Consider the following 72089-nt stretch of genomic DNA (forward strand, 5'->3'; position numbering starts at 1 on the left):
ACCTCCACGGTTTAGTCGATATTTACAATAAAGCCACGCGCCGATGTCTACGCACTTTAAAATGGGCAGATTGTGCCATTTCTAAAGGTCATGCCGTGACTGGCAGCTCACGCGCGCAAGCCCGGGAGTGACGTCACACGACTCTGATCAGTCACAGAGCCGGAGTTTGCGGCCCCAGAAGGAAGAGAGGTGAAGATGGACGCTCGCTGCTAGTAGGGACAGTGGTGACATTGCAGGCCATTATGTTTTACCTTTGCAGGCAAATAAAGAGGAAGTAAAACCCATCAGGGTTTACTTCCTCTTTAACTGGCAATTGTGCAGTCTTGCAAAACTCTACTCAAACAAAATTTATATCATTTTTTTTCACGGAAATAGAGCTTTCTTTTGGTGCTCTTCTGAGTTTATTATTTTTTATGATATAAACCCAACCAGACCCAAAATTTAGAAAAAATTATATATTTTTTACTTTCTGCTATAAAACATATCCAATAAAAAAAAATTCTTCCTTAATTTTGGCTAAAATATATTGTGCTCAAAAGTTTTCATACTCTGGCAGAAATTGTGACATTTTGGCATTTATATTCAAAATATGACTAATCATGCCAAAAAACTCTTTTATTCAAGGATAGTGATTACATGAAGCCATTTATTATCACATAGTTTTTTGGCTCCTTTTAAAATTATAATGATAACAGAAATCACCCAAATTGCCCCGATAAAAGGTTTACATACCCTGGAATGTTTGGCCTTGGTAGAGACACAGAAGGTGGCACAAACAGGTTAAAATGGCTATTACATAGTTACATAGTTAGTAAGGTTGAATAAAGACACCAGTCCATCAGTTCAACCTGAGTGAGTGTCTACAATTGTCCCTATCCCTGTACATTGCACACTCACATTGGTCCCTACCCTCAAGGAGCCCCCAATCCAAGGTCCCCATTCATATACTAGGCCAATTTTTGGACAGAAGCCAATTAACCTACCTGCATGTCTTTGGAGCGTGGGAGGAAACAGGAGCACCTGGAGGAAACAGGCACAGGGAGAACATGCAAACTCCAGGCAGGTAGTGTCGTGGTTGGGATTTGAACCAGCAACCCTTTTTACTGTTAGACGAGAGTCCTAACCACTACACCACTGGGTATAAATAGTCAATGAATTTGTTAGCTCTCACATAGATGCACTAAGTACGCTAGATACTAAGCCATGGAGAGCAGAAAAGAACAGTCAAAAGACCTGCATAGCAAGGTAATGAAACTTTACAAAGATGGAAAAGGATATAAAAAGATATCGAAAGCCTTGAATATGTCAGTGAGTACTGTTCAATCATCACGCGGGTGGAGTGCATATCCTCCCTTACCCCCCAGACCTCAACACATCGGCCCTCATGGCTTTCTTTTGAGACCTAATCCACCCCCCCTTTTTTTTTGTATTGTGGCACACACACACCAGAGTTTATTTATATTTTTTATCAAAACCCCAGGAACGGATTGTTTCCTAGTGTCTCCCCACGTCTCCAGGGCCACCGCACCTCTGGCCAAATGTGGTACTGCACACCCCAGAGGCTTGAATCCTGCTCGTCTTGCGAATCAGGATTTAAAAAAAATTAATGGGCTCAATCGCACCGTATTGAACTGCAAGTGAATTGCACGGGAACGCAGAGCCTGTTCCTGTATGATTCCTGGTGTGATCTGGCCCTGAAATGTTCTGCAAATGTTGGTATGTGTATACATGTGTAAAATTATTCTTGTGTTTCAATACACATTCGTATAGACACATATGCATGTAAATTACTGCAACATTTTCTGTAAAATTTTCTGCATTTGTTATACAATTCTGTACTCAATGCTGTATTACTGATCTTTACTCAGCTGTGTGTATCTTTCCATAGACAGCAATGCATCTATATCCAGATTAATAAAAGGGCAGCATTTTTTTTTATTTGAAGAGGCCTAAGGCTGGGTTCACACTATATTGTGGTTGCAGGAATGTGTGTAAATCACACGTGTTCCTGCACCCACAGCCAAAACACACTGCTGTTAAAGTGGAACTTCAGTCAGAAAATGAAAGCGTAACTTTGAGAAAAAAAACATTCCCCTCTGGGTGCTGCACATTGTAAGAATTATAACAACCCTTGTTGCAGATTCCTACATTTTTGTTGTTCTGAAGAAATCACTGCGTGTTTGTCTGCGCCTCTGTCCTGAGTGGCTCTAATGGGAGTGGTTTCATAATTAACTGTCAGGTGTGCAGCTGCAGGGCACTAATGAGGAAATCTGATGGGCCTGCATCCCTTTAGACATGCTCCTATTGAAAGTATCTCTCCAAAAATGACATTTTATTTGCAGGGGATACCTGAAATCTGACTTGTATCTTAGGCAGACTTCTGGGAAAATTGGTGAGCCAATCACACAAGCAGGAAATGATTTCTGGAGAGTGGTCAGTACACATTCTGTGTACAGAACAGCTCCAGGTAGCCATATTGCATTGCATTCTCAGAAAATTAGAGCGGCTGCAGATTGAAAAGGAAAGGTAATTTTTAATAACATGCAATTATATGCACTATATTATTTTTTCTTTGCTATTTTTTCCCCCACAAAAGTGGAGTTACCCTTTAAATCCTGCTAGATCACTTCAGGCTGGCCCCTTTTGCAGGTATAGCTATGTAAAACATTACAAATAAGTGCCTATCCAGCAAATTCAAAAAGGTAACCAATAGTAAGTTACTAGCATCGCTACTAGTAACTTGCAATTGGTTACCTTTTATATTTTTCACACAGGTTTTATAGTGGAGTAACACATATATATAATTGGTATTTTTAGCACATTTATTCCCTTTGGTATGAAAACTCAGTGCAGAGTAGGGGTTGTTTTTCAGATACCAGTGCCTATACTGTTTAAAATCCAGTAATAAATTCTCTACATGCCTCCAATTCCATCAATTCTGATAAAACGCATAGGGCGGATCCACATTCGTCAGGTCACAACGCACGACAAAAACCACAAGATTGATTGGTTCTTAGGACCCATATTTCTGTATACAGGCTGAATTTTATCTTCTATAATGTGAGTTGCTAGCATCATTTTATTATAACAAATATGCTTTAAAGTCTTACATTTTGCGGCCATTTTCTATCCATCCTTTTATGTATACCACGATGGAGGTTTCCCCAATATAAGCTCTGACACCACTCTCATCGATTTATGAGGATAAAGATCAGTGGATGTTCAATCCCTGTTTGGATATTTAGACAGTGCATCCGACTCTTATCATTTAGAATCCACTGTTTCCAGTGAGGAGGCATTTTGCACATTTGGTGGAAGTACACTTGGGTGGCTTACAGATTGACCCGTTTACCACATTGGATACACACCTTAAGAATTTCTAATCAATTGAAATGACACCTTCTGATTTTCTGCATGGAACACTCCAATTAATTGTTTTATTACGGGAATTATTATGGGAATTTTTCACTTGTTCTTTTCATCACAATTTTATATCTTTTTTTCTGTTGTAGTTTACTTTCCAGTGTGGCAAATCTGCTACCTTGCAATACATCATGTCAGAGAATGTCTGTGAGATGTTTGGCTGATAGACATGCACATGCACCTCTGCAGAACAGCTATCAGGAACGCGCATGCATGCACACGGGAATGTGCGCACAATGTATGTCGGCACCAGATGGACTATTTAAGGATGCTTCTGTTGTGCTCTAATGCTGACAGGTCTTCAGCTGTTCCCTCAGTCCTTCCAGTGTGTTCCCTTGGTTGCCGACCCGGCTTACTATTGCCCTGATCTCGGATCCTGCTTCTGTCTTGTCACTACTTTCTGACTTTGGCTCTGCTCTTTATTTGGTACCTTGCTGCCCGCCTGTTAATGACCCTGGCTAATCCTGTGAACACGCTTCTGTCTCTGATCCTGGCTTAACTCATGCACATGTGATCACTTATGACACCCGACGTTCGATAGTTTGACAGTTTGCTTGAGAACACAAGCAAAGCAATCCTGGAACTCCAGGATTGTAACTTTTTTTTTTAAACCGTTAAATCGATGGGTTTGGTTCTGCTTCATGATTTATTGCTGTTCAGGGGCTCTGGGTTTGAGGAAAATGGCAGCCTCCAGCAAGAAGAGTCGGGAGCAATACTGGAGGTAATTTACAGCACACACTAATTTTGGTGGCATAATTATTAATGTGGAATGCATGTTCCTTGATAAAAAAAACATTGTCGTTATGGGTAAAGTTTCACTTTAACCACTTTCAGACCACCTACTGTCGTTTATACCATGGTACATTGCAGAGGAATAACGTTGGTATGGCAGCAGCTAGCTACCATAACCCTGGTATCCTCTTCTTCAGCAGGCAGTCCGCTTCAAGATAAAAGTGGTCTCTGCAGTGGATTCGCTGCAAGATCACTTTTATCAGCGGCGGGAAAGGGCCCCCCTCCCACCACCGCGCTCCGGTGCTCTCCGCTGCTTACCAGAGCCGTTGGCAGCGGCGGAGGCGATTGGATCCTTCTTCTGGCCTGACATGGAGACGAGTGAGGGAGGGCAGAAAAGACGTCAAAACATCACTTACACCCATAGCTCTTAAAGGGACATTTTTTTTTTTTTTTTTTAATGGCAATTTTTTTTCTTAATAGCATTTTAGTGTAAATGTGAGATCTGAGGTCTTTTTGACCCCGATCTCATATTCAAGAGGTCCTGTCATGCTTTCTTTTCTATTACAAGGGATGTGTACATTCCTTGTCATAGGAATAAAAGTGACACAATTTACTTTTTATTTTTTAAGGAACAGTGTAAAAATAAAAGGTAAAATATATAAGAAAAAAAAATTGCGTGCAGAAGACGCATATGAGAGTAGCGCCCGTGTATGAAAACGGTGTTCAGACCACACATTTGAGGTTTCACCGCGATCGGTAGAGCAAGAGCAATAATTCTAGCCCTAGACCTCCTCTGTAACTCAAAACATGCAACCCGTAGAGTTTTTTTAAATGTCGCCTATGGAGATTTTTAAGGGTAAACGTTTGTCACCATTCCACGAGCGGGCGCAATTTTGAAGCGTGACATGTTTGGTATCAATTTACTCGGCGTAACATTATCTTTCACAATATAAAAAAAATTGGGCTACTGTTGTCTTATTTTTTAAAGTGTATTTTTTTTCCTAAAAAAGTGTGCTTGAAACACTGCTACGCAAATACGGTGGGATAGAAAGTATTACCGCCATTTTATTCTCTAGGGTGTTAGAACCCCCAAACATTTCGAGCAAAAAAAAAAAACAGTTTTTAACTTCTAAACAACAAATCTCAGAAAGAGGCCCGGTCCTTAAAGTGGTGTTCCTATTATAAAAAAAAATTAAAAGTCAGCAGCTACAAATACTGCAGCTGCTGACTTTTAATAATCAGACACTTACCTGTCCCACGGTCCAGCGATGTGGTGGATCGAAGCCCCGCTCATCTCCCCCTCCCATTGGTGGCACTGGCATTGTAACTGTAGGTGCCTGGCTGTGGCTTCGCAGCTGGGCACCCACTGCGCATGCCTGAGCGGCGCCGTGTGCCGTCATTGGCCGCTCAATCATCTGGGACCTGTGATGTGTCCCAGATGATTGACAGGAGGGAGGGGGCAAAGCTGAGCCCTTCCTGCGCCGAGGGAAATGACACCAAGAGCCAGGCACTGAAGGAGGCAGACTAAGAGGGACCCCCTAGCAACAGCCATTTAGAGGTGAGTAAAAAAAAAAAAAAATCCTAATTTTTATTTCTTTTTTTTTTTTACCCACATGATTTTTCTTTTTTTTTTTTTTTTTTTTGCATTCCGCAGAAAATGCACAGACGTGAACTGACACACTTGCTGTCCATTTTGTATGTTCCTGATGTGTTGGCAGCCCATTGAAGAGAATATACTGTCAAATCCATGGTGTGAGCTGCCCCCAGTATGTAGAAGAGGAGGGATGGTAAAGTTTCTTGCATTGGCACAGGCAGCAAATAAACCTCTCTATCATGACATCTCTTGTCCTGTCACCCCAGTATGAGGACCATAGACCACCATACATCATGTATGTAGCACGCCTGGCGAGCGGGTCACGTGACGTGCCCGGATGACGTCGTTGTTTTGCCTGATTTTTGCACTGCAGCAGTTCCACGTTCCCAATCACGTGGCGCCGGATGACAAGCCCCCCGCTCACGTGACCCGCCCGGCCCAACCACATTACGTAATGCCGTTGTTCTATTTCCAGAGACAATGCCGGGAGACGTCACTTGTAGAGGGGTCCCTGCTGTGAGTGACAGGCGCGTGCCAAGCGGTGACGTCATCCCCCACCTTCCCCTCTGCCTGCAGAGCAGCACACACAGTCCATGGGGGGATCAGAGCAGGCAGGGGGCAAGCTTTGTGCACAATACGTGTGTGTGCACCCCATGATCGGGTGATCAGAGCTCCGATGTATGTGCAGGGTGATCGGAGACTGATGTCGCTGCACGTGCAGGCAGGATTAGTTGTCAGAGCTCAGCTGCCACATGCACGGCGCTCATTGCAGCGATCAGAAGTCGGAATGTAGGTGGTGAGCCCCCCTGGCCGTGCACAGCTCCATGCATACAAGTCTGGCAGAGAGACACATTGGGTCCGATGACGTCACTACCTCCATGGCTTGCACACATTTCCCGGAGTGTGCCAATCATATGCGAGGATGCGAATGGGCGTGGCTTCTGCCACCTGGGCGTGTCCCTGTCAAACCCAAGGCCCAATCCTTGCAGGCCCCTGTTGACAGCAGTCCCTGCCTTCTTTCGCGACACTGTTATTGGTCTGCCCCATTTTGAGGCTGAGCCAATGAGGCCTCGCGGGCGGGCTTCGTGCTGCTGCAGAGCGGCCAATAGGTGGTCGCCACTGTGCCAGTGGGCGTATCGGCGCAGGCGAGAAAGGGGCGTAGCTTGCAGGAGCCGATAAACAACAATCCCAGCGCTTCCCCTCCTCCGGTAGAGTCCGGTCAGTGAGACAGCGGGACACGGAGAAGTGACGGAGCGCCCAGCTCACCGCACACACAGAACAGCCCCCCCCCCTTCCGCCAGTATTCTGCCTCATTACCTCCGCCGGTACACCGTGCCCTGCCACCACCACTCCTCTCTCCTTCTCCTTGGTGCTGGAAAATGGCGGCCTCGGTCTGTGTCAACATCCAGATGCTGCTGGAGGCGGCGGAGTATCTGGAGCGGAGGGAGAGAGGTGAGACAAGGGGATCCGGGGCTTGTGTGTCACTGCTGGGGGAGGGGAGGAGGATGGGGGACTACAAGGATCAGCATGGAGAGCACTGACTGCTGGGACTTGTAGTTCTTCCCTGGATGGAGGCCTTAGTACCAGTTATCACTTCCAGCACACCTCATCCCTGGCCTGGGATTATACCCCCCAGTGTGTGTGTGTGTATGTATGGACCGCCTGTATACATTATTATTATATGCATAACATACCCCAGGATGTCTGGGCTCTATAGACCAATAAACCCCCTTGCTATGTTCTGTGTGTAGATTTACATACACGTTATGGGTGTATTTATTATTATTATTTTATATTTTTTTACGCACATGCATGTGTGTTAGTAAAAACACTAATAATATCCCCATGATGTATGTAAAATAATAATTTATAAAAAATTCTACATTTTATCAATCTATATCTGCACCTGAGCACATGATTGGAGTATTCCTAGATGTCTGCACTGTATAAACATCTAATGACACGCGATGAGCTCCCTTTGTGTATGAAGCAGACTGTATACATACATAGCACAATAACGAGCTGCCTACAGATCTGTCTGTACATAGCAAATGGTACAGGATTTGTGAATGGAGACTTGTGTAGTACACATCATATGTGTGAATACATCATGTGCAGGCGCTGCTGGGATATAAATAAAGCTGTGTATTGTGTGTCAAGCTTATGTGGTCACGTGTCAGAGGTATATGTTATATGGTCGTGTGTTATTGTCATGTTTTGGAGCTGCGTACACACCATTGTGTTTCGGAAGGCATATGTATGTTATTGTCTAGGAGGTACATGTTCTGTCGTCATGTGTTGTAGATGTGTGATATGATGTCATGTGTTGTAGATGTGTGACATGTTGACATAGAGGTGGCATGTGTTGTTATATCGTCATGTGTGATATGCCATCATGTGTCGGAGGTACATGTTCTGTCATTGATGTGTGATATGTCCTCATGTGTTGGATGTATGTGTTGTATCAGAGGTACGTGCTATATCGTCATGTGTCCTAGATGTGATATGCCACCATGTGTCGTAAGTGCGTGTTCTGTTGTTAATGCGTGATATATCGTGATGTGCCATCATTTGTCGGAGGTACATGTTCTTTCGATGTGTGATATGCGATCGTGTGTCGGAGGTACGTGTTCTGTCGTTAATGTGTAATATGTCGTCATGTGTCGGAGGTACGTGTTCTGTCGTTGATGTGTAATATGTCGTCATGTGTCATAGATGTGTGATATGCCATCATGTGTCGGAGGTACGTGTTCTGTCGATGTGTGATATGTCATCATGTGTCATAGATGTGTGATATGCCATCATTTGTCGGAGGTACGTGTTCTGTCGTTGATATGTCATCATGTATTGAATGTATGTGTTTGTATCAGAGGTACGTGCTCTATCGTCATGTGTCCTAGACGTGTGATATGTTTCATATGTCAGGGATTTGTGTCGTGTCCGAGGTACATGTTATGTCGCCATGTGTCAGAGGTGTGTGCGTTTCCTCATACAAGCATTACCTATGTGTGCTTTGAGCCTTGCCCCTGACAATGACAGTATGGATGGCAATCTGCCTGGGTGCATGCAGCTAAGGTTGATGTGGCCATGCTTGTCTGATGTGCATGTGATGTTATATGGCCAAGATGCTTTATTTACAGATCTTGTTAATAAAATGCAGTCTATATGACTTGTGAGTGTACATGTGATGAGTGATCGTATGTACACAGCTGTATCATCAGATCTAAGTGTAGTAGTATTATTACAACTCATCCCATCCACAGGCCTCCTGTGATTCATATGAGATTTCAGTGTCCCCTGTCACATCGCCTGCATGTCACTGTCCCCATCGCCTGTGTTTTCTGACTTTTTAAGTCTGAGATTGCAGCAAAACTGTCATCTAAATTCCTGAAAAATAAACATGTGCCCAGGCAGGGCTAACGAGAGCCCACGTGTCTTCATGACTGAAAGGCGATGCAGAAGGCTGGTGTGATGGAGAAAGCAGTAATTACTGAGCAGCATCTCAATAATAGTTGTTAATTATCCTGAAAATATTTTTTTTCTCCTGGATTGGGAGCCTATTATTATGCTAATATATTGAATAATTCACGTCATGCAGCAATGTGGTGCACGAAAATGGAGCCTGCCTTTCTGCATGGGCTCTCCGAGTGTTACCACCATGGAGGAATAGACGCTCCGGCTAAAAATAGATGTCATTTGCATTTCCAAAAAATGCAGGGGCCAAATATTGTGTGACCTCCTAAGGGATGGCAGAGGTCTGCAGTCTAGGATGCACTGGCTGTATACACACACGATTATTGTATGTGTGTCACTTGCGGTCAACAGAGCAGATTCCAGTGGGGGAGGGGGAAGAACTGTCAGGAGGAAAAAAAAAATGTGTTTTTTGTTTTGTGTATGTGGAAGTTTATTGCAGCGTTTTTACTAGAATTGTTGTTTTTTCTTTTTTTTTTCTTTGTTTTTTTTTTACTTTTTTTGTTTCATTTTCAGATTTACATTTATTTTTATTTTTTAACCTTTTTTAGCTTTTACTTTAATTCCAGACAAATAATATTTTTATGAATGCAGTTAGACGTATGCTTTAAATGTCTGCAATGTTGGACTTAAATCCTTTTACCATCTAACACGGCCTTTCTCAACCTTTTCAACACAAAGGAACCCTTGAAATAGTTCTCTGGTCTCGGGGAACCCCTGCTAAAAATTAGCAATCTACAACTCATGATACATTAGTGTGATGGTCAGTGGGAAGAATGGTCCTTACACTTGTGGTCATTGGGAAGAATAACTTCCTTACAGATAGCAAAAAAGATTACTGGCTGCCAACGCCAGGGGGTCCCTTCTTCCCACTGGCCACCAATGCCAGGGGGTCCCTTCTTCCCACTGGCCACCAATGCCAGGGGGTCCCTTCTTCCCACTGGCCGCCAACGCCAGGGGGTCCCTTCTTCCCACTGGCCGCCAACGTCACAATTCTTGTTACTAAAAATAATTGTCGTAGAATAGCTGTGGGTGTCAGATTGGCTAGTTCCTTATTCTTCTATATCAACTTGCTGTCAAAGCTAATGTACCGCCTGCTATAGATCTAATAATTGTTAGGAAGGTTCCTTAAGGTGGTTGGAAAGTTTTTTTATTTTTTTTTTATCCTAATGCATCAAGCTAAAAAGCGTTCTGAGTGCAGCAGCCCCCCTCAGTGCCTCTAATACTTACCTGAGCCATTCTCTATCCAGCAATGTTGCACAAGAGACTCGGCTGCCTGGGACTCTCCTCCTCATTGGCTGAGACAGCAGCGGAGCACCATTGGCTCCCGCTGCTGTCAAAGTCACCGAGTCAATAAGAAGATAGAGGGGGCAGGCCTAGACCAGGGCTCTGTGTCTGAATGGACCCACGGAGCTTCGGCTCGGGTGCCTCCACAGCAAGTGGCTTGCTGTGGGGGCACTTGCCAGAAGAGGGACCCCAGAAGAGGAGGACTTGAGATGCTCTGTGAAAAAACTAACTGCACAGGGCAGGTAAGTATAACATTTTTTTTTTGTTTTTTTAATAAAAAAAATTAGGGCCTGAAAATTACTTTAAGGGTTCCTTTATGATAACAAGGTTGAGATAGGCTATTCTATATGTTTGTGTTTTTTTTTTTTTTTTTGTTTTTTTTTCTCTCTAGCAGTCCTATTGGCTCGGCTACACATGTAGTTTTCAAATGTTTCTACAACTGATCATGCGATCTAGAACAATTGAAGTATGTTGGCTAAGATATTTTAGGATTCTTTCCAGTATTTGAATAGTTCTTGGTTTGCAGCTTAACTTTTGCTTTCCATGATTGAACTTGAGTTGTGCTGCAGTCAATCATCTCAGATCCTCGATCAGGCAATGAAACAACTTTACTACTGCAGGTTTAGGTACATACATGTACGTGATCTGATGCAGGAGAGCTGCCAGCCCACGGTATATCTGCATTGGACGGACTGGAAGCAGTTAACTGGCATCTGTACTTGTAATCGATAGATAGTGGTCAGGTGTGTTTACAGATCACGAATGCCAAAAAATTTATTTACAGGCATACCCCACTATGAGGTTTATTTACTAAAGCTGGAAAGTGCAAAATCAGGCTCACTTCTGCATAGAAACCAATGAGCTTCCAGGTTTTATTACCAAAGTTTAACTGAACAATCTGGGGTTAGAAGCTCATTGGTTTCTATGCAGAAGTGAGTCTGATTTAGCACTTTCCAGCTTTAGTAAATAAACCCCATTGCGTACTTGTAAGTGCCTGTATAACCAAATGAGAGAATTCCTACAACCTATGTCTGTGTGGATTACAGGTGGCATTGGCGCCCTTTTGTAGAGGGAACAATAGAGCATAGGCAAACAAAAAACAAAAAAAAAACAGCCTTTTGCCATTAGGAGTGTCTCTGTCAAGGTCATTGACAGTCCATAGACTACTTGATTAGAGAAAAGTAACTTGATCTGCTGTGTATTTGGTTAGCAATATGTATGTACAGACTGTGACATAATGGGCTGGGGTTTGTACATATGGGCACTTCAATATTAAAGCACAAATGGTACAACCTCAGTCGTGTTTGCACTTTTCACTTTAACCAGCTAGTTTGATCGCCTTAAGCCCAGTTGCAGCCTGGTCCCATGGATTGTGCAGAGAACTTCTAAGATTTGTTAGCACCAGTTGTGGTAGGACATTGGATTGCAAGCTTCGGTAAAAATCACAGCTGAGTTTATGTAAGGTTCAAAGTAATTCCGTGTTATGAAGGTATCGATTTTGCCCACCTTTTTTTTTTTTTAACTTCTATCTGATCAGTCTTCGCTTTTGTCAAGGGGTCAGAGGTCACCTGAAGGCTGACTTGTTCACTACCCAACCTCTATGCTGCACATTCAGATGCTGGAAAAGTATGGGAGGTCAGACTAATTCCTGCCAGATCTTGGAATGAACCAAAAGGCCAGTTTTTGAAAGAGAAGACCACTTAACCAGGGCTCAACAAATCCCGGGCACCAGGTTGCCATGGTGACTAGAAATTGCATCCTGGCGCCTGGACATTTGTCAGCCCTTTTACTGTTGGCACCAGGCGCAGGGATGCACAGTTTCTATTACCCAACGGCCAGGACATGTAGTTGCAGGAACCAGCCAGGTAGTATTTTTGAATCACTTTAACCTTAATGTGTACATTTATTTACCTCTACTTTTCAATCCCATAATACACTTGTCTGCTCAAATAAAAAAGCAGCCCTGTGCGTGTTTACATGCACGGAATACAGAAAAGTGGTCGTATCATTAACAAAGCTATGTTCCTGTGTACCTATCATAAACGATGTCCCCATGTGATGCACAAAGATGAAACAGACCTGGACCATAGATGCAGGAATTCAGACATTTGCACAGCCACATTAAAGAGGAAATAAACTTCCTTTCCTGACTTTTATCCATAGGTGAGCCTATAATAAGTCTTTCCTATAGGTAGTGTAAATATCTCCTAAACAGGCACCGTTTAGGAGATCTTTACTGTACATGCAGCCAGTGACATGACTGGAGTGTGCCCTCTGAAAGAACGGCCAGCTGTGCCTTTCCATCTGAGCCCTGTGCTGTGAATGGCAGCTCCTGCACACATGCACAGGAGTGACGTCATCCCGGCTTCGGCCAGTTGCAGAGCCCGTGAACCCGGAAAGCAAGAAAAGGGGAAGATGGAAGCTGCTGCAGGACTGACATCGCGATGCATACTAGCATGTAATGACTTTACCTTACAGTAGAGCTGCATGATTAATCATTAAAAAAAATCCACCATCCATGTTAAATAAGTGCAGAGCCATTCTCTGCTCAGAAAAAAAACTCAGTTTATCAACAACACTGAGATAAAAGAAGTCGTGTATCGCTTGGTTCTTTTGGATCAATGGGGTGAACTTCCATCTACAAATGAGGTCAGTTTAATGTAACCGCATAAAGTGGATGTAAACCTGATTCATGAAATTTGAGCTGGGCACTTATATCTGCAGTGTTATCTCTCTGCAAAGCACTATGTCCTGTAGCTGTCTCCTGCTCTGTTCATCTGTTATCAGCCTGATAACGCCTGACAAGTTCTCTGTCACATATGATAAAAGCAGCTGGAGTTTTGTGTTGGGGATGATGCTATAAAAACAGGTAAACGGGGCCCTGAATGATTCAACAAACAGAGCTTAAAGTGGTGTTCCACAGAAAAAAAAAACATTAAGATTCCTAAAAAAATAAAACATTTGGAAAATACCTGTTGCTAGGGGGTCCTTCATAGTCTGCCTCCTTCAGTGCCTGGGCTGGTGACATCACTTCCCCTAGGCACAGGAAGGGCTCAGCTCTGCCCCCTCCCTCCTGTCAGTCACCTGGAACACGTGAAAGGTCCCAGATGACTGCGCGGCCAATCATGGCCAAATATAAAGCTGAAGACACAGAATATAAAGCTGATATAAATGTAAAACTTATGTAGGTGGATTTGTTTAATCTCTGTATCATCTGAGGCTGTTCACTTCACCGGGCATATGTGAGGGTTTACATCCACTTTAAAGACCAATGCCGCATACACACGAGTGGACTTTTCGATGGACTAGGTCCGACTGACTTTTGGTGGATTTCCGACGGACTTTGCGAATGAACGGACTTGGCCACACACAATCATACCAAAGTCCGACGGATTTGACAGTGATGCTATACGACCGGACTAGAATAAGGAGGTTCATAGCCAGTAGCTGCCCTAGCGTCGGTTTTCATCCGTCGGACTAGCATACACACGAGCGGATTTCTCGATAGCAAAAATTTGAAACATGTTCTATTTCTAAAGTCCGGCAGATTTTTGGACAGCAAAGGTCTGATGGAGCCCACACACGATCGAATTGTCTGACAGATTCGCTCTTTCGGACCTTTGCTGTCAAAGTCCGGTCGTGTGTACCTGGCATTAACCTCCTTCCTTTTTTTTTTTTTTTTTTTTTTTTTTTTTGACACTTGTTGCTTTCAAGTTAAAATCAGTATTTTTTTGTGCTAGAAAGTTACTTAGAACCCCAAACCTTGGCACCCAAGATCTTTTGGAACTAAATTTACCATGATGCTCAGCTACACTGCAGAGTACATGAGCATCATGGGAAATGTAGTTCCAAAACCTCTGGGGTGCCAAGGTTCGCCATCATTGCCCTAGAGAACAAAATGGCAGTCATTGCAATATTTTCTGTCACACTGTATTTGCGCTGCGGTCTTTCAAAAGCAATTTTTGGAGGGAAAAAAATACACTTCAATTCATTTAATAAAAACTAAACTGTACAGTTTATACAACAAAAATTGTACTATGTGAAAGATGTTATGCTGAGAATCGTGAGAGAATCGTAATCTTTATTCCAAGCAAAAAAATCGTAATTCTTATTTTATCCAGAATTGTGCAGCTCTATCTTGCATGGGGAAAAAAAAAGCCAGTGGTATACGACCACTTTTAAAATTACTATTTGCTCATTGTCTTATAAGATAGGATTATTTTTATTTTTTTATTATTATTTAAAATAATTAGTGCCATCATCCACATACAGAAATAGAAGGGGAAATGTAAATGTAAACAGTGCTTGTTTGGTATCTCTTTAAGAAGTTACTATACAAGTAATCCTATTATGTTTATGATGCTACTAAAATCTGTTGGATTATTAAACCTATTTGGTTCCTAATTTGATTTATTGCAATTGAAGTCATACATGAATGTGTAGGTGTGAATGGTGTTCTTACTCCACCCTCCCTCCCTTCCTTCCTTTAAGAATATTGTGATTTTTCGAGCATTGTGCATTTTGTATGTTTGCTCTTGGTGGAAGGATCCTTGCCAGCAGTTGTGCCCTCATGCCAGTGTTGTTGTAGGGAAGACAGTTGATGTATCATCCCACTAACTGTCATGTCTCTTCTGCTGTGCACAGAAGCCGAGCATGGTTATGCTTCCATGTTGCCTTACAATAGCAAAGAGAGGGATAGCTTGAAGAGGAAAAGCAAATCGAAAAAAAGCAGCAGTAGCAGGTAAGTCGATGTCGGTTGTGTTTTTTTTTTTTTTTTTTTCTTCTTGTTTTTGCCTGTGAAATTCTGCAGTGTGCCTCAGTCAGTACGGGCTTTTCTCATTGCTCACATGCAATCCACATGTGACATTTGGCAGGCTGCTCACCCCCATGGATTTGTGCCTTCACTGAGAAACCTCTGGTGGCTTTTGCTCTTGTTTTCCTGTGAAAAATACATCTAAGCTGCTGAAGTGGTGAGACTGAAGGACAGATCGGCATGAAGCGAATCGAGCAACAAAAAATAACACATATTAGGGTGTTGTGAGACTCGGACAACCATTGTGATCTGTGCAGAAATAGTATTAGTAATGGAAGATGTTCTTGTCTTCATATGTGTATATCTACTTTACTCTGCCCTGTAAATATAGTGAATTTATGTTGTATATACACACACAACTAGATTTTCGTCTCGGGTCTACAATCTGATCACATGCAAATCCTTTGCCACTGACATCTGCTACTGGACAAGGGGCTATCGCTATTACCATGGTCCTAGGTTTCCCAGTGGAAATGTCGCACAATGGACAAATGTTAAAAATTGTCTATTGGGCAGCTTTTAGTTTTACTTTTATAGAATGGAAACGTGATTTAAAGTGTCACTAAATCCACATCATTAAAAAAAGATCAATAAATAGTGTATTACATGCTGTTCATTCTCACTCAGTCACGTTGAGATTTGTTTTCTGCAAAAGACCTGGTTGATCCTGCTGCTCTCCATCTCCACATGTCCCCAGTTCAGCTAGGGATTTTGCATCTGTGGTGGCAATTCTGCACATTCTCAGTTTTCAATGAGTTTCTATGCTGAATGTTTTCTTCTTATCACATCTGATTAGTCCATGTGATTATAGAGTCACACATGTGAGTGTATACACAGTGGCAAATGACCACCCACTCACTCCTCCATGACCACCAACCAGACATATGGGGGGGGGGGGGGGGGATATTACATGTAAATTAATGGAGGCTTCAAAGCCCCATTTACTCTATGACACAGCCTGCGACTGGCAGAAATCTACCTATATCTATCTATATAATCCATACCACGTTATTGCCAAAAATAAAGATTTGATTTCAAATATATAGTTTTATTGTTACTTTTTTATCCCAAAGGCTGTTTTTTTTGATTTTGAACATGTGACCAGCAGCAGAGGACTAGAAGCTCCTCCTGCTCATGTTTTCCTGCAGATAGGCTGGGAAAGAGCTGGGTCAAGTGAAAGCTGTATATGGATTAGGAAAAAGGTGTGTGTGTGTGTGTGTGATTAATATATATATTATTTATATTATATAAATATAAGAGAGAGAGACACAGACAGATACCCGTCTTTTCTGTGAATGTCAGAGCTTTACAATGCCTCATGGGACCTGTAGTTCCGGAACAGCTGGAGGGCCACCGTTTGGGGATTGCTGGCGGAAAACAAACAATATGGGGGTTATGGCATACTGCTGCAGCCATAAACCCGCTATTCCAATGACCAAGGACCTCTTTTGTCTACGGCCAAGTCGGCAAGTAATTGCAGTGCCATCATCATGCACATACAGAAATAGAAGGGACGATGTAAATTAAACACTGTGTGCTTAGTATCACTTTAACCCTAACATGTACATGTATTTACCTCCTCCTTATCAATCCCATAATGTACTTGTTTGCTGATATATAAAGAAGCAGTCCTGTGTTTACATACACTGAATATTGAAGTGGTATTATAAACAAAGCTAGAAAGCAAGAAATCCCCTGGGGATGGGACTTTAAAGGCACTCAATAGTGATACAGAAAAATATTTAAAGGATCAATTTATTGAATAGAAAATTTGTTAAAACAGAAAACATGGATAAATCAATGAGAAATACATCATGACAATGATGCGTGACAATATCCTTCCATTTGTAAACAAAGCCATGTCCCCATAAAACGTCATCTGTGTGCATGGACCCTTATTATGCAGCAGTGTTATAGTGCGCCTGTAAGGGTAGAAGCAGGGGAGCTGATTTGTTTTTAGAGAATGCAAGCTCCAGGGCTGGAGTGGAAATAGACTGGTGTGGTAGACCTACAATCCAGGGTTCATTCTTACTTGGCAGTGGAAGAAGGATTGGAACAATAGGCAGTCAAAGTCTGAATGTTAAACGCTTCAGGCTCAGTATACTGCACGGGCATAGCCCCCCAGCCAGAACTGGCTCCTGTCTAAATTGGCCCTAGTATGCATATGTATGAATGCGAGTTAGGGAAGTTAGAGTGTAAGCTCCTGTAAGAAATAAATAGCGAGGAGGGATGTAGTACAGATAAGCACTGCAGGAAGGAGAGATGTGTATAGACAGCCAGTAAGGTGTAGCAAAGCAGGAAAGAGGAGTAAATTCCCAGTGGAAGATTTCCTCAATTTTGCACTATACTTTTGGCACACACCAGGGTAAGTGCGCACAAATCTGATGCAACAAATTAATGAATTGGCATGAGCCATATTTACAAATTTGTTGCAGGAAGCACTAATTAAAGCTTAAGTTCACTTTTTAGAACATGTTACATGTCCCACCCATATTTAGGGTGAAACATGTAACTTGTTCCAGCTGCTTCCCACCCATTGTGACAGTGAGCAGGGGATCTTCTCTGCACACCCGCTGTCACAATGTTAAATCAGCGTGGCCATGCAGGGCTTTGCCCACACGCCCATGTCATTCATTCAGTTTCCTTTGCGACTGATGGCTTGTAATGCTGAATGCCAGGGGTGCTGATGAACAATCTGGTAGTTCATTCACAAGCCCCACAGCTTTTAAAGAGTCAGTCTGTCCATATGGAGGTACAGGCTAAAAGCTTGTCTACAAGAGCCTGACATTGCACTCCTGATCCACTGAAAAAAATTTAAAACTTCACTTTTTTTTTTTCTGCAAATATATGTGCATTCGTTTTTCAGGAAAGGTGAACATCTCCTCCTTTTAAGCGGACATTAAGGGGTTGATTTACTAAAACTGGACAGCGCAAAACCTAGTGCTGCTCTGCATAGAAACCAATAAGCTTCTGTTTATTATGTCAAAGCTTAAGTTAGGAAGCTGAAATTTAATAGCTGTACTAGATTTTGGACTCTTCATTTTTAGTAAATCAACCCCATAGAAATCGTATGAGGTTTTTTTTTTTTTTTTTTATAAGGCGTACCCTGCCAATCTTTGTTAATCCCCTTTGTGTATGAATTGTGGAAAAAATAAATAAGCATGGCCATCCAAAACCTTTTTTTTTTTTCCCTTTTTATTCTGTATCATGCTTTATTTTGTTTACTTGTTTTGTTACCCTGACATGTTTTACTTTCATTTCTACCTGAAATTCTCCAGCACAGATTCCTTGTGGAATCTGCTTAATGTAGTAAAATGTTGAACGTTTTTACTTGGCAGGATTCTCACATTGTTACTATGGCAACTTCAGCTGGGACTAGGCTACGACTGTGCACTCACGGGCAAGCACGCTGTTGGATTCCCTAGCCAGGACAATTTGCTTCCCCCATCTAGGAGCTTTGATTATAGAGCGAATGCGCTCACGTGAACAAGGGGGGAGGTCACACAGAGTTCGGGCCTAATAGGACATCCCTGGGGATAATTGTCACCACCAAATTGGTTGTGTGAAAGGCAGCGACACTAGGACAAAACTAACATTGGGCAAATGAGATGCCATTTTTCCCAACTGGCTGATTTGCCTGCTAATTTATACAATGTAACACAATGTGGGGGCCTTCATTTATTTACTTACAGATCTAATTGTAAGTGACCAGCAACAAACCTGAGCCCAGAACATTGCAGCACTGACGCAAATTGAATGTGACAGTGTTCCTAAATAGTTACTATGGTAATTGCATATATAATTGGGCTGATACCATGGAAAAAAAAAATGGTTGATTAACATTTAAATTTGAAGCGTTACTGCTGTATCTTTCACACTGTAGGTTCAGTAGTAACAGATTAGTCGTGAAAAAAAATCCCACATGCTAGAACTGTCAATGATTTGCCACTGTGGCCCAGTTTACGTAGGTAAGAAAATTGCAAATCTGAAGCCGGTAAGTGATCATTAAGCTGCAGCCTGAGCTTGACAGCTGATTATCTATAAGCAGCTGCATTCCATCCTTGGCTTGGGTAACATAGAGCAGTCCGCCATGTTCAGATTCTTAATTTTTGTGCTGGTCTTGGGAAAGGCAAAGGAAACTGCCTTACAACCAATGGCTGTTTTGCTTAACCGGGTGAAGAAATCCTTCCTGACCACGTAGTAAACTGATGATAATTAAAGAGGTTTTACACTTTAAGCTAGAAAGTGGCGAGCCCATGAACATCCCAACCCCCTACTATCAGCTGTTGGAAATGAGCCTCTAAGCAGCTCTGAGGCTACTACATGGGTCGGGGCTCCTTTTTTTATTTTTCCAGTGAGATACAGCCTAGCAGAAATTGAAAGCAAGAGGGATTCCAAATTTTATGAAGTTTTCCTTAGTGGGGATAGATATTCCATTTTTACCCCATAATTTATGGTAAAGAGGGTTCTATTTTAACAGCTTGCTGACCATTGCACAGTTATTGTGATCTTAGAACTACTCTTCATGACTTGTAGGACTTCTAGCAAAGTGTTTGGCTTGCAAACTTCCTTCCAGCTTTTGAGAAATGGCTTGGCTTGTCTTAGTTGCCAATCCTTTACCATATAAGTAATTTGTTTATTCCCATAGGGATGTCCCATGGTGACCGGTGCCTCTTAACCCTCTGGTATTTTGGCACTCTAACAAAAGATTGCCTCCTGTTCCCTTCACACATACACCTGCCCAGACTACCCCATCCTAACCCTTCTTATAAACAGAACACGGGAACATTGCTTTGTTTCATTTATTTATCTGTATTGGTTTAGTCACGTTCTAATTGCTATTGCATGATTCATACCTTGTGATATACAGCCAAATTCTATAGATTTATTTATTTTCACCCCCATGACATTATACATGTAATAACTGCAGGCTGTGCTATGTCTGTATGTATTTTATGTTAAAAAGATAAACCCATGCACAAGCATTGTATGTTTATAAACCAATGGTGTGCAAGACGTGTATCTTTGTACATCATAAATGGAACAGTTGGCTCATTAACTGGATTTGGCATGGAAATAGATTTGGTCATATATAGTTATTTCCAAATCCAAAAGTTCAGGGAATTTGATGTCCTAAGGGTATTGTCCTGTAATAAGTGCATGTGCAGTTTCTCAGGTCATACCCCTATCATGTCCTGGATGTTCTGTGCCCTATGGAATGATGATTGGATACCGTACTCATTGGACACAGAGGTTTACCCCATGCGTAGGGTTTATAATGGGAGATAAGGTGTGAAACAACACCGTGAAATTTGATGCTAATGAACATGTATTTTTAAATATAAGCAACTTTGCTATCCACTATGACTCCACATGTGTGTGTGTGTGTGTGTGTGTGTGTTTTTTTTTTTTTTTTAGCCTTTTTTTTTTTTCTTTTCTTTTTATACTAGGGAGATGTTAGTAGATGGCCTTCTCACCATAGGCGGCTCTTTAATTGGGCAGCTGCAAGGCCCCTGTGAGTGCGAGGTCTTAGGCAACCACCTAATTACAGAGCCACCTCTGGATCCCCTTGCCATCAGCACAGTGCCAACTGCTGGCCAGTCTGTAGGCTGTACAATTCGAGGCTGCGATCAGGACCAATTCACTGGGGAACGGGAGCTCACTGATTATTTCAGATCACAGCCAGAGAGAACCAATGCTAACAATTCCCCCCCCCCCCCCCCCCAGATGCAAGAGGAGAGAGAGAACTGATTCTGCTCCTCCTTCTTCCGTCCTCTCCTCCTGTGTCTCCCCGACAGTGTTCTGCCTAAGAGAAGGGGATTTGTAGGTGGGAAGTTTCTAGGCAGCAACCAGAAGGGGAGAAATGCAGCCTGATCCACCCATCCACTCCTTCCCTTCTCTCACCTGCCTCTCAGTGAGTATTCTGATGTAAGGGTCTCCCTCTCCTCCTCCCTCTACAGACCAGCATCCTTCAGTTTCACACCGGTTCTTCTCTACTCATCCCGCTTCTCCTACCCACATTTTACCGTTCCATCCCCCATACCCACACTCATTTTTTCAGGGGCTAAGGAAGAACCCCAAGGCCAAGCATCTTATTACTGCTGCTGTCTGGGTGGAATGTGTACTGTGCCAGTCCCTGCTGACCCTCTTCTCCTATTCATCCCATGTGATTGGCACAGTACACATCCCACCCACACAAGCAGCAGCAGTAATAATGTGCTCCGCCTTGGGGTTCTTCCTTAACCTCCTGTCTAAATTTTTTGCCTAAGGCCTCCGTAGGCCTAGAGCTGCCTCTGCTTCTCACTATTGTAGTTAGTTTCCTTCCACGGCTACTATTTGCCTGCCCGTCTAAAGGCTATCATTACAGCCAGTGAAAGCTCTACAGATGTCATTGCTACTGCAATCTGAACTCTGCTTCCAGAGTTTGACAGGTTGCACCACCATCAATAGGAGCGTGCCACAACCACAAACCATACGTTTTGCTTACAGCTGCGGCCTAGTATTTCACTACAGTGGGATTTCAATAGGATAAAAAAAGCGCACACGCCCTCCTTCCAAAAAAGACATTTAGGAGGTGGCAGGATTGCCTTCCAAATGCCTGGCATCCACTGCCCCACCTTCTTTTCCGAGGGCTTTAGACACTGCCGCCTATGTGAAAGAGCCAGCTTCTTAGAATTTGTTTATTACTGTTTGACAAAGAACAATAGCTTTTCTGGGTTAGTTTTTATCTGATTTGGTATTAATATCTTATCCAGCAAGACTTAAATTCATTAAAACAAAAAAATGGGAGCAGAAAATTATAATAAGATATTCTTGCAGGACAATGAATTGGCCAGAACACTCATATAATACATGCAGGATCAAAGAAACTATCATTTACATTCAACCATCAGTTATTCGATGTGCCTTTTCCATGGGGTAGGCGTTAGACCAATGTTGGTGCGACCTGCTGATTTTTGGATGTGTGATATTGGCACAATGTATAGGTATGTAGTCTTATGTGATAAGTGTGCATCTATATCTTGTAAAATATGCATTGTGCATGTAGACATTCATCTGATGTCTATATCCAGCTTTAATAATATTGATGTACAACAAACATTTTACTACCAGTTTAAGTATTCATGTAATTCATTTTGACATTCCTCCTATAGTCATATTTACATAACAATTGAAATCGGCTGAGCAGAAGCCTTTTCACATGAACATCTGATGCCCATATGTTTCCGTTCCTCCTTCATGGGGCAACGTAGATAAATCTAAAGCTCTTTGTATTGTCTTCTTTATTTGACCATATCTGAATATTGATCACAAGGTTGCATTCACCATTGTGTTTGGCTTAAATGGGTATTATTTTACTTGACAAGGATTACTGATCCTTCTGTTTTTTCTTAAAGAAAAACTACACAGCTTCTGAGCGCTACAAACCAACAATACACTATACAGTATATAATATATATATATATTACATTACATTTTTATTTATTTTTTATAATCAAAGCAAACTCCTCCTCCTTTCATGTCTCCATTTTATTTTGCTTAGAAATCTCATTGAAAAACCCTCCCCTAGCATTTCTAGTTATGGCTATTTTGTGTAAGTGCAGGTGATTTGTGTAGCATTTACTTTCAGGAATCCATCTGCCCTTAGCTCAGGTATGCATGCAGGAGGGTGTGCTTGGCTGAGAACTCCTGAAGCCTCCTGGGATGTATCACATCATTTGTTTAGACCTTGCTTGAGGATAGAGAAACGGGAGATGTCATTGCTGACTTGTTTTTGAAGGTGAAGCCTGGGATGTTCATGTATCTCTGGAGTGTTTAAGCATCTGATGTGTACATGCTTGTTCCAGAAAGGAAAAAGATAACTGCCTTCAAGATTGCCAAATCTGACTGTTCTTTAGAGTTACATTTACATTTTCCATTAGACTTGAGAAGACAGTCATTTTATTCAGGCATAATTGAACCACGTTTTAGGCAAGCTGTCTGTAGAACCAGAGGTGGATTAGTGGGAGTAATGCTAGTGATCGGGCAGGTTTTACTGGGGTAATGAGGGCAATTAGGCAGGTTTTATAACCTATTCGATTTTTCATTCCTTTAGCGGACCGCTGTCTACATCAGGGAGATTCCGTAGACTGTAGATCTTCAGCCTTATCCAGACGGCTTCAGTCAAATGGCTGAAGTCAGTGTCTCTGTGGGGACTTTAAATAGACCCCATATGATGGCATGCGACCCTCTCCTTATGATGCAGTGCTTGGGCCTAGGAGCCAGTCTTTTGGCCCCAGCACTGTCACATAATGGGGCAGGTTGACCTTCTCTCACACTCCTGTGTGTTCCCTGAAAAAAATGAAAACTGTGCTACGCGCTTGCTGTACTACCATTGATTAACAGCTTCTCAAATGCTGCATCTAAAAAATGTGCAGGAGCTTCCTTGGTGTGTTTGTGTCACATGTAGGGAAGCCCAATCAATTGATTGATGGAGGTGTGAATAGGGACTAAAGGAGAGTATGATGGTAAGCTTTAAACATGCCTTGCCACTTTGCTCTAAATAGGCAAAGTGACAAGATCTCTTTAATGCTGGCTGCAGATCAGTCTTTTTCAACCAGGGTGCCTTCAGATTTCTTTAGGGTGCCTTGGGAAAATGTCTAAAAAAATAAAATTACCCAAAAATAGTATACAGGTGGATGAAGCCTGCCTTTTTAGTTAAACAAAGCCACAGGTTTTAATTGTGCACCAATGCAATCTTCAAGTCGCCAGCATCCTAACAACCAACAACCTCATCGGTTGATAAGGATTTTGGATGCCTGCACAGCATCCTGGTTTGCGCCTCTCTGGCAGCACTGGGGTCACATTAGCTGAAGAGCGAGGCAGAGAGAAAAGAAACCTTGGAATATTAGTCAATAAGAGTGTGAAAATTGTTTGCTTTAGAACAGGGGTCTCTAAACTGTGGGCTGGATGTGGCCCTTTGCTTGCACTAGTCCCAACTGACACCAATGATGGGGCACTATTCTACCAACTGACACCAATGATGTAATTTATTTTATTTTATTTTTTACACCCACTCACCATCAAGCTTATAACATTGTTTATTCCCACCAATGCCATGACATTTCCCTCTTCCCGCTGGCCACAATTCCCCTCCCGTAATTGAAGGGCAATAAACTGGTCCTTTGTTTCAAAAGTTTGGAGAAGAATAAATCATCTCTATTGTTGGGTGTCCTACATGTGGTGTTACTGCTTTATGTAAAACTATTAGTTTTAGTTTTTTACATTTTTAGAATGGGGTGCCTTGAGATTGTGCAGAATTTTAAAGGGTGCCTTGGCTGGAAAAGGGTTGAGAAACACTGCTGTAGATAATAGACTTCAATTGGAGGCTAGGGGACAACCTGATTGTCAGCAGATCGTCTAGAAAGTCAGTTCTCATACGCATTCATGTTTATGTGAATCACAGAGGCTGGCATTGTCCAAAGAACAGCAGGTGATTTCCTCAAAATACCAGGCCAATCAATTGACATGGATATTGTATAAACGGTCATCCAAGGTCCATAGGTAAGCTGTGCTTGCACTAATCATAAACACCCAAAAGCATGACTGGCCATTGCGAAGATACAGCCCTTATCTCCTTTCAGACTAATAAGCTTTAGCGTGTCCGTAAAGGGATGCATTACACTTTGATTTATTCCTAATCTATATCTAAATTGATGGGACTCCCTAAGCTGCTGTGGGGTTTGTCCTCCCTGGAGGATTAACATCTGTCTTTAGTGCATAGTCTGGTGTAAAACACGGATGTAGTACTATAACTGTGCAGATGCCAAGTAAATTGGAGCCACAGGAAGCTGTATCCATTGTACATCTGCTATATTATTGAGCTCACGCTTGCTCTGTAAGGCCAGTTCGGACGAGCAGCACACCAGCATTTTCAGATCTGTTGGAGTTAAAGTGGCTTTGTAGGTAATGGTAAAATAGTATACACTCTCTTATAAGAAAATGTATGAAAACATTTTTAATACTTATCAGTGTGAAAAAAATAAATAGAAATAAAACACTATTTTAACTTATGAAAACATTTAATTGTTCACGCTAGTGGTTGAGGGGCAGTAAAACTCTGCGGTTGAGCTGTGCTTTTACCATCTCTTGGCTGTAGAGGCAGCAGTTGGGCATGTTCATATGCTGCGGCTGCAATTATACCCCCCCGTTGCTTTCAGCAGGTGTAGCACCCACTGACCGTGACCCTTTCAAGTGATTGGCGGCACTCTGCAAATGCCCCCCAACCACGTGGTGTTCAAGGGGTTAAAGCAGGTGGTGTGGAAACGATACAATGCCTCTTCACCACCTTTCAAATGCTCTCTGAAGAGCGATCCACAAACAGATCAATCAAAGCATTTGTGAATGAGCCTCTACAAATTCCAGTGTCCACAGTGCCCCCCTAGCATCTGAGTCCTCCTTTACATCAGAGTAAACAGCATTTCCCTTTGCATCAGAGTCAATAGCATTACATCTTATATTTCCGTTCCCCCTTAAATCGGGGGTTCCCAGAGAGCCTCCCTTACATCAGAGTCCCCAGAGTTCCCCTTTTACATTGGGAAAGCTGATGTAAAGAATGCTGTGGACTCTGGTGAAAAGGGGAACTTTGATCACCAGAGTCCCCCCTTTTATATACACTGTGTAAGGGGGGAACCCGGGGGACTCAGGTGATCAGAAACCCCTTACATCAGAATCCCCCGTTTTTATATACATTGTAAGGCGTAACTCTGACACAAAGGGGATCTGATGTGAGGGGGTCTCTGTTTACCACAGGGTCCCTTACATCAGAGTCCCAACTTTATATACACTGTAGGGAGGGCTATGATGTGAGATGGAATGCCGAGAACTCTGATGTAAGGGGGGGGGGGGGACTCGGGTGATCAGAGACCCCTTAACAATTCCCCCCTTTTCTATAGAATGTAAGGGGGATTCTGACACAAAGGGGATCTCTGCAGACTCTGATGTGTGGTGATCTCTGGTTACCACAGGGTCCACAGAGATCCCACTTAGGTCAGAGTTCTCGTTTACCCCAGAGTCTGAAGAGTTCACCTTTTAAGCCAGTGTGCCAGACAATAAGTATTTCTAGAAGGGGGTCAAGTCAGCCATAGCAGCCCCCTCACAGCACAGAGTCTTTTACTTTATATGACCAACCCCCCCCCCTTCTTTAGTATGTGTGAGCATTATCCTCCCCTCAACGGGACTACAAATCCCAGCATAGCAGGCTGGGCTTCCATTTCTCAGCTGTGCCCCACACACAATATGACTGCATTGCACACTCTCTTCCTGCCTGCTACACATATACTGCCACTGTGAGAGTCTGTGCCCCCACTCACCCCTTACCAGTGACATGTCCTGAGTCCCAAGTCCTGGCGGGTCTCCCTCACATCAGCTGGTTCCATTATCGGCAGGGCGGAAGCCAGCAGGTGGGGCACTCGGTGGCAGGGCTAGGATGATAAAGTTGCATCCTCCTCCTCTGCTGAGGGCGATCCTGGCAACCAGTAATTCTCTCGGCGGTGGACACATTCTCATACATATATACAGAGTATCTCACAAAAGTGAGTACACACCTCACATTTTTTGTAAATATTTTATTATATCTTTTCATGTGACAACACTGAAGAAATTACACTTTTTACAGTGTAAAGTAGTGCGTGTACAGCTTGTATAATGGTATACATTTGCTGTTATAAATAACTCAACACACAGCCATTACTGTCTAAACCACTGGCAACAAAAGTGAGTACACCCCTTAGTAAAAATGGCGCCTGTAAATGGCCTCTCCTGTCACTCCAGTGTGAAAGCCTGAGGGCTTTCACATTGGAGCGGTGTGATGGCAGGATGCTTAAAGTCCTGCAAGCAGCGTCTTTGAGGCGATTTAGGAGCGGTGCATACACCGCTCCTAATCCACCCCTGCCCAATGAAATCAATGGGCAGCGGCGTTTTGCTGGCACCTGTAACCATTTTTGGCTGCTAGTAGGGGTTAAAATCTCCCCGCTAACGGCCGCAAAAATGACGGGATAGCAGCACTTTACTGCTTACGCCTGCCCAAGTGTGAAAGTGACCTAAGTGAAAATGTCCAAATTGGGCCCAATTAGCCATTTTCCCTCCCCGGTGTCATGTGACTTGTTAATGTTACAAGGTCTGAAAAAAATAATAATTGTTGCTCTACATAAAGATGGCCTAGGCTATAACAAGATAGCCAAGACCCTGAAACTGAGCTGCATCACGGTGGCCAAGACCAACAGCGGTTTAACAAGACAGGTTCCACTTAGGACAGGCCTCACTATGGTCGACCAAACAAGTTGAGCATGCTCCGCGTCATATCCAGAGGTTGTCTTTGGGAAATAGATGTATGAGTGCTGCCACCATTGCTGCAGAGGTTGAAGGGGTGGAGGGGGGGGTCAGCCTGTCAGTGATGTAGTCATGGAGGAGTGGAAGAGGACTCCAGTGGTAACCAGTAAAGCTCTGGGGAACTCCATGCCCAAGTGGGTTAAGGCAGTGCTGGAAAATAATGGTGTCCATACAATATATTGACACTTTGGGCCCAATTTGGACATTTTCACTTAGGGGTGTACTCATATTTGTTGCCAGTGGTTTAGACATTAATGGCTGTGTGTGTTGAGTTATTTTGAGGGGACAGCAAATTTACACTGTTATACAAGCTGTACACTCACTACTTTACATTGTAGCAAAGTGTCATTTCTTCAGTGTTGTCACATGAAAAGATATAATAAAATAATTACAAAAAATATGAGGGGTGTACTCAATTTTGTGAGATACTGTGTATATACCATACAAAACTGGCCCCCGGTGGGGTCCACAAAGGACCCTGCTGGGTATGGGCAAATATTATGGGATAGCAACATGACACCATTGAACAAAAAAAAGTCAAAACAAAACCATAACAACGTATATGTAAAATAATGATCAAAAAATGTTAAATAACGTTCAACATATACACAAAATAAAATGCAAAAATGTAATTAACCTGCATTAACACTAAATTAGGCTCTTCATGGCAGGATCAGCAGACATTATTAATAATATTATGATTATTATAATGAATGTTGTAGATTAAAAAAAATGTAATGATTAAAAATAACTTTTGAAATCCTATTAATTTGGTAAAGCTTAAATGACATTTTATCGACTGGATTTACATTTATGTTACCATTTGACTCAGTAGATGTGTTTTTTGTTTTTGTGTTTTTTGTTTTTTCCTTAGGTTATGTATATGATGCAAGTTGTGGTTCTATGTTGCTCACGTTGAGATCTAGTGAAATCACACTGGTGTGTACAGGCTGCAGCTGTCTCTTCCTCCCCAGCAGTCATGGTGCAAAAGCAAAATTTTAATATTTGAATACATTTTGCATACTTTTATGTCAGGAGAATTAGCCCGCGTACCCATTCGGTAACTTATGAGTACAGACTTTTTGGATTTTTTATTATTATTTTTATTTTTTTTCAATGAATATGAGCTGATGAAGTGGAAGAAGCTATTTAGAATTAAGAAGTTGCATCATTCTAAGCAACCACGACATTGTTTTTTTGTGATATTTAAAAATAACAAGTCATAAGCGCCATTTCATTTTCAATCCAGCCAGAATAACACCCATGTGAAATCTTGCTCTTCACGGTGTACATGTCATCTTTGTGGAATGCGTCTTAACAGGAGGAAAATGTTTTTTGTCTTGAAGCCTGGGTACCTGTCAGGTCTACTAAACAAAGTGTTGATGCCCTAGAGTCCCTGTGTGAATCACTTCACTGAAACGAGAACGCGAGTCACCGCTCCAATGTCATAGGACAGCTCCTCTAGTAATCTGATTGTTAGGCCCCGAACATAAGAAGCACTCCAACGAAGGCAAAGCATTCTGGCTTATTTATTTTGTTTTAATGTTTTACTTTCTAGCCCTGTGTCTTAAGCTGGCCATTAGAGCGATTTTGTTTAATGCAACCACGAATGTGAGGTGGGGGGGGGGGGGGTGTCCCCGCCAGGAGAAGACGGTGATCGTTGCTAGCGACTTTAGCTGCTGGCAATAATCACAAAAAATGTTGATAAATTGGGCACAATAAGCTTGCCCATACATGGTTTGAATCTTGGCTGGTCCCTGCTGAAACATGGTACAATATTCTCCATAGGGAAAAAAAAACAGCATTTCCATTCTCTAAAGGCAAACGGTATTCCCTGCTTTAATAGTCTGCAATATTATTTATCACTGATATTTATTTTAAATCGAGCATGCCACTGCCATAGCAGCTGTGAGGGGGCTGCTGTGGCTGACTTGACAACTACCAGTGGACCACAGATTGGTGGTTGGGAAACAGTGTGTTTTACAGTCTGGAAATTGTACATTACAAGGCTGTGTAATCTTGTTTTGTAGCCTTCCCTTGTTTACAGTAACTAAGGGTACGGTAATTCGGTAGTCAGAAAAGCTTTTATCTCATTTTTGGGCTCATTCACACATGGAAGAGCACTGGAAGACCTCCTAGGGCACATAGAAAATTATTGTTTTCTATGTGCCCAGTTTTCAACGCAACCCAGCCCACAGATGTGATGCAGTGAGCTGAGATAAAACGCAGAAATTCTGCATTTTATTGCAGCTCATAGGAAGGTACCACACAGACCATATGAATCCAGCGTAACAGCCAAATAAGGTGCCATCTTGGCCTCTGTTTGGATCGGCATTTGCCATGGTGCTGCACATATGATTAGCTGTGGTGCTATCTGTCTTGAGAGCTGACATAAGCACAATGGTAACTCACATCACCAAAGGAATGCTTTTAATGCAACTGTTTTGGGAAACCATTTAAAGCAGATCTCCATGCTCCTTCCTTCTTCCTTCCCTTTTTTTTTTTTTTTTTTTCTTTTTTTCCCTGGTTGCTGGTCCTGTACATTTTAAGGTCACCCGCCCAGCAGATGCAGTGTTGTCCTGTTGAGATCCTCTTCTTTTCTGTCCACCTTCTCCCCCCCCCTCCCACCCCCTCAGTCCTGCGCCGCCATCTTCTTCTGTGAAGTCATCAATAAGCGACTGATTTTCTGGATTAGACCGGCAGCTTCCCAATGAAGCAATGCCTGCCCCCCCCCCCCCCCCTTTCCTAATGAAAGGCTGTGATGTACATGGGCAAAGTGCTCGTCATTTGCCTAGGCGGGGGGGGGGGGGATGCCCAATTTATGCAGCAGAGGGGAGAAGGGGTACATGGGAGGCAACATGTCATGGAGGCTGAAGATCCACTTTAATCAGTGGTTTTAGTTCCACTTGGTCGCAGCCATGCAACTAGCCGTTTCAAAAAGGAGGGCAGCAGTGGTGGCTCCCATAATTGTTTCTTGGCAAGCCGCATTAAGCTAAGCAGTGTGATGGCATGTCTCTCATGGGGGTTTGGGCCACGTTAAAGAAACCGATCTGGATTGAAATATGAAAACTGCCATTACTGACCCCTCTTTAATTTGCAAGGCTGTCTTCCTTATTCTTGCTTCACCCTCTTTTTTTTTTTTTTTTTTTTTTTTTTTTTTTTTTGTGTTTGTTCTTGGTCTGGCTACTAAGTTTTAAAGAAAAAATCAGGTCTGCGGTGACCACTGCAATATTCCTTTCCCAGGAGGTTCCTTTTTACGCTCTTAAAGAGTAACTAAAGCCACAGATACTTCAGCTATGCAGCGTCTGCATGGTCCTTTGTTGGTGCTGACATTTTCTCCTTGGCTTCTTCTGGGTGTCAGTTCTTCAGCCAACTTGATTGACAGGTGTGGGATGATGGCACTCCTCTGCATGCACAGGATTTTTTTTTGATCTGGGCACTGTGCCGAAATCATGCCCTATGCTGCGCATGCTCAGTGTACATTGTAAAGAAAATGGAAAGATTAGCTCATCATAGAAGAGACCTGCTTAGTCTCTTCTGTAATAACAGTAAATTGCTTGCCTGCTCGCAATTTATTACAATATAACACTTTACTTCCACTTTAATTCAGTACTCATTAGGTTGATATTGGCTTGGCCTCTTGTATTTCATTTCTAGAGATACTCGGATCGTCTTGAATTCTTTTTGCATTTTTTACACATTTAAGCGTGTAGATGGAGGTGTAATGTTTCTAATCAATTAGCTGTGCTTATTACAATCCATAGTGATTGTCTGTCTGACTTTTTTTGTGCTTTTTGCACATTCAAAATGAAAGTTTGGAGCAAAATGTATTTGAAAATGATGTGTGTCAGGCTGTATCAGGTGCACAGCGGCTGACCATACCGTGTCACTTCTATTCACCTACACAACAGCCCATAGCAGATGACTCTCATGTCCCCTTTACTCCGGTGCTTCCATAGAGCATTGCTCTTTCCCTTCCTGACTCAACATCACACAAGCGTTGGCTCAGAAACACCTTTTGCTGAACATTTCAATGACAAACCAACCTGCTGCTGTGATTGCTTTTCAAAAAGACCATTTTTGAGTAGATACATACTTGTATTCTATAGAATGTATTGTGGATGCTTGCAACCAGAAGTACAGTGCCTCTACATTCTAAGACTGGGAACTAGCAAGATTGTGTTCCTTATCCGGTTATTTCCTTGTAGAGAAGAGCAGTCCACATACTTTATATTGTATTTATATGTAATTGTATATTGTATATTGGTTGAGTCGAGGAGAAATTATGACATCGGACAATCATTTTTTTGGGGGGGATCTTTGTTTCTTTTTCTTGCTAGTGTCTACCTCCTGAATGATTATAAACCACATGTCTATAATTTATTATATCCCCATGTCCCTTAATGGAGAAGAAGGAAAAAGATTTTACAGTAACTACAAAAATCTTGTTTTCCAAATTTTTCATCCATTTAGGGACACAGGAATATAGTAAATCCTAGACATTTGAGTTGCTGCATTGAGGAGGTGGACAATGGCAAAAAAAAAAAAAAACTTGCTTCTATGACTTACTATAACCCAGTGTCCTTCAATGAATGATAAACACAATAAGATTTTGGACCATAAAACTATTTTCCCCAGACTCCATTGAGGGACACAGGGATATAGTAAATAATAGAGATGTGGGTTATGTTGTGGCATTCAGGAGGTGGACAATAGCAAAAAAGGCAATTTTTTTATTTAATCTATCCCTCAATGAACTCCATGAGGGAGATTTTAGGGTACAAAAAACACATTTTTAGTAGCAACTTGTACTTGTCCCATCCTGCTACATTCAGGATTTTGGTGCACTTTTAGGCCCCTTTCACACTGGGGCGGTGCGGGCGCCGGCGGTAAAGCGCCGCTATTTTTAGTGGTGCTTTACCGTCGTTTTAGCGGCGGTCTGCGGCCACTAGCGGGGTGGTTTTATCCCCCGCTAGCAGCCGAATAAGGGTTAAAACCGCCCGTAAAGCGGCGCTGCAGCGGCGCTTTGCCGGCGGTATAGCCGCACTGCCCCATTGATTTCAATGGGTAGGAGCGGTGAATATACCGCTTCTTTCCCCACTCCAAAGATGTGGCTAGTAGGACTTTTTTCACCGTCCTGCTAGTGCACCGCTCCAGTGTGAAAGCCCTCCGGCTTTCACACTGGAGTGAAAGGGGCCGTTTTTTCAGGCGCTACATAGGCACTATTTTTAGCGCTGTAGCGCCTGAAAACTGCCCCAGTGTGACAGGGGCCTTAGAAAGTAATAGTCTGGCTAAGTACAGAAAACCCACAGGAAAGCTGCAGATACACTGCACCTGTGGTATGGGTAAACTCAGCACATCAGTGTGAAAGCAGCCGCCCTATAGTATTTATGCCCAGTGTATTGCTTCACACTGACCTGAACATCTCTTCTTTCCTTCTGCTGGCACCACTCTGGAGACAGTTAGCCAGAATAAGAGATGGAGTGCAGTTGATATAACTCTGCATAGGACAGGAGCCAGCACTACAGACGAGGCATCAGCTTATGTGACTCTTGCTCCCTACTTCAGCTCCAACTTTACAAGTAGTCCCTCTGCATTGCACTCAGTTTGGTGCTCTGGAATAGTGGGTCAGCAAGCCCAGATCACAATCTACCGGTTACCTGTCCACGATCTACTGTACATGTTGCTGACCCTCGCTTTTAAAGTGTGTACTTGTCTCAATCCAGAGCACTGTCATTTCTGTCTGTTGCTTTTTTTTTCCCCTTTTTTGCTTGAGTCACGTCTGACAAGTTTTCCTGATGCCAAGAGAAAAAAAGGTGACAGGGGCAGGACCTCCAGCTGATTGACAGCTCTGTTGCTGTGTGAGGGGAGGGGGGGGTTGTCCTTTCCCTCCCCTCCAATCAGCTCTCGGAGCTCTCCTCACTGATGTAACTTGAGCCGCGTACACACGGGCGGACTGTATGGCCAACTTAGTCCGTCAGACAATCCGACGGACAGTCCGTCCTACTTTCGAATGAACGGACTTGACCACACACGGATGCACAAACAGTCCGTCGAAAGCTTGCGCGATGACGTGTACAGCACGTACGACGGGACTAGAAATAGGAAGTCCAATACACATCAATGCAACCTTTCGCCGTGTAAATCCTTTCTGAGCATGCGCCATACTTAGTCCGTCGAACTAGCCTACTCACGAGCGGATTGTCCGCTGAAACCAAAGTATGACGGACAATATTACGGAAATTCCGAAATACTTAGTCCGCCAGACTGCACGCTGAAAAAGTCTGCTGAAGCCCACACATGAGCGGACTGTCCGCTGAAATGTGTTTCGACGGACTAAGTTGGCCAGACAGTCCGCCCATGTGTACGCGGCTTTAGGCTCTCCGCCTCCTACTTTTCAGAGCAGAGAGATACTGTGCAAATTCTGCACTTTGAATGGCTGTAGAGGAAAGATAACTGTAGATTTGTTTCATCCCTGTGTATCACCTGAGGCCAGTACTTCACGGGGTAAATGTAAGGGTTTACAACCACTTTAAACTGTCCATACACCAGGAAAAAAAAAATTTGTTTAAGCATTCACAAAGAAATTCTAAAAAAATCTTTGGTGAGAACAGTACTGTCATGACCTCGAAACATTTCTTAAAAAAACCCTGAAAAATTTGATTGTCATTTTAGAGTTTTGAATTCTGCATTGAATTTAGAAAGCGCCATTTACCATGTATCCTTCTTCTTCTTCTTCTTCTTCTTCTTCTTCTTCTTCTTCTTCTTCTTCTTCTTCTTCTTCTTCTTCTTCTTCTTCTTTCTTCTTTCTTCTTTCTTCTTTCTTCTTTCTTCTTTCTTCTTTCTTCTTTCTTCTTTCTTCTTTCTTCTTTCTTCTTTCTTCTTTCTTCTTTCTTCTTTCTTCTTTCTTCTTTCTTCTTTCTTCTTTCTTCTTTCTTCTTTCTTCTTTCTTCTTCTTTCTTCTTTCTTCTTTCTTCTTTCTTCTTTCTTCTTTCTTCTTTCTTCTTTCTTCTTTCTTCTTTCTTCTTTCTTCTTTCTTCTTTCTTCTTTCTTCTTTCTTCTTTCTTCTTTCTTCTTTCTTCTTTCTTCTTTCTTTCTTCTTTTTCTTTCTTCTTTTTCTTTCTTCTTTTTCTTTCTTCTTTTTCTTTCTTCTTTTTCTTTCTTCTTTTTCTTTCTTCTTTTTCTTTCTTCTTTTTCTTCTTCTTTTTCTTCTTCTTCTTTCTTCTTCTTCTTTCTTCTTCTTCTTTCTTCTTCTTCTTTCTTCTTCTTCTTTCTTCTTCCAAATGCACTGAATTTTGCTCAGGGAAAAATGTTCCATTCTTCACCTTCAATTTTCCTCATCATTATGGTAAAAAGTGATAATCCGTTTGACCCCATTAATTGTTAGAAAATTGAACAAATGTTCCGAAAACAAATTTTAATTTGAAATGATAATCTGCTGAGGTGGCGCAACCACACTCTGAAGCTAGAACTCCAATGAATGCACGTGTACCTATCCTAGACAAACCGCGAACACTGTTTTTCACAAACCTCTGTAGCTTTTCTAAAGGCCTGGCGGGGTTGTGACATGCTTCTTTTTTTAATTCCAAACCCTGCTTAGCGGGGTTCTAATTTAAGCCACACGCAATTTAGTCTCATAATTGTTGGGGAGGATGTGACTAATATATTGATTATTTTTTTGTTTTTCAGGTCAACCCATAATGAAATGGAGAAAAACAGGTACGTCCAGTCATTTTACAGGTTTATTAATTTGTTGGCAGCAGCACAGTGACTTGTTTGGTGCACCTGCTGACAGTGTTGTCCTAGCTTTCTTCTGCGTCCTCCCTTTTCCCAGATCGTCGCATTTCTCTCCAGCCTTTGCTTTGAGTCATTAGTGCCGAGCTGTGTCCTTCCCTTTCTCTGTGTGAATGTGTGTTTGTTTTTCTTCTATCCCCAATACTACTCCACCCTAATAATTGGTGTAATTAGTGAGTAGGCTTGGAAGATCACTTTGTTAGATTTTTCGTACTTATTTGTGAAGCTTGAATTGGGATCAATTTGAAACGCTAAAAATAAGTTTTTCTTAAATGTTTGTTTAGCACATCTCAAATTCCAAATTGTTATTGTAAAAAGGCATTGCAATCAGGCAGTTTGGTCATGATTTGTTTAAAGTGCAGAACTGGAAAAATGCATTGAGTTGTTTGTGTGTTGTGCTTTATTTAAATGGCCACTAAACCACAATTTGAAATTCATATTTGTACTAGTATATGTTTCCATAGTTGAAATAAGACTGATCACTATGGCCAGAATGCTTTCCCTTTTTTTTTTTTTTTGGCCTTCGAATCTGTATCAGCTTTTATTGCTGTCTGTTTCTGCATTGGGGTAATTTTCCTCTTCTATCCTGTTCCAGTTTTAAAAAAATATGACCAAAGCAGGAATGGATGAAAATTACCCAGTGGGGACACAGATGGCAATATCAGTAGCTATAAGTATTCCCCACTCTATCCATTAAAAATGTTTTACAGTAGTTGTGGCTGAGCATCCCAGTAACTGAACACCTCATATTACATAATCGGCCATTTCAGCCTCTGATTCATACTGAGCATGAGCGTAGCAGGGCAATTTAGAGGCCTTTTTTTATTTTTCTTTTTTTTTTTTTTTTTCACGCTTTTGTACACCTTTTATAGTATAGCAACAGAATTATACATTTTTGCCCATTTAAAGTCTTATTAGAACAAAAACATGTGATTCTGTCCCAACTGTGCCTTTTTTGCGTTTCACATGAAAAGTGACACAAGACTGGTATGAACAGGCCCAATAGGAATAATGGGATTTGTCATCTTGAGCTTTGTTGCGATTAGAAATCACATGACAAAGTGCTCAGGTGTGAATAGGGGCTCAACAAATCTAAAATAGAAGGTGCACCCGCCTATTGCATTACCTTAATAAACCATCTATGATGAAATCCATAGATGTATACTTGCAAACAACTGTGAACCACAAGCTCATCCAATATTATTAGAGATCATGTTGCTCGATCCACCACACGTGCTTGGGAAGACACCACCTGAATCTATTCTGTGTATGCTTTTGGAGGGTGATTCCCACTTCATCTATTTTTGATTTTTATCAATTAATGGTTTATTAATGTAATGCACTAGGCTGGTGCACCCTCTGCTTTTGTAGAGCTATGATATCGGGCATCCCCAGTCTTAAGAGGGCAGCTGTCAGGTCACCTGAGACCAGGTGACAGATGCACTCCGTAGGAGTCGGAAGTGCACCGCTATGTAGTGGACCTTAGGACTGACTGCTGCGGATTGTACCCAGGTCTATAGGATCACTAACACAGATCCCAATGGGATCTGGAGCATAGATTCCCCAGGGCGCAGAGTCTAAGAGCCATCGGGTGTTTACCAGAGCCTCCAGTGGTGAGGATGGACTTCGCTGCAGTCTGGCTCCAGGTCGCGGCCCCTAGGGTCTCACAGCTCACGCTCACAGTAGAATACAGGAGAAGGAAGCAGCAGGCTGGAACGACAAGGATAGTAAGGGGATAAGGCAGAGGTCAGGGCAACTAGCAGACAGGAACAGAGTACACGCCAAAGTTTCAGGGTCACAGGCAGACAGGGATGGTCAGGGACATGCAAAAGGTCAAGGTCACAAGCAGACAGGAATCGTTGAGAACACGCAAAGGTCGGTAACGGAGACAAACGTAGAGCACACGGCAAGCAGGAAACAGGCCAAACACACAATGATACACAATGGTTGATCAGCACTGCTGGCTTGCAGTGCACAGGTTAATATAGGGTTCCCTGATGGGGCCTGGGGTGGAGCCATGCTTAGAGAAGAGGTTATAAAAACCACCAGGTGGAAGTGGCTGGCCTCAGTCAGAACACATGAGGGGAGGTAAGCAAACAGAGGAAGATCACTGCATAACCATGACAGCAGCAAAGCATGGCATTCTTCTACACTTGGAGACGTGGATGAGTGAGAAGGTTTAATGAATAGGGGCTCAGGCTGGAGAAGAGCTGACGGTTATGTCTCTCGTTTGGTTTAGAGGAACTAAAATAAACTTTGTAACTAACATATTAATTTTTTTTAATACCAAATATTTAGAGCTGTGTTCCTCAACTATTTTAATCCAGAAGAACCCTTAAAGTCATTTTCAGGTCTTTTGGGAACCCTTTCTAAATTGAATAAATCCAATGTTGGTGGGAAAAATGCCCCTTACTTTGGTTGTCTGTAGGGAAAATGCACCCCTTTTACAGTAGTGATCAGAATGGCCAAACTTTCAGACCAATTTAAAAATAAATAAACTGTTGGTGTAGTGTTGGCCCCAGAATTCAATCACATAGGAGGTCAATCAACCAGAGACTGAGGAACCATTAGCAACTCCTGAAGGAACCATAGAGTTTTATGCAGCCCTGGTTGAGAATGGGTCAATGGGTTTAATGGGTTTTTAATATGTGGGATATTATATGTGCTTGTTAGCCATTTATACTTTATAAAAACATCTGCAGGTGATTGAATTACTGTTTCAGAAATGTAATTGCCTGTTGTATGTGGTTGTGTTGTGTGTGTGTTTTTTTTTTTTTCTTTCATTTTAATTGATTAATGAAATACTCTTCTTAGCAAAACCTAGATGTTTTTCCGACCTATGTTTCAAGACTAAGCAATGCAATCATGTCTAGTTTCTCTCTAAACCTTTTACTATTCTGTATTTCTCACCTAGGCGAGCTCATTTACGGCTATGTCTGGAAAAGCTAAAAGTATTGGTACCTGTAGGACCTGATTCCAATAGGCATACTACATTAAGTCTCTTAACAAGAGCAAAGTTGCACATAAAGGTAAATTCTTATTTGTCTGATTATCGGGGGCTGTGGATTCTGGGAAATTTTGGTGCTGCAATGTACTTACATTTATTTAAGGTGAGAAACAAAAAATTTACTTTGTCTCCTTTTTGGCTTTTGTAGAAACTTGAAGATTGTGACAGAAGGTCACAGCACCAATTAGAGCAGCTACAGCGGGAGCAGCGACATCTAAAAAGGCAGCTAGAAAAATTTGGCGTTGAGAGAATACGAATGGATAGTATAGGATCTGCAGTATCTTCCGAGAGATCCGATTCGGATCGAGGTTAGTATCTGATATGATTTTTGCTTGATTTTCTGTGTGTTTGTCACTTGTAATACCGGTAGCCATTTTGTAATGTGTTGTTGCAAGACCTCAGCTCGTTATAATCTACACTGGAAGCATATATTGATAACACAACACAGGAATACAGCCTGAAAAAAGGGATCGAGCATTGTCACCTTATACTAGAAAGTATCTGACTAAAGCTGGCCCTTCATCCAAGCTATACAGTGTGGGTGGTGGTATCTTCCACTGCATCTGTTGTATTCTGACAGCCGGCTCCATCAGCTGTCAGGATACTTGTACAATAGATGAATCTGATTGGATGCAGCTGCTGTTCTGCAGAAATGTTCTCAGTTTTTGGCTCCTTTTTAGGGCCAGTTCACACCAGATGCAGTTCCGTTCAGTTCCGTGCGCTTTTGTTATGCACAAAATGCATGCACAGTGTTTTCCATGTATTTCAATGGCTCTAGTTCACACCATGCTGTCAGTTTCTGCACCGGAAACTGACTGCATGGTGTGAACTAGAGCCATTGAAATACATGGAAAACACTGTGCATGCATTTTTAGTGCAGAAATAATGCACACGGAACTGCGTCTGGGGTGAACTAGCACTTAAGGCTTTCGGTTGAAGGATGTCAGGCGGGAGGGTGGCATCGGGGGGCCACCCATGGAGTGAACTTCATCTGATAGTGTATGGCCAGCTTAAAGTGGAACTTCACTCTGTCAATCAAGATTGACTGACTGTTTTTATTCCTTATGCTGGTAGCATTAGTAAATAGATAGGATAGTATGTCAAATTTACTTGTGTTTAAATTTGTTTTTTTTTTGTTGTTTTTACATTTCTTGAGTTAATTCCTAGTTTCCAGGCCTAGGCAAATGATGTTATACATCCCTTGAGTCTTCAGGAGGGGCTTTCTCAGCTAAACACACCCTCCTGCCTGCATGCTTGAATTAAGGACAGATTAATTCCAGGAAGTAAATGCTATATGAATCCTCTGCCCTTACTCAAGATTGCCAGAGCCAGAAACGCTAGGAGATGGTTTTCAAAGTAAATTCTCAGCAAAATAAAGCATGGAGACATGGATGAATGAGTTTGCTTTGAACCATAGAAAAAAATGAAATGGCACTTTTTGGTTTGTGGTGCTCAGATGCAGCATATTTTTGCTTTAAAGCAGAGTTCTACTCATTTTTCTACTAATTTTTGTGTTTATTAAAAAAAATTGTAGCTGCTGACTTTTATTAAACACATATTCACCTGTCCCATGGTTCAGCGATGCGGCAGGCCGAGCTCCTCCCCAGCATTGCAGCTTGTGGCTTCACAGCCAGGTGCGCACTGTGCTCGCACGAGACACAGTGCATCTCCATTGGTCTGGTAGTCTTTTGGGACCTGTAACATGACCCAGAAGATTGCAAGGAGAGAGCGGGAGGTTCGAGTGGAAGTGGAAGCAGGTACCTATCAAAACTAGGTACCTGCTGCCCCCCCCCCCCCCCCCAAAAAACAAAATTACATGCCAAATGTGGCATATTTTGGGGGAGGAGTGCTTAAAGCAGATCTTCCCCTTTTGGGTGGAGTGCCACTTTAAGGACCTCCTTTTTGGGGCAGGATTACCAGGTTTTATTTTAGTGATAGCTGCAGGTTTAAAAAGTGACTTTTGAAATTACATTTTAGAATGTTAATATTGAAATGTTAGTATTGAAGCAGACTTCCTCCCCTTGATTCCACAAATGAGCAACATCGCAGTACATGCCTGTCCCTACTTGTAATGTTTGACCTGCACTGCATGATTTGACTGATGAAGAGTCTAACGCCGGCCATAAATAGTTTGAGTCTTGGCAGTTTTAGCAGTCGATCAACTTGGGTACAACCAGCCTGCCGGTTTCACTTGTGATTATTGCTAGCGGCTGCTATAGCCGCTAGAAATATTCACTGCTTGGCAGGAGGTATTCCCCTGTCAGCACTGTCTGTGTTGATGGAGTAAGTGTGCAAATCTTTCTGCAACCTATGGTTGCTGAAAAGAAATTTACACCACCTATGGCCTGCCTTGGGTGCAGAACTAATGCAGAGACACCCCACAAAAAAAAAGTAAATCATTTTAATGTTGCCTGCAAAAAATGTGTTTTAAATGTTTATGCTGAAATATCTTTTCATAAAATGGCAGTTCTACAGCATGCATGTTGCACACAATGTCTTTTACTAGACTCTCGCTCACTGGATGTATTTTCTCTACAGAGGAGATTGATGTGGATGTAGAAAGCACAGACTATTTAACAGCAGAGCTGGACTGGAGTAGTAGCAGCAGCAGTGCCAGTGACTTGGACGAGCGGGGAAGCATGCAAAGCATTTGCAGCGATGAAGGGTATTCAAGCTCTGGAGTTAAAAGAATAGAACTCCAAGACAAGCCAAAACACAGTGTTACCCTATAAACCAACCGCAACAGGTGAGGGCAAAGTGGGGGTGTTCAAATGTCCCAGCAGTTCTCCCCCCTCCCCCTCTTTCCCAGTGCTCCCACATCAGAGACTTGTCTTATCTAGTGACTGCATTCACACCATAATCTTGCACGTGAAAAAAAAAAAATACTCCGACTCCCAGCTCTCTGTTCCTCGCTTCCCTTTTTTTTTTTTTTTTTTTCCCCCCAGAGCTCCTGAGAGGCTTGTGGGCGTCCGTTTACATTTTGAAATCACATGCTATCCCATCAGCCAGTTGACCTCCAGGAGACTACATTCCAGACCTATGTTGAAGCACTCAAAGGAAGTTTTAAAATGATCTATATAGTTCATGTATATGAGGAGCAACATTTCTGCAGTGGTAAAAATTGTTGACTGTGAATGCAGAGGCGAGGGTCTGCTACTCACTTCTCTGCACGTGTTACCTCCACCCACTAGACGGCACAGAGGTCTCGCTTTCTCCCTGTAACACCAAAATGTTCTTGCATCACCTGGAAGACACATCTGGGAGTGGTATGAAGGATTTATGGTTGAAAGCATCTTGCTACACGGCAAGGCTTCAGTTTACAGCTACTATACAATTCAATCAGAAGCTGCCAGGAAGCTAGAGAGGACCTTCCACCTCTGTTGAGTGACTCTGGCTCAGAACAGTAAGATTGCTGCTAATATATAAATATATATATTTTGTTTTCGTAAAGTTGTGCACCAAATGTTGCACTGAACCCAGCACAGTCTAAAGAAAAGCAAAGCTGGACCTTTCTGGCTACTTTTTTTTGTTCTTGTTTTTTTTCTTTTGGAGATGTCTAAAGCCACTTTTATTTTTTCCCTTTGGTCGTATTTACTGTTCTTCTTTGGGTCATTGTGTTCCATGTTTCTAGTAGTACATAATTAACATTGATTTTATGTTAAGTCAGCATGTACAGAATGGCTAGCATGTCTTTTTAGACCAGTCTTAGGAATCCTGTGGCTCTCTCTCGCCACTTAAATAAATGCTTTGGGGTTAGGGAGCAGTAGGTGGCTGCAGATTGTCACAGTATGCCTATGTGTATTTTTGAAAGTTGAGCCTTTCATTGAAAGATGGAGCCCCTGCTTAAGACCCCTTTCGCTCATTGTTGAAGTCTTATAAAGAAACCGGCCATTGGAGGAATAGATTGATTGCCATTGCCAAGCCCTTTCTAAAATATGAAATGCCTAGCTGTCGAGCTGATCCTCAGACTTCAGTACTTTTGAGTCACAGACCCAGATCAGTATGAAACCTGTGAAATTGGAGCTTTTCAGGGCTAGTAACTCAAAAGGTAACCGGAGACCAAAGGATCAACAAAACAGACGCTTTTCTTTTTTGTTTTGAAGGAGATGGGCAGTGGCAGCTCATGTACTTCCTTAATGATTGGGTACTTTTAGGACCGAGGGATCTGGCTGCACTCCACTCAATATAAAGATCTGGCTGTAATCCGTTTAATAAAGATTCCCCTCCCTTCTGATATGGTGTTTAACACTGCTATTAAAATGGATATCCTTAATATGCCAAAACAATTTACACAACCAAGAGGAGTATGGCATTGGTGCTTGTGGAGTAGCGAGATGATCCCACACCCCTCAATATTCTTAAAAGGAGTGTCTAAACCAGGGCTCCATTCTTTAAAGTGAAAACCCCTTTAATGAATGAATGTTTGTTTTTTGTGCTTGTATGAACACATCACATATACATCTTCTTACCAAGCAGTGCTTTGGATGGGAACCATAAATCACTTCAAATGCTCAGCATTTGCCACTGCATTTAGTGATCCAAACAGATGCATTATTGAAGGATATCTACTTTTGCGTCCTGTTGATGGGACATTTTTATTATTTTCTACCTCACAAGGATGAACAAGGATTGCTCTGCATCTTTCAGAGCAGAACATAAAAATGTCTTGCTAGATGCTCCTTATCTTTTGGAAATTTTTTTTTTTTTTTTTTAGCAAAACCAAATCTGAAGTGTGTGTTAAGTACTGCCACAGGTTTTCTTCTAAACTTTGAGTGTAGGACTTGCTGTGGTGTCCAGGCAACTGCTGAGGTGTTGGGCCTTAAATCACGGGCACACCACACAGACACTGGAGCAATAACCAGGAGCACTGCATTAGCTACCCTGCTAACAGCACAATGTTTTAGTCAGAGACTTCGCTCCTGGCTTCCTTTTTTCTAGCTTTCATTTTGCCCTTCTATTTTAATTTAACAATATCGTTTCTCCTCTGAGCTTATTAATGTGCATTTTCTTTGTTTTAAATTCTTGTGCAATCTAAAAAGACAATATTTTTTTAGATTTACCAGCAATGCAGATGTCCCGGAATTCTTTTCCCCATTTCCTGCTGCCTCAAATCACTCAACTGTATTCCCACCAAACCAACCCTGCAGTAACCACAATGAAATCAAAGTAGGACCACCAGGACTTTTCAGCACATAAGGGCTTACTGGAATACTTGCCTCATTAACACAGGGGTGAATAGGCCATCATCAGAAAGTATTCTATAAATATTTTTCAAACCATTCAGGGAGAGGCCATTTTCTTTTCATTGGGTCTGAAGAGCTCATACGGTCACATGTAGCTCATGACCCTGTCACTTATTTTCCAGTCAGTAAACCCCTCCACTCTAGTTTTCTACCTTTCTAGGAATACAGTTCCTTTATGCTATAAATGAAGCACACCTAGTTGTAAATAAGTCACATTAAATCTAAAACTATTTATTCTTGTTTTGTATAGCTGATGTATTAGGGAGAGTCTTATGACTTTGTGCTTTTATAAATGTTCTAAAATCCCTTTTTTGTATGTATATAAATATATGGTATATATATCTATAAATATGTCTATCTGCAGATTATAAAAGTGTGTAATGTTACACACAATACATTAGCACACCCTACCCCCTAGCAACACTCTGTAGCATTACCTAGCTGTTTCCCTCACACTAATGCTAAAGCTGGTGGCGTAGCCCAGAATCCCTTCACTGGAAGAAGCCTAGTCATAGGATATAAACAACTTGTATGAGGGCTACCACTGGGTCACCCTTCTGGTTTTAAGGGGGGGGGGGGGGAATGAATTTCTTTTCTTTTTTTTTCTTTTTTTGCTGCTATTATGATGAATTTTGTGTTGCATTTACTAAACTATCTTTCTCTTGAGACCCCAGTCAGTACATTTTGAGTTTGGGTTGAAGGTGCCGTTTCATCCGTGGCCATTTCTTGATATAACACTACAGTCTAAGGCCGCGTACACACGCGCGGACTGTTCACCCAACTTTGTCCGCTGAACAGTGTTTGGGCGGACAGTCCGCTCGTGTGTGGGCTTTCAGCGGACAGTTTCAGCGGACAGTTTGACGAACAAGGTTTTTCGGAAATTCCGTAAAACTGTCCGCTGAAACCTTGTTTGAGCGAACAGTCCGCCCGTGTGTAGGCTTGTTCGTCAAACTAAGTTCCGCGCATGCTCAGAAAGGATTTACACGCCGAAAGTTATAATGCAGTGTATAGGACGTCGTATTTTTCGTCCCGTCGTACGTGCCGTTCACGTCATCGCGCACGGTTTCAGCAAACTGTTCGTTCGTCGTGTGTGGGCATGTCCGTCCATGCTAATTTTGAGCGGACTGTTTGCCGAAACTGTTTGACGGACAAAGTTGGGCGAACAGTCCCCGCGTGTGTACGCGGCCTAAGAATTTGGTTTTAGTATGGCTTTTGAAACCCATTCACTTTATAGGGAGCTATTCTGTGGTCTCAAGTAATGTTCTTTGATATTGAGGCTGCAAAATGGCCGCTTCAACTCCTACTTGACTGCGGAAATGAAAACAGCAATAGTTTCTGTTTGGTTTATTTATTTTTGTCTGCTTTGCATGCCTAAGGTCACATGTAGTTGTGTAAGTATTGGCAAAATTAGATTCATACAAAGGAATCTCCTGCTGTTTTTGGCATTAAAAGGATGGATGAACACTCACGAGACAGCTACTAAAGTCACTAAACGAAATTGTTTATCATTGGTTAGCTTTTTTTATTTTTTTTTTTTTAACTTTCTTGTTTTTTTGCTTACCAAACTTAGAGACCTGTCAAACTCAGGGATAACAAGAGTTGTAAAGCCACTCTTAAAGGAGCTCTTTTCAGCAAGAAATAATGTTGACGGGACAATTTGGAATGATGTTCTTTGGGATAGAAGTTAACTTTTGGCAACACTTGGGCTGCCAGTTTCACACCATCTTCTATCCTCAACTCATGTGGTGTTTGGCTCTGGGCTTGTGTGGAGCACAAATGCAGCTTGTTTTTTGGTGGATTTTGTTTGCTTTTGACATCAGTTGGGACACTTCTGAGATCTCTCCAAATTCACTGACAGCTGCATTTGACCCACAGTTGACCTCCTAAGCTGCAACAACCTGCTTCAAGCTGTTTGTGTATCCCCAATAATGTTTAGAGGGAGAGAAGCAGTTCTAATGTGAACAAAAGCCCGTTGACATAGGCCCTTAAGGTTTCCAACATGAGCCAAATAAGTTCTCAGCTCATAGTTTTTCTGTGTAGAGTACTCCCTTTTAACAGCGAATCCTATCCAGCTACGTGCCTCTCATAGTGCAATAACCTACAATGTTGACTTTTTCCTTTGAAAATATTCAACAGATTCACTTATAAACCTGCGGCTTACAGGGTCCATTTGTGTCCTTTTCATGTTTCTCTATCAGACACTTCTTGTAGACAAAGCAAAACGTCAATCCTTCTGGTCACAATGGGCAATGTACACAACAATTTGAGCTCTGAAAAGCTTTCACGATAAAAGGGAAATTGCCGCACCAATCTTTGATTGCTTTTGTAAAACGATGAAACCTTTTATTGGCTACCTTTTTTTTTTTTTTTTTTTTTTTCTTTTTTCCGTCTTTACTTACAATTTTTTAACTTGAATGCAGTAATCTAAATTAAGATCTTGCTACCTTTCTTCCTTTTATTTTAAAAGAATCAAAATGATGATTCTGAGTATTGAAGCTTGGTTAGGTACATTTTGCTCTTATTTATGTGTACTTTTTCCCAGACTGAGTTTTTGGCCTTGGCCAGAGGTCATCTGAAGCCTGACCTCACACACACTGCACACTCAGAAGCTAGGAAATAGGTTGTAGGGTTGGAAGTTGGCAAAGTAACCATTGGCTTGCTTTAGATGTCCTCTGACCTTCTGAACCAGTCTAAGAAGCCACACTCAAACCTAATATGTTGACAAGTAATTCTTCTATTAAAGATTGAATATTCAGATTCTTGAAAAAAATCCCAGTTCTTACTGGTCCTTTTTATGACCACAATAACCATCTATTTTAACATAGGGCTTTATTTAATACCATGACACATGAACCAAGGTGCATGTGTTACACAACAATCCATATTTTATTATACCTTACTGCTGAAACCAGGTTCTGATTGGTAGCTCTAGGTTAGTGCAGATCACTGATCTTTGTTCCAAGTGGGGAAAAAAAAGCCAAAGTGCTCCTAAAGCAAAACGGGCACACATTTTAAATCCCCATGTTTTCTTTATGCATTTAGACCAGGCAGCCATTTTGTACTTAGACTCAACATTCCAAAGAATGCAAAAGTGAGTCAGATGACTGAATCCCTGTGAAGGGATAGGCTGCATTCCATCAAATAGTGGTTTGGTTACAAAAAAGCCTATTCTGCGCACATTTGTTTCTGGTAAAATGCAAACTATTGCAGCACTCCTTTTGTTAAACACCCAAATACATATTTGTGGTGCTTGTGTACTCTTCCTGGTTCTTTAAATTAATAGCCAAGATGCTATTAGAGTAATGGATGTGCTCATCATATGCTGTTGAGCCCGAGGCCCTTAAGCATAACACTACTTTAGCTTTGGCTTTTGTATCCTTAGAATGGAAGCTAATGTGACCTTCCAGTCGTAGAGTAAGCACAGATTGTAAAAGGAGAGTATGCCTGGAAATTGACCACCACCATCACAACACCGTATTGTCATGGACTGGAACTGCTATTGGCTAATGTCCTTTCCTGTTTCTAAATCCAAAATCAGTACATTGCCAATAAGCTGGGCATGTGCAATAATTCTTTCCACACTGTGTATCCTTCATACAATTGCAGCGTATAGTGGAATGGTTTTCAAGCTTAGAAACACAGAGGGTCTGAGGAATCTGAAGCTTTTATCTGGTCACTGTTCCCTTTTTCCCCTTCAGAATTCAATTGTTTTGAATGTACAATTGGCTGTCATAACCATTTGAAGGAAATTACTTTCCAAGGGATATAATGGTGCTTTGCTAGGCTTATTTAAAAGAGAGATATTGTCAGGTTAATGCATTTTAGCTAATCCGATCTTGACTATCATTTTCTCGCCTGTTCCACCACAATGGCAGAATCTAAATAGGTGCTATAATTTGAATAAGCCCAAAAGTTTCAAACAGTAAAAGCAAGCTAGGCACCACTCAATTTTCTGTTTAGCTCATGGGCTGACAAGAAAAAGTTGATCAGTTCCTACATCCATGCTAATCATCATGGATGGAGGAATCTTCCCTGGCCGCTGTTGTACTCAGGCAATTGCAGCACCCAGCCTGTTGAATATAGTGGCACTGTTATACAGAGACAGGTTTATTTGAGCTACCACCTCCTAAGTAGTAATCATCCACTTCAGAAGCAGGGCACTCAGCCTGGAAAGATCTCTGCAACCTCCATAATCAACAAGGAAAAGGCTAGTGCCACAAAAATCAGATAAAAATGTAAAACTTTATTAAATATTGGTGAAAAATAGCCCAAAAAAGCCGACGTGTTTCAGCTGTCAGACTGCTTAAGGCCTGATAGCTGAAACGCATCGGCTCTTTTTGGCTATTTTTCACCAATATTTAACAAAGTTCTAATATCTTTTTTTGTGGAACTCCTCTTTTCCCTTTCCTGACCTGTCAAAAAGTGACAGCATCTGATAATTTTCCACTCGGCTAAGTAAATGTTTCATTTACTTTTGTTGTGCTGGTTGTTGCTTGTAGGGTCACCCACGGCTTGACGACTAAATCAGCAGGGCCCAGAAAAAAGTTGAGCTGTCTATTGCCAGTCCTAGGTAGAGTAACGCACAGCAAATAATCAGACTTCATCTTTCACCACTCTTAATTACAGTAACCTGAAAACCAATTATCGTAACTGCCCTTAAATATAATAATTTCCTAATAATAATTATTATTAAATTAATAATCTCAAAAAAGCCAGTTTGTGCTTTACAAAATAAAACCTTGGAATCTAGGGTTAGAGTTTGTATTATGACGCGTTACCTGTGAAACTGCCTTTATTGATCTTTGGTAAGAATCAAAGGCATCCCAAACATCACTTTAAAGCCATCTTCATTCTACACTTAACAGTGTTTTTGTCTGAGTATCTTGTTGCGATCCGTTGAACTTTGCTATCAAAGGCTTATCATAGACGGGGAGTAGTAGGCTTTCATTTATGGTAATAAAGCCAAAAAGACCAACTTAATTTCATGTAATAATGTGAAGGGAAAGTAGCTTGTAAAACCATTTTTTTTGTACCTGAATCATTCACATGCCGGCCGTTTTGTGCCCCTATATGTGAGCATAAGCTATCGATGAAATGGAACCTGGGACTTCTATAAAGTGCTGAAAATATACCATAAATCCAGTTAAGCGCCAGAGACTTTGCTAGTCCGCAGGGCATGCTGGTTTCTAGTAAAACCATTTGGCTTTCTAGTGAGCTTTTCTCCCCAAATGGATGCCTCCAGTATGTAGGGACAGGTGCGTTTGAAAAGTGGAGTACCTTTTTGGCAGTAATATGTCCTCCTCACCTTTTTTTTTTTTTTAAATGTTTTTTGTGTTTTGTATAGATGTTTGTTTAATTTTTAAATTGTATGCGTTATTCTCCCTTCTCAGCCTTATAAGACTCTACACAGTATCTGGACGCAAAATGCAGACCCTTATCGGTTATTACCATCCTTTTGTGTAAAATGGTAATCGGGCAGCTAGGGACTATGTCCCATTATAGATTTGAAATTTTAACCCTTTAGGATTGGTACAGATATGGCACTTCTATTGGTGTGTATTTTTATTTAAATTCAGTTTTTTTTTATTTGTTTTTACTTTATCTTCTTTTCTTTTTTTTTAAATGTATTTCTCCCCTTAGTATTATCCATTTTCAATTTTGTGAATGTGTTATTCTTGTGTACAGTTTTAAAAACGCAACCAATTTGTTTCATAAAAAAAAATCTATCTATATATAAATATATATATATATATATTGTATCTGACCAGTTTTAAGTTTAGGCAAGTGCCTGCAATGAACGTATTGCATAATAAATTTGTGAAGCATTTAAATAAGAACTCAGTTTCTACCAAAATGTATTTTTTAGAAAAACGAAATTCAAGCTGACCTCAGCAAGTTATTTTCTGTTTCTAAAAATGAATTGCTGTGCCTCTGTTAGTGCAAGGTAGTTGATAAATGTAATCCTATTAAAGCTCCCTAGAAAAAAACACCGGGGCTTGTGTGGTGCATCGCGCACATGTACTGTACCTGAAAACGATTGTTTGCTCAGAGTTGCATTGCAATTGTGTGTACTGCACCATGTTACTGAACAGGCTTCATAGGCCTTATGTTGGTCAAACTTTCTGAATGTAGAGTTTATTTTGTTGGCCGTCACTACCAGTCAGAATCTTCTTTTCATTTTCCCATAGTGTTCAGAGAGACTGATTGGTTGCTATGTGTGACAGCAAGAACCTTATTTCAGATGATTTGATAAAAATAAAAGGCCTAGGTTTAGTATAATGGCCGTTGTAGGCAGTCTTTGAGCATTCCAGTTGTAGCTGAGCTACTACTCCCAGCATGCTTTTCTGCCTGACTGCCATTGTTTACCTGCCTTCTATGTTGGGTTTACTTGCTCTATACTTGGCGGTATTTACTGAAAATACATTGCTGCTTATTCTGTGTAACAAAAGAAAGAGAACCTTATTCCCATTTTTATACAAAAAAATAAAATGGAGTGTTTACCATTGTAAAAAGTTATATATTTAATGCATTTCTATAGCATTATAGTTAAATGAGTTTGAAGGTATCACATCTGTTGTCCTGGCAAAGGTCTATTGTGAAAGGAAGCGGTGCAATATTATAGTATAATAGTTTGTTCCACAAATAACAGTGTGTGAAGGTTGTAAAATGGATTGAGGAACTATCCACCATTACATTACAGATAGTAAACCGTGTGGATACTGCAGTTTTCAATATAACATTTATTTTACCATTTACCAGCCATATTATCTGTGTTCTCCCCATTTTTGTTCCATGTAAGTTGAGTGTCTCTTTAGTTGTTTTTGCGAGTCTTCCAAAAATGCAAGTTCAAGAAAGCATCAAACACAACAAATAGTACAGTGCAAAATGAAAACTCTCCTCGGTTGGTCCCTTGTTTGTATCAATTTCTTTCCTTCCTTTTTTTATTTTTTTATTTTATTTTTTTCAGTTTTTTCGAGCGCTGTGTTGAGATCACATTATGGTGCTTTTTACTGCATTCAGCACATTCATTTTTAGAATCTACGTTTTAGAATATAAAACAGATCCATAAAACTTGCTGTGTATATGGAAATACTTCTGTACTGTTAAGCTGTTCAAAAATGAAATAAAAATTATTTAATTACTATAGTGTTTTGTGTTGTTTTTTCGATATGGTCTGGTACTTAATGTGTAAAATTTTGGACTTTGCCTACATTTGTTTCTAAGGATTGCTACACATGTAGCCTAGCTAAAGCCCCAAACAAAACATTTATATATTGCATCTGGTCGGTCCTTGGATATGGTGGCTGTATTTGTTTTTGTTTTTTTACCTGGTGAGCCTGTCAGTAATAAACTTCTCTCCTAGTGTTGGCGGGCCGCATCACGCATGGCAATAGCAAGCAGCTGAGCCAACCCCAAACGTGACATGACATTCCGCTGATAACCTTGTTTGAGACAGTCATGCAGGCAGGATTAACATTTGATACAGATAATATCAAACTTGCAAAAAATTTACTGAAAAGAGAAACTAGTGCAGCCACCAAAGCTAAGGGCAGGTAAGCTGAAATGAATGTAATTTCTTTTTCATACATCATGGGACACAGAGTTCGGCTAATATTCATTACCTGCTGGGTTATACTTCATCTCCAGGTAAATGGACACTGGTAGACCAAAGGTATTTAGACATCAAGTGATCCTCTATATAACTTCAGTTTTTTACCAGTGTCTGCAAGGTGGATGGCACGGTTGTCTGAGCTCCAGGTCTCTAGTCTCACAAATAGTTCTTAAATTAATCAAAGGATTGACCGATCAGATCCATTTGACACATGCTTTATATGCTTAGATAAATGGTACCCGAGCCGGTAAAGAAGACTCAAGATCCTGCAAGGTTTTGCCTGTAATGCGGCCTCCAGGCGTTGGACCCTGGAAAGTGGAGTCCTGGACACCACAGCTCTAAGGCATTCCTTCAGGGTACTGTACAGGTCCAAGGGAGTGGTCCCTAAACGTGAAAAGGGTACCCAGTCCTTGAAGGTCCTCAAGTGATGGGAACCTGCTGTCATGGTTGAAGTTTGGGCTCTTAGTTTCTAAGCTGCCCTGCGCCTGGATGAGTAAGTGAAACCCCTTTATTTACTTATTGTGGGGTTTCCCAGTGATTGTTACAATCAGTCAAGCTAGCTAGAGGCTGGACACCTGTATGCAGTGACCATACGGGGGAGTTTTGGGCTAGCTGTGGGTATTTGCAGGTGTGCCCTTTTATTTATTTATTTTTTATTTATTTTTTCTCTTGTCTGGCCATTTTTACCAGTATGATGGTGCACGACTTGGTCAGCCATGGCGCATGTGCATTCACGAGCGCCGCTGGGCTCAGCAGTTTGTTTAGCAGCCATGGCGCACGTGGCTTTGCCGCACATGCTCTGTAGCCTTTATCTGGGCACACGAAGATTTGCATCATATGCTAATACAGCCACGCCGTTCGCCCAGGACCACGCACAGAATGTTCAGGCGCACAGCCAGCTTATTTAAGCTGTGTATGCCAAGCATGCGGTGCTTCCAGAAGGCAGCTGTGGAACACAGAGCAGGCTTTTGCAGCGGTTCATTTCTCCTTGCCCAGGTCACGTGAATCACCAGGTGTTTGGCAGGCTAAAGTTGCTTAGCAGGATTGTTGCATAGGGGTTTGGTGAGTGCTATTAAAGGGTCTCCCTTCTGAGGTGCTTTAAAACTACACCCAGGTACTCTTTTTGTGGCTACTAAATGTCTTTAAAAAAGAGGACCGGAACTAACACTACAGGGAAGGGGGCGCCCCTATGTCGTCAGTAGGGATGAGCTTCGTGTTCGAGTCGAACGTACGCGCATCTGCAGGAGTTAGTGGGTGTTGTGTGCCTCCAGCACATTATAAACTACCCAACTGCTGTTTTACCCAACTCCCTTCAGGCCATTACCATGTCTGGAAGGCCAGCAAGGAGAGGCAGACAGGCGCGAGCCGATAAAAGAGGGCAAGCAGGCTCTGTGTCTAGAGACAACAGTGCTGGTCGTGGACGCGGTGCATTGTCATCAGCACGTGGCCATGGGACATGCCCTCTTCATCCTCCTCATCCTCTCTCACCCAGTCTCAGGGTAGTAGCAAAGCAGCTGCCAACGCATCGTCTTCCCTCCTCTCAATGTCATCATCAGTGACTCCTTCCCTAGACCCACCACGTCCTCCTGAGGAGTCTCCTGAACTCTTTGAGCACAGTGTTGGGTACATGCTCCAGGAGGATGCCCAGTGTTTTGTGGGCTCTGATGACACTCAGCTAGAGGAAGGCAGTAGCGTGAGCGCAGACAGAGGGGATGCTCAAGAAGGACAGCAATCTGGCAGTCATGTTCCACAAGCTGCAGCATACTGCCAGGTTTGCTACAGCGATGAAGAGGGAGGGGATGATGAGGGCACTGACTCCACGTGGGTGCCTGGAAGGAGGGAGGAGGAGGAGGAGGCACATGTCCAACGAGGCAGGATGCCCTCCGGGGGCCAGCTTAGGGGCAGCACACCGACTGAATCACACCGCAGAGCTCCGCCTGTGCAGAGCGCTGCCTCTGCGCGTTATTCTAAAAGTTCTTTGGTGTGGGCCTTTTTTGAGACGAGTGCATCAGATCGCACCGCTGCTATTTGCAACATATGTCTCAAGCGTATCTCACGTGGCCAAAACATCAGCCGCTTGGGCACCACATGCTTGACCAGACATATGTTGACCTGCCATGCAGCTCGTTGGCAAGCGTACCTCAAAGACCCACACCAAAGAACAAAGCGGACCTCTCCTTGCTCCTCATCAGCTGGCATCTCCAACCCCACTAGACCTTCAGTCCTCTCTGAAACCTGCTCTGAGAGGAATGAAGGTGTAGAATTAGGTGTGTCACAGCCAAGTGCTTCCGGGAACTCTGCTAGCGGTACACCCACGTCCGATTATAGCAGGCAAATGTCCCTGCCCCAGCTGCTGGACCGGCGGAAGAAGTTCGCTCCCAGCCATCCACATGTCCAGCGGTTGAATGCTAGCTTGGCTAAATTGCTAGCACTTCAACTGCTGCCTTTTCAGTTGGTAGACTCGGCCCCTTTCCGTGAGTTTGTACAATGTGCGGTTCCTCAGTGGCAGGTCCCCAAACGCCACTTTTTCTCACGGAAGGCGATTCCGGCTCTCTACCGGCATGTGGAAGGCAATGTCCTTGCCTCGCCCGACAGGGCGGTCAGCGGTAAGGTGCATATTACCGCTGACTCATGGTCCAGCAGGCATGGACAGGGACGTTACCTGTCTTTCACGGCCCATTGGGTCACTCTTCTGGCAGCTGGGAAGGATGCAGGACAAGGTGCAGTAGTGTTGGAGGTTGTTCCGCCACCACGCCTCCAAAATGCTACTATTGGTTGTGACACACCTCTCTCCTCCACCCCCTCCTCTTCTTCTTCCTCCATGGCCTCTTCCAGTGCTCTGTCCTCAGAACCAGCGGTGCTCCGTAGGCGTTCCAGGGGCTATGCAAGTACGCAGGCAAAGCGATGTCATGCCGTGCTTGCGCTGGTTTGTTTGGGGGACAGGAGCCACACTGGGGCGGATGTTTTGTCAGCTCTGCAGGGGCAGGCCGAGAGGTGGTTGACGCCACACCAGCTTAAGCCAGGAATGGTGGTTTGCGGCAATGGCACCAACCTCCTCTCCGCCCTCCGACAGGGACAACTGACCCATGTGCCCTGTGTAGCTCACGTCCTTAACCTGGTGGTGCAGCGGTTCTTGGGCAGGTACCCCGGCTTACAGGATGTCCTGAAGCAGGCCAGGAAAGTCGGTGTGCATTTCCGCCGATCATTTAATGCCTGTGCTCGGCTGGCTGAGCTCCAAAAGGAGTTGAACCTGCCCAAGAACCGCCTTATATGTGACATGCCCACCAGATGGAACTCAACATTGGCCATGCTGCAGCGGCTGCACACGCAGCAAAGGGCCATCAATGAGTACCTGTGCGACTACGGCACCAGGACAGGGTCAGAGGAGCTTGGTTTTTTCTCACCACGCCAGTGGGGCATGATCAGGGATGCATGCACTGTCCTGTCACCGTTTGAGGAGGCCACAAGGATGGTGAGCAGTGACAGTGCATGCATCAGTGACACTGTACCTCTTGTCCACCTCTTGGAGCATACGCTGCGTGGAATAATGGACAGGGCGCTTGAGGCAGAACAGAGGCAGGAAGAGGAGGACTTCCTTGCCTCTCAAGGCCCCCTTTATCCAGACAGTGTTCCTGCTGTGCCACCCATCACACAGGAAGAGGAGGAGGAGGAGGAAGAGGAGGAGGAGGATGATCGTGTCAGCATGGAGGTGGAGGCTGGCACTCAGCATCAGCAGCAGCAGTCTTGTAGGGATGATTTACAGTCCCAAGAAACACGTGGACTTGTACGTGGCTGGGAGGAGGTAGCTGCGGATCATGTTGTCCTTCGTGACCCAGAGGACTCCGGACCAAATGGCTCAGCTAACCTACGCTGCATGGCCTCCCTGATCCTGCAAAGCCTGTGGAAGGATCCTCGTATTCTTCGGATCAAGGAGAGGGACCATTACTGGCTGGCCACTCTCCTTGATCCACGGTACAAGGGTAAGGTTGCCAACCTTATCTTGCCATCGCAGAGGGAGCAGAGGATGAGACATCTCCGGGAGGCCTTGCAGAAAGGTCTGTGCAATGCGTTCCCAGAGACTGGGAGGTTACAAACTCCTGGTCCTGGACAACGTGTTGCTGAGGCATTGGTCAGAAGGAGCGGTGGAGAAGGTGGCCGTCTGACTGATGCTTTCAGACAATTTAGTCCGCAGCCCCAAGGTATGATCGGTTCCAGCACCCATCGCCAGCGTCTGATTTACATGGTGCAGGAATACCTAGGGGCAAGGTCAGACTTGGACACCTTTCCCACCGAAAATCCTCTGGCTTACTGGGTCTTGAGGATGGATCACTGGCCAGAGCTTGCACAGTATGCAATTGAGCTACTGGCCTGTCCTGCATCCAGCGTTCTTTCGGAACGCACCTTCAGTGCTGCTGGTGGCTTTGTTACCGATCACAGGGTGCGCCTGTCCACCGAATCAGTTGATCGACTGACCTTCATCAAGATGAATCAGTCTTGGATCACCCAAAGCTACCAAGCACCTGAAGCTGATGTAACCGAATAATTTTTTTTGAAATACCACATCCCTTCAAGACTGCCTATGCTGATGCTGAGTGACTGTCCTGTTATGTTGATTGTCTATCCTCTTCCTCCTCCGCTGATATGTTGGAAGAACATTTCTGGTTCTGGTTGATGCCATCAGCCCAATTTTTCTGCCCCTGTTTAACAGGGGCGTTTAAGTACAATTTTTGATGCAATGCTTTGCAGCAGGGCTAATTCCTGCAATAAAACTAGAGTATATGGAAGAGGTTGCAGTGTGGTGGCACCAGCACCAGTGCCTAAGGCCCAATTTTTCTGCCCCTGTTTAACAGGGACATGTAATTACAATTCTTGATATAATATTTCACAGGAGGGCCCCTTCCTGTGCCCACCCAGAGTAACGGTGAGGACTTATAGTGTTGTGGCACCAGCACCACAACCACCAAAGGTCAATTTTTCTACCACTGTTCAACAATGGCATGTAATTACAATTCTTGATATAATCGTTCACAGCAGGGCGCTCCAGCGCCCACCAAGAGTCACTTTGAGGGCTTACAATGTTGTGGCAAAACCAACACCTTGTTCCGCTATTTCTGCAGAGCATATAGGGCAGGCCCCTACTTTCAAACATCCAATTTACAAACATCTCCTACTTGCAAACGGAAGGAGACAACAGCAAGTGAGATGAAAAAAGATGTACGACAAAACAAATTATACAGGGGTGATAACCCTTCCCTATGTTTTCCTAAAAGCTTAAAAATAGTTTTTTTGACTGGAGCTACACTTTAAAAATGTACCAGTTGAAAATTACAAACAGATTCAACTTAACACAACAAACCTACACAGTCCCTGTCTTGTTTGCACCGCCTGTATACTGCTGTTCTGAGTATATAGGGCCTGGGGGCCACACGCATTTCCTTTTTTTAATATGGGTACGGAGTTCCCCTTAATATGCGTACAAGACCTAAAGGGGCTGGTAATGGGCAGGGAGGGCTACCCATGCCATTTTTCTCAATGATTTTCAACCATATTGCAGGAACCAGATATAAGATTAAAACCGCAAGCAGTTTTAAATGGTGTTATTTCTGTTTAATGTCATTTTGTGCAGGGACTGTTCTAAATACGGGAAACACGTGGCACTTCACAGGCATCCTACAGACACCCCCCAGGCACCATATTTAAAGGAATATTTCACTTTTTTTTTCACTTTAATCGTCATTAAAATCAGTGCTCCCGCCAAAACGGCCGTTTTTAAAACTTTTTTTTGCATTGACCCATGTCCCCTGAGGCAGGAGTCAGGTCCCCAAACCCTTTTTAGGACAGTATCTTGCATATTAGCCATTAAAATTAGCACTTTTCATTTTGAACGTTCGAGTTCCATAGACTTCAATGGGGTTCTAACGTTCGTTCGAATTTGCGGTCCGTTCGAAAGTTCTGGTGCGAACCGAACCGGGGGGTGTTCGGCTCATCCCTAGTCGTCAGTAGTTCCTGATGAACCTAATGTATCCCCTGAATGACCAGAGGATTCCAGGCAATCTGAGCCGCTGTGCCTATCTGGTATTGTGCCTACAGTCAATGCTGCTGCTTCACCCTCACCCTCTATCACCAAGGATGAACTGTCCTAGCCAGGTTAGAGCACAGGCATTATTGCCTCCATCCCGCATGGTGGCAAGAAATGTGACAGATCCCCCCCCTCCCTGGAGCCTCCTAATCTGGAGCCGGAATGGGTTGAGGATGGGAAAGAGCTAAAAGCTCAGCATTCTGTGGAGGACCTGGCGGATGAGTCTGCTTTCGAGCAATCTGGACAAGAAGGGAGGCTTTTGATCCTGACTTTTACTGAAATAGTTAATTCTGCCTTTTAGGTTGCCTCTTGCAGAGGTTACTGAGCCCCCCTGGTCCTTTTTGGGATCCCTGAGGCCGCACAGGCTTTCCCCTCACACCCTTTGTTGGAACAGGCAATGTATGGTGCTTGGGAACATCCTGACAGGATTTTTGTTCCTCCTAAGAGGTTTTCCCTTTTATATCCCATGGATGAAAAGTTTAAGACGAGGAGCATGACAGTTGTAGATGCAGCAGTCTCTTCCTTAAACAAGAACTTGTCTGGTAAGTAACGCATAGGGCTTGAAAGACCCTGTTCACAAGAAATTGGAGTCTTTATTAAAAGCTTCCTCTTTATTTGGCCAGTTCAGCTGTTCAGTCCGTAAAGGATCAGATCAGACAGCCCATCAGGCCTAACCGGGAGGATGATCTGGCTGAAAATAATACGGATATTCCTAGAGTGCTGCGTTTTGCTGTTGACACCTTTTAAAGGTTTCAATACAGCAGGTTGTCTGTACATGTGCACAGACTTTTGTGGCTTAAGAACTGGTCAGCCGAGCTTCCTTGTAAAAAAGTTATTTGGCAAGTTTCCCCTTTCATGGGGAACGTTTATTTGGTGATCATTTGGACAAATCTATCCAAAAGATTTCCATAGGGAACAGTTCTCTACTTCCTGTGAAGAAAAGCACCAGGTGTTCCCCGATTTAAAACCTCAGGGACTGCTTCCTCAAATGTCTTGATGCCAAGGCAGTTCTGCCGCTAACGGGGCGCTAGGGCCAGGGGCAAGCCGCAAGGCCAGGACCAGAAAAAGCCCTGGGTTCAAAATTCTTCTAAATACAACACCAAGCCCTCCTTTTTGAGGGGACTCCCCCAGGAGGAGGCTGCTGCACTGTGCTGACATTTGGAGAACAATAATTCAGGACGAGTGGGTCACCTAAACTATATCCCTTGGTTACAAGCTGGAGTTGCAAGGGTTTCCCCCTCCGGGTTTTTTAGATCCAGCGTTCACTTGGATCCTCCAAAAAGAGACTTATTACTTCAGGCACTACATAATTTAGTGTATCAAGGAGTGATTATAGAGGTTCCTGTAATCGAAAGGGGCAAGGGGTTTTACTTGAACGGTTCAAAAACCAAACTGGGTCACAAGGCCTATTTTGGACCCAAGATCCCTGAACCAGTATCTACTGATGCAGTCTGTCTGCTCAGTAGTAGCCTCACTCCAGATGAGACTTTGTTGTCTCCCGTAGCTTAGGCTGGATCATAAATACCGAAAAATCAGCCTTGAAACCAGCTCAAAGCCTAAAGTATTTAGGTCTGATCCTAGATACGGTCCAAGCAAAATTATTCTTGCCACCTGCAAGGATCTGTGCCCTGAAGGATCAGGTCTGTCAGATAAGGGGCACCAGATAACCCTCCATTCAGCTCTATATGAGTCTTCTAGGGAGGATGGTGGCCTCCTTCCAGGCAGTGCCCTATGCCCAGTTCCATTCCAGGCCTTTACAAATCTTCTCCTCTCCATTCCAGGCCTTTACAAATCTTGTCCTCTCCTGTTCCAAGCCAACAAGATGTCTTGGAACAGGAGAGGACAAGCCCTGGATTATCCAAGGCATGCTAAAGCCTAAACTGGTGTTTGCAGGATCAGAACCTGCGAAGTGGAAAATCCCCCCCTCCCGGTAACTTGGAGAGTACTGACTACAGATGCCAGTCTCTCAGGCTGGGGAGTGACCTTAGAGGGGCTTACAGCTCAGGGGAAATGGTCAAGGACAGAACAAATCCTGCCCATCCATGTCCTGGAATTACAGGCTTCAGGACTGCCCTCTCAGAGTTCAGTCCGACAATGCCACTGCAGTGGCCTAAATAAACCACCAAGGCAGTACCAGGAGTCATCCAGCTCTGAAGGAGGTGAACCACATACTAGCCTGGGCAGTGGGACATGTGCTGATTCTACCGGAAGTCCATATCCCGGGAGTAGAGAACTGGAAGGCAGATTAGCCGCCAGCATATCTGCCCGGGGAATTGTCCCTACACCCAAGGTTGTTCCAGGAAGTTTGCCAACGATGGGGATGGCCAGAGGTTGACCTACTGCCATCCCAGGTTCAACAACAAGCTACAGCAGTTTGTGTCCCGAACAAGTGTTCCTCTGGCAATCTGAGCAGATACTCTGAAAGTTCCATGGAGCCAGTACTCCCTGGTTTTGCTTTCCCTCCGATCCCTTGCCTTACACATTTGTTGCGCAAGATTTGGAGATTTTGGTGGCTCCAGCCTAGCCCAGAAGGCCCTGGTTCCTGGAGATTGTGAGACTGACAATAGACGGCTATGGACACTTCCACATCACCCCGATCTACTGTCTCAAGGTCCTATATTGCACCCCAATTTACAGTCTCTGAATTTGACGGCATGGCTCTTGAAACCAGGGTGTTAGAGGACCATGGCAACTTGGGACCAGTGGTATCTACCCTAGTGAATGCTAGAAAAGCTGTCACTAGGAAGATCTATCATAAGGTCTGGAACACCTGTATTGCTTAGCGTGAAGCCAAAAAATGGCATCCTCAAATACGTGATTGGGAGAATTCTTTTTTCTACAGTCAGCTGTGAAAATCAGATTTGGCTTTGAGTACAATCAGAGGTCAGATTTCGGCCCTGTCTGTATTCTTCCAACGGCTTTTAGCCTCCCATTCGCTGGTCCGAACCTTTTATGCAGGGGACAACTCGTTTGCTTTCCCTCCATTGGGTCTCGGAAATTCCAGTAGACTTGTCACACAAGCTAGCCTTCCTGATGGCCTTCACCTCGGCTAAAAGGGTGTCGGAGTTGGCAGGCCTTTCGTGCAGGGAACCATATTTCATCCTTCACCACGACAGGGTCGTGTTATGACCTGTTACATCCTTTTTGCCAAAAGTGGTGTCAGCCTTTCATTTAAATTAGGACATTATTTTGCCTTCTTATTTCTCTCCCAGCCTTGTTCGGCGGAAGAGAGACGACTGCATTCCTTGGATGTTGTCCAGGCAGTCAAGGTTTATTTGTCTAGATCTGCGGAGATCCGAGGATCAGACTCCTTTTTTGTTTTACCAAAAGGACCCAAGACGGGGCAGGCAACTTTCAAGGCTTCTATTGCCAATTGGGTCAGTCAATTGGTCATTCAGGCCTATGGTCTGAAAAGTAAAGCTCCTCCCTTTAGGGTGGGAGCTCATTCTACCAGGGGTGTAGGAACCTCCTGTGCTTTTCGCCATCAGGTATCTGTGGCTCAGATTTGTAAGGCTGCTACCTGGTCTTCAGTGCATATGTTCACGAAATGTTATCAAGTGGATGTTCGAGCAGCCGAGGATTCGGCTTTCGGTCGCAGTGTACTGCTGGCTGACATATAAGGTCTGATGGCTATTGTTTGGCAGGGTGTCTCCCTCCCCTCAAGGCTATTGATCTGGGGTATCCCAGCAGGTACTCAATAGCAGGCCTAACTCTTGTGTCCCATGATGTATGAAAAAGAAAATATGATTTTTATTTTTTTATTTTTTTTCCATCATACTTACCTGTCAAATCCTTTTTCTTTGAGTACATCATGGGACACAGAGGTTCCCTCCCCCCTCTTTTTGAGGATTCAGTGCTTGCTACAAAACTGAAGTACTTCCTGTATGGAGGGGTTATATAGGGGATCACTTCCTGTCTAACGATACCTAGAGATGAAGTATAACCCAGCAGGTAATGAATATTAGCCTATCTCTGTATCCCATGATGTACTCTAAGAAAAGGATTTTACATTTTGACGGAAAAATACTATTTTTTTTTTGTTCTTAGGTTTGGATATACTTTAAATGCAGTGCACTCAGGCAGATTGGTTAACTTTAAAGTACCAATATCTTACAGTTTTTATTATTAAAAAGAAAAAAAAAAGACTCGTGCATCACTTTCTTATTTTCTGCTGTAATTTAATTTAAGGCCCCTTTCACATGGGCTATCCGATCAGGGCCACCTGGCAGTTTTTCAGGTGGACCTGATCGGACCTTACACTCTCCTATATAACACACAAAATGTCAGCGGTGACATCTCCACTGACATCCGCTGCTATCTGATCTAATCCTGTCTGCGAAATCCAGATGGATGGTGGTCCTATTTTCCATCTGTCTGGCAGATCGGAATGGAATCGAAAATGGACAGGTGGTCCGTCTCCATCCAATTTCCCCGGAGAAAAATGGGACTCTGTCTGTCTCCGCTTTGCACAGTAAGCGGGGACGGACCTGTCATCCACCTGCTCAGTGGGGATCAGCGGAGCAATCCCCTGCTGCTCAAGCAGAGTCTGTCAGGTAGAGGCGCCATGTAAAAGGGACCTAAGAGTCCCTAATCCCTGGAGGAACTCGGTCTACTATCACAGCCTAATAGCTCTACCAAGTACAGTTGTGCTCATAAGTTTACATAGCCAAGAAATCAAATTCTGCCAGGGTATTTTTCAGTGAATCTAAATGATAAAGCAAAATCTTTTCTTTCACTCATGATTAGTGTTTGGCTGAAGTAATTTATTATCAATCAACTGTGTTTACTCTTTTTAAATCATAATGGCAACAGAAAGACCCTGATCAAAAATGTTACATACCCTTGTGATTTTGGCCTGATAACATGCACACAAGTTGACACAAAGGGGTTTGAATGGCTATTAAAGGTAACCTTCCTCACCTGTGATCTGTTTGCTTGTAATTAGTGTGTGTGTATAAAAGGTCAATGTGTTTCTGGACTTCTGACAGACTCTTGCATCTTTCATCCAGTGCTGCACTGACATTTCTGGATTCTGAGTCATGGGGAAAGCAAAAGAATTGTGAAAGGATCTGTGGGAAAAGGTAGTTGAACTGTATAAAACAGGAAAGAGAAATAAAAAGATATCCAAGGAATTGAGAATGCCAATCAGCAGTGTTCAAACTCTAATAAAGAAGTGGATAATGAGGGGTTCTGTTGAAACCAAACTGCGGTCAGGTAGAAAAACTAAAATTTCAGCCACAACTGCCAGGAAAATTGTTCAGGATTCAAAGAAAAACCCTCAAATAACTTCAGCTGAAATACAGGACTCTGAAAACATGTGGTGTGGCTGATTCAAGATGCACAATAAGGCCTCATGCACACGGACGTTTTTACAGCCACTTTTTTGAGCTTTTTTTGCAGCTTAAAAACGGCTGTCCATGTTAGTCTATGGCTTCATGCCCACCTAGGCGTTTTTGAGCTGCAAATGGCATAGGCGTTTTTAAGCTGTAAAAAAAACCCAGGACCAGTGCGTTCCGTGGCGTGGAGCTAGAGCTGTAAAAACGCGAATCGCGGGAAAACGCGCATAAACGCGCAACATATTTTCTTTGTTTTCTGAGTGCTATAGCCAAGAGATGTGTTTCTTAAAAAACGCTACTTAACGCTAACGCTAAAAACCGCGCAAAAACGCCAATGCAAAACGTGGTAAAAATCACGTTTTTAACAACGATTTTTCCAGGCATCGGAGCTAGCTTTGCAGCCAGTTTTTTAAAACGTCCGTGTGCATGAGCACTAAAGAGGCACTTGAAGAAAGATGAGCTGCATGGTCGAGTCGTCGGAAGTAAGCCATTACTACACAAATTCCACAAAGCATCCTGCTTATAATATGCCAAACAGCACAGAAACAAGCCTCAAACCTTCTGGCGCAGTCATTTGGAGTGATGAGACCAAAATTTAGGCTTTTTGGCCACAACCGTAAACGCTACATTTGGAGAGGCGTCAACAAGGCCTATGGTGAAAGGTACGAAGGTGGATCGCTGATGTTTTGGGGATGTGTGCGCTACAAAGGCACAGGAAATTTGGTCAAAATTGTTGGCAAGATGAATGCAGTATGTTATCAAAAAATATTGGAGGAACATTTGCATTCATCAGCCAGGAAGCTGCGCATGGGATGTACTTAGACATTCCAAGATAACAATGATCCAACACACAAGGCCAAGTCGACCTGTCATTGGCTACAGCAGAATAAAGTGAAGGTTCTGGAGTGGCCATCTCCGTCTCCTGACTTCAATATCATTGAGCCACTCTGATGAGATCTCAAACGTGCAGCCCAAGAATTAACAGGAACTGGAGGCTTTTTGCCAAGAGGAATCGGCCAAGAAGATAGAGCCTCATCTACAAATACCACAAAATACTTCAAGCTGTCATTGATGTTAAAGGGGGCAATACAAGGTGTTAAGAATTGGGGTACGTAAACTTTAATCAGGGTCATTTGGGTAGTTTCTGTTGCCATCATGATGTAAAAAGAGTAAACATAGTTGATAATAAATGGCTTTAGCCAAACACTAGCCATGAGTGAAAGAAAAGTTTTTGTTATTCATATTCTCTGAAAAATGGCCAAGAAATCATACATTTTTCCAGGGTATGTAAACTTATGAGCACAACTGTATTTAGAAATGAGGTGTCCTCCAAACTTTATCTCTAGCTGAACTTTGAACTCTCACTCTTTTTTATTACGCCAATGAGTGGCGGGCAAGGACATTTTCATCCCACAGCTCACCTAAACAGGAAGGCTATGAGGCAGAAATGACCTGGTTTGCAGCTCATTGGAGTAAAAGAGTGCAAGTTCAGAGTTCAGCTAGAGATGAGTTTGGAGGACTCCTTAGCTCCTCTTCTGGCTACATTAGGTGAAAACAGTTTAACCTACCAGTATGTTATGTAAATGGTGGTAATAAACCTATATAAACACAGAGGAGAAAACACTTTTTGCAGAGTGGATGGTGGGATCCAAACCTAAGACCAAGAGCAAAGTAAAACAGCTGACCACTGTATTGCTGTTGATATGAATCCATTGTAACTGTGGAAGTGAACAGACTTCACAATATGAGTCGTTTATAAGCATTCATATAAGCTTATTTAAAAGGTCCATTTCATCCAAAACCTATTTTGTGTGGTTATTAACAAGTTCAGGCATGTGGTGACCTTCTAGATCTCTCAGAATCCAGTGAAAGCAGAGGAGAGAAGTCAGAATTATTGGGAAGCTTTAGCAATGGCCTTGTGGAAGGGGAAGATACAAACTACTATGGGGAGATCTCGACTCCAGTGTCTTTATCAGAAACTAGCAATTGATCCAACTTTGCAAACCCAACCAAAGATGGAAATGTCGACTTCAGATGTTGCTAGTTTTTCATTTAAAAAATAAATAAAAAAAACTGCTGTTATTTATAGCAAGCAATAAAAAGGACATCTGCCTTTTTCTGATTTAAAGCGGTCCTCCACCCTGAAGTGGAAGTTCCGCTCATCTGATCCCTTCCCCCCTCCGGTGCCACAATCGGCCCCTTTAGGGGGGTGCAGTTACCTGGATAATCCAGGTATCTACACCCACTTCCGGGACAAGACCACCGCAGATGCCCCGCCTCCCCCCCCCTGTGTTCTGGGAAACACAAAGTTCCCAGGACACAGCGGGGACCAGCAGAGACGTGCAGCACGACTCGCGCATGCGCAGTAGGGAACCGGGCAGTAAAGCCGCAATGCTTCACTTCCCGATTCCCTGACAGAGGATGGCGGTGGGGGCAGCGGAGAGACGAGCGATTGCTCGTCATCTGCCGCCGACATCGCTGGACCCTGGGACAGGTAAGTGTCAATTTATTAAAAGTCAGCAGCTGCAATATTTGTAGCTGCTGGCTTTTAATATTTTTTTTTAAAGGTGCAGAACCACTTTAAACTGTTTTGACCATTTTTAAACTGATAAACTAGTCATATTAAAATAGCCTGCTAGTGCAGATTAATAACATATCAGTCGAAACATGTATCTTAAATCTTTATACATGTATGAAGATCTGAGAAAAATGTATGAAGAATATCCCACATAATAGATGTCAGGGACAAGGTTAAACTGGTGTTCTGCAAAGGGCAAGTGTGCGGTGCACTGTACATGACTGTTTTTCATATCTACCTTGTTTTTGCTTGCTTTTTCCATTGCAATCCTAAAATTACACAAATCAGGTTTGTTGCAGACATTACGAGGTTGATTAACAGACTGTTCGCTTATTAAAGGAATTTTCCCTTCGCTTAGTGAATGAGTTGAAGCTCTGCTGAATGGTTGGTTTTTTTTGTTTTTTTGTTTTTTGTTTTCCTTTTCATTTTTCGCAATCGGGTATTCTTTGCAAAGTGAATGTTCAGTGCATTCACTAAGCAAAGGGGAAATTCCCCTGCAAAGTGAACAGTCTATTTGCTTTTAACCACTATGTCCATTTTCCGTTCAAGCCCAACTTTTGTATGTCCTTCACATCATTTGAGGGACATAACAATAAGAGCATTTAGAACATGCAAACACAACAGCGATAGTCTTATTTAATCAATAGAGACTGATTTATGGTTTGGTTATAACTTTCCTTTGTGTTTTATAATATACTTATTATGACCGTTCCATTGCCACTGGCATGTTTCAATGCTCCATATTTGCTCTGGAACAGGAGAAAAACCCTTTGCTTAGTCTAGACTTGGCCAGCTCAGCAGGAAGTTGATGACAGCAATGATTGCCTGTTTGGATGCAGTTTGCTATTCCCTGCCTTTTACTGCAGGGTAGTAAAGAGGTTTATCATAATACCATCATCTCACCACGTAAGGTAAGGTTTCCCCACGCCTGTCATTTCTGTGGTGGGTGGATGGCGGAAGTAAAGTTAATCACTAGTTTTTACATTATAGTCGGGGGACTGAGTCATGCACATAAGTCTGTTGTGTTGGAGACACCACGGATGCATTTATGACCCTTGTTATAAGAGTTTATGTGCTAGTTATGTGTGTTTAAATATATCCCCTGCAGACCTGGCAGGTTTGGTTACACTAGCTATGTTTAGATTGTCTGCTATCTACATGCCTTCAATCAGCAGCTAATCACATCTGCTTTCACAAGACAGTGAAGTTGGGTCATACCCGACACGTCTGCACGTATAAAGACTCTTGGCTGACTCAAGGCTTGCTCCAACTGAGGGTTAGTGTAACTGTCATTTGTGTTCTCATCATGAGATAGATTTATATATATATATTTTTTTTTTTAGGCTCTGGAATGCAGTGTTTGAATTGGACTGTATGGTACAGTGTTCACTTGTTCTTAATTTCGCTATGCTTTGCCTTTTATTTTTTTTATACAAGACAAAGAGAAAACAGTCTGAACCCGCGGGAAACTCCTCTCAAACAAATCTCAGTATCAAACCATTTTTTTTTCTTCCCCATAAAGGCATTTGAAAACCAGACTGTGCCTTAATACTAAATCTGGTGTGGGTGTGTGTATATACATACACACACCCACACTGCTACTTAACAAATTCTTGCTGTGTTTACCAAAGGGCAACACAATGTAATGTATTGGCAAAGAAACAATACTGGTTCATACAGTCCAGTTCCAACACCAGGTTCCCCAATAATACTTCACAAACATGCCAGCTGAACAAATTGCCTGTGTACACCAGGCCTAACAAAGTTACTATGGTGTCAGCGCACACAATATGGGCATCTTTTGACGATGCAGTCTCAAACTAATTTTATTTAAAGTGGTTCTAAAGGCTGAAGGCTTTTTATATGAATATAAAAAATTCTGTGTGCAAAAGCACTTCCTCAGCCCCCCTAATACTTACCTGTGCCCCATCTCAATCCAGAGATGTTGAATGAGAGACTCATTTGTCCGGGACTCTCCCTACTGATTGGCTGAGACATAGTGGGTACCATTGGCTCCCGCTGCTGTCAAAGCCAGTGAGCCAATGAGGACACAATGAATGGACACACAGTGGCTCGAGTTCCCCCATAGCAAGTTGCTTGCTGGAGGGGCCAGGAGCATCAGTGAGGGACCTGAGAAGAGAAGGACCTGGGCTGCTCTGTGCATAATCACCGCACAGAGAAGGTAAATATAACATGTTTGCTATTTTTAAACAAAAAAAAGAGAGAGACTTTAGTATCACTTTAAGTCTCTTCACAGTTGATTTTTTTTAATTGGCCCATGGAAACCGTAAATACTGTTGTTCCCTCTACCAGCAGACTAGGAGGCCCTCCATACATATGATCTGGGGGATTGTCATCTTGAACAGTCATGTGAAATACGAAATACGCCCCATGGGAATTATTGACTTTGCCAACATATCTGAATAGGTAAACATTAGATCTTGATTTAAATATTGCCTAAAGATAAAGTTGCTATCCTTGAACAAATAACAGATAGAACTGACATGTTGCATGGTCAAAAATTATTATTATTATTATTATTATTATTCAGGATTTATATTGTGCCAACAATTTACCCAGCTCTTTACAATATAAAAGGAGACAATACAGTTACAATACAATAAAATACAAGAGGATTAAGAGGGCCCTGCTCAGAAGAGCTTACAATCTAATAGGGTGGGGCAGGTGGTACAAAAGGTTATAACTGTGGGGAATAAGCTGATGGAAGTGGTAGGAGATTCGTTGGAGACTTGATAGGCTTCCCTGAAGAGATGAGTTTTCAGGGATTGCCTGAAGGTAGCAAGAGTAGGGGGGGGATAGCTGGACCAGTGGAGGTAGGGAATTCCAGAGGATGGGAGAGGCTCTGGAGTAATCTTGGAAACAAGCATGGGAGGAGGTCTTGAGAAGAGCGGAGGGGACGATTTGGGTGATATTTGGAGACAAGATTGGTGATATAGCTCGGGGCAGAGTTGTGAAAGGCTTTGTATGTTGTGGTTAGTATTTTGAATTTAATTCGCTGGGTGATTGGGAGCCAGTGTAGGGATTGGAGGAGAGGGTTGGCAGACACTGAGCGGTTGGTAAGGTGGATAAGTCTGGCAGCAGCATTCATGATAGACTGAAGAGGGGATAGCCTATGGAGAGGCAGGCCAATGAGAAGGGAGTTGCAATAGTCAAGGCGAGAGATAACAAGGGAGTGAATGAGGAGCTTGGTGGTTTCATTTGTTAAAAAGGGGCAAATTGTAGAGATGTTATGGAGGTGAATTCTACAAACTTGACAACGATTGGACTTGGGGCTGAAATGACAAGTCAGAGTCTAGGATTACACTTAGTACCTTGTTGCGAGGGGAGGGCCTGTTGGTTGCATTGTTGATTTTGATGGAAAAGTCATGAAGGGGGGCATGTGCAGGGGGAATATTAAAAGCTCAGTTTTAGAGAGATTTAGTTGAAGGAAGTGGTGTGACATCCATGCTGATATGTCAGTTAGCAAGTTAGTAATGCAAGAGGAGACTGAAGCAGTGAGGTGAGGAGTAGACGGATAGATTTGGGTGTCATCTGCGTATAAGTGGTATTGGAAGCCGTGGGTGGTTATCAAGTGACCAAGGGAGTAGGTGTAGATAGAGAAGAGAAGGGGTCCAAGAACAGAGCCTTGGGGGACCCCCACAGAAAGAGGCAATGGAGAGGAGGAGACAGAGTCGTAGGTGATACTGAAGGAGCGCTGTGATAGGCAGAGAACCAGGATAGAGCAGAATCTCGGAGGCCAAGGGAATGTAGTTTATTGAGGAGGAGCGGGTGGTCAACGGTATCAAAGGCATCAGAGAGGTCAAGTAGTAGGAGTATGGAGTAGTGGCTGTTGGTTTTAGCAGTTAGTAGATTGTTAGTGAGTTTTAGTAAGGCAGTTTCCGTGGAGTGCTGCGAGCGAAAGCCAGACTGTAATGGGTCAAGAAGGTTATTTTCACTGAGGTAGGAGCTAAGACGGTTGTAGACTAAGCGTTCTAGAAGTTTAGAGGTGAATGGGAGCAATGAGATGGGTCTTAAGTTGTTCAGGTTGGTGGGGTCCAGTGAGGGTTTTTTAAGTATGGGGGTAATCTGCGCATGTTTTAGAGGGGAGGGGAAGGTGCCACTAAAGAGGGAGAGATTGAAGATGTGAGTGAGGGAGCATAGGATAGAATAAGAGGGTGACCTTAGTAGTTGTGAGGGAACAGGATCCAAGGGACAAATGGTTAGGTGGGCATCTGGGAAAAGTTTTGTAACCTCTTCAGTAGTAGCCAATTCAAAAGAGGAGAGTGTTTGAATGTGCTATTAAGCCAGGTATGTTGGGTGGGGAAAATGTATGCACAGTGGAGGTGTCCTCACGAATTGCATCAATCTTGTCTTTGAAGTGATTGGCAATCTCTTGGGCAGTGAGTGAGTTAGTGGGTAAGGGGGGGGGGGGGGGGGGGGGCGAAGCAGAAAGTTAAAGGTTGAGAAGAGCGGATGGGACTGGATGACAAAATATTAATAAGAGAAACAAAGTAGGCTTGTTTGGCAGCATGGAGGCAGGAATTGTATATTAGAAGGGCAGATTTATATAGGGTGAAGTCTTGTAGGCATTTGGTTTTACACCACAGTCATTCAAGAGGACGGCAATGTCTCTTGAGATTTCTAGTGTTGTCATTTTTCCAGGGTTGTAACGGTCGGGGGGCCTGATTCTGCGTGTGGTTAGAGGAGCAAGTGTATCTAGTGATGATGAGAGTGAACTGTTGTAGACAGAGATGGCAAGGTCAGGACAGGACAGGGAAGAGATTATGTCATATAGGTGGTCAGTAGCAGAATAGAGAAGAGAAGGGTTAAGGTGGCGAAGGTTCCTACAAGTAATCGTTTGCCGCTTGGAGGGATGGGTGGTTGGAGGCAAGGATACAGTGAACGAATAAGGTTGTGATCAGAGAGAGTAAAGAGGGTGTTTGTGAGGTTGCCATTGTTGCAGAGATGGGAAAATACAAGGTCAAGGGTATTACCATTGGAGTGAGTGGAAGTATGTGTCCATTGGGTTAGGTCAAAAGATGAGGTTAAGTCGAGAAGTTTAGCTGTAGTTGGGCTGTTAACATTGACAGGAATGTTGAAGTCATTAAGAATGATCGTGGGTATTTCAGAGGAGAGAAAGTAGGGTAGCCAGGCAGCAAAGTCATCAAGATAGTGTGAGACTGGAGAAATTGTACCCAATTGGGGACCCTATTTCATATTATGTGGGACTGCCCAAGCTTACATAACTACTGGCAGGCAATCTCCCATTTACTCACTTCCGTAACAGGTATTGTCCTTCAACTTTCACCAGAACTAGCCATTCTGAATATGAATTTACATACGATTCCCAAACAATATCGTAAAGTAGTAACACATATACTTTTAGCTGCGAGACTAAACATAACTAGAAAATGGAAAACTGACTCTCTTCCTACTATGACAGAAGTTATAGAATTAACCCAACTCCACCACTCCTACGAATTGTTATTTCCTAATGACAAATCCCTATATATTAAGGAACAACAACTATGGGAACCTTGGAGTACATGGTACAAAAATTATACTTCCACAATTTAGATAATGCTGATTCTTTAATCATATAGAAGAAAGAACTCCTGTGCGTTTTAATATTTTTTTTTGGATGGCTTTAAAAATAATTTCATAACAAAGTGACAAATATATCACATGTTTGTTTATCTGAATTGAGCTGCGGAGTAGGAATAGATCTTTATTTTCCTTCATAAAAGATAACTACTGTGTTTGAATTTCCTTTAGGATGTTGGACTAGGTACTCCAAGACACAGATAGATCCCTGTGAGGGGTGTCTTGGGGTCCAGAAGTGGCCATTATCCATATCGCTATTTATAAATCTTACAATAATTATATTACGGACTTTATTATACAAATTCTAAGAGACTTACTCTTGTTCGAGTCCCTTTATGACTATGAATATTAAATACTTGGGAATACTACTTTATTCTTTATTGTGGATTATTTGTTTATATGCTATATTGTGCTGAGAAAACCCTGTCACTACATTATACTGTGTTATGTTACTTTTATTACTATATATTATTATTTTTTGTTTTGTAACCCTTGTTGTAACTAACTCTGCTAAAAATCTCAATAAAAACATTTGAAAAGATAGCGTGAGACTAGTATAGGAGGCCGATAAATTGCTGCAATTCTCAGAGAAATAGGAGAAAACAGACGAATACAGTGCATCTCAAAAGAGGAGAGAGAAAGGGAGGGATGAGAAGGACTTGGAAGGTGTATTGTGGGGATAGAAGAAATCCAACTCCACCTCCTTTCTGTTCATTGGGTCTGGGGGAGTGAGTCCATTGGAGACCACCATGGGAGAGGGCACCAGGAGAAGCTGAGTCCAAATTTTGAAGCCAGGTTTCAGTTATGGCAAGTATGTTAAAGCCATGAGAGATGAAGAGGTCATGTACAGATGTTAGCTTGTTACAGATGGAGCGGGCATTGCAAAGGGCACATGAGATAGGTGGGCTTCTTTGAGGAAGCAGGGGGATAGAAATTAAATTAAGTGGATTGTGGTGGTTGCCAGAGAGGGAGGGGTATTGGAGACAACAATCAACAACAATGTCGATTTGTCTTATGTAAAAATATATATATATATATATATATATATATATATATATATATATATATATATATATATATATATTTATTTACTACTTCAAATTTGTGAAATCTGGTGTTTTAGATTAGATGCCAATGGTTAGAAAGT

General features: G+C 42.7%; 1 protein-coding gene across 1 annotated transcript; it reads left to right on the plus strand.

The window, feature by feature from the left end:
* Nucleotides 1–6935: 6935 nt before the first annotated feature.
* MXD1 (MAX dimerization protein 1) lies at nt 6936–41862 on the plus strand. Its single transcript, XM_077469438.1, has 6 exons — nt 6936–7201; nt 15152–15248; nt 35379–35408; nt 38398–38512; nt 38639–38798; nt 41029–41862. The coding sequence occupies exons 1-6, from the start codon at nt 7129–7131 to the stop codon at nt 41220–41222; spliced, it is 669 nt and encodes a 222-aa protein (XP_077325564.1). The 5' UTR covers nt 6936–7128; the 3' UTR covers nt 41223–41862.
* Nucleotides 41863–72089: the final 30227 nt, after the last annotated feature.

Source organism: Lithobates pipiens, unplaced genomic scaffold (genome assembly GCF_037356315.1).
Source record: "Lithobates pipiens isolate NorthernLeopardFrog02 unplaced genomic scaffold, aLitPip1_a1.2 Scaffold_8, whole genome shotgun sequence".
In the NCBI taxonomy this organism is placed as follows: Eukaryota; Metazoa; Chordata; class Amphibia; order Anura; family Ranidae; genus Lithobates; species Lithobates pipiens.

Bases quoted from the DNA above. Each gene is read 5' to 3' on its own strand.
- MXD1 (XM_077469438.1), top strand. From the start codon at position 7,129: ATGGCGGCCTCGGTCTGTGTCAACATCCAGATGCTGCTGGAGGCGGCG. The intron at 7,202-15,151 runs GTGAGACAAGGG...TGCTGTGCACAG, and splicing joins TCTGGAGCGGAGGGAGAGAG to AAGCCGAGCATGGTTATGCT. The intron at 15,249-35,378 runs GTAAGTCGATGT...TTTGTTTTTCAG, and splicing joins AAAAAAAGCAGCAGTAGCAG to GTCAACCCATAATGAAATGG.